Genomic DNA, 72,089 nt, shown 5'->3' on the forward strand with positions numbered 1-72,089 from the left:
TTTTTTTTTTTAATTTATTTTAATTGGAGGCTAATTACTTTACAATATTGTGTTGGTTCTGCCATACATCAACATGAATCCGCCACAGGTGTACACGTGTTCCCCATCCTGAACCCCCCTCCCACCTCCCTTCCCGTTCTGCACTATCTTTGTCAGCAGAAGAGGCAGCATCAGCTACACTATGACAGACAGACAAGCGTTAAATTTCAAAAATCAGGGCACTTCATACAAATTGGGATGATGATATTAAAAATACTCTTGTAGGATAAGCATTGCAGTGGTTTACAGAGTGTAATGATTGTTGACCATTAAACGAGAAAAGGATATAAGGTTTGTATCAGAGAACAAAACTGGGGGACTAGTTGGATCCTTTTAGGTAAAAATTTCTCCATTAAAAAAAAAACAAATTCACAAACAGTATCGTGACAAGAATTTTAAAAGCAATCCACATATTGCTTTTAAAATCTAAATTCAATCTAATCACAAAGCAAAAAATGAACCTATCATATTTTATTTTCCATGGGCCCATATTTTCAATAGGTTCTTGTTTTCAAGTAGGTCCACTTCATCGTATGTACGTGTGTGTGTATGTGTGCGTGTAGCCATATTCACTTATGTCTACTTACATATTTACTTAAATCTTCTTGTTTTGCTTAAATCCATGTGGCTTTGCCTGTTGATATGCTGTATTTATAGCTTGGACAACAAGGAATCTGTCTGCAATATGAGAGTTTCAGTTTCTCTCCCTGGGTCGAGAAGATCCCCTGGAGAAAGGAATGGCAACCCGCTCCAGTGTTCTTGCCTGGAGAATTCCATGGACAGAGGAGCCTGGCAGGCTATAGTCCATGGGGTCTCAAAGAGTTGGACACAACTGAGTGACTGACAGACACGCACACTGTATTTAGAACACTTATGACGAATTCTTGCTCAATATTAAAAGGAAAGAATATAATATAATAAAGTATGTTTTTCCATCAATGTCAGTTCTTTTGCAGAAATTAATGGACAGGGAGGAAGTGGGGGTGAGATGAGAGACTTTAAAATGTAGTTGTTGGTTTTTCATTTGTTTGCTGATGAGGATCTGGTGGAGGCAATACCTGGTGGAGAAATTAATAAAGATACCCCAGATGAGAACTGGCAGTGGCTATTAATTTAGCCTTTGCAAACACATCCGCCACCATCACTTGGGTTTGGCAGAAATTCAAAGGCAGTCAGAAGAGTAGAAAAGCTTTATAGAGGAAAAAGACAAAGCTTCAGATGTACGCTGATTGGAGGTTAGGGAAAGTGATTTGTAGGTTTCCTGGCAGAAGATCTATGTGATTGGTTTCGGGAGCATATGTATCTACCTTCCTCTGGTTGGTCCTGAGTTGGAAATAGGGGCCCAGATGAGAGAAACTGGCAGTCACTGACCGAGTCCCAATCTTCTGGGCCAATTGATGACAGACTGTGAGGCCACAGTTCTATTGCTATATGTGGTGTGGACATTGTCCACCTTTACTGTCAGTCCCTCACTGGATAAAAGTTGACATGATTGCCTACTGCCAGCACTAAACTTAGAATTAGTCTCTGAGTCCTGGGTGTGAGTGAACCTTAGATGTCAAAAGAATGTCTCTGTGGTAAAATAGGACATCTTTAATAAATTCCTGTGCTACCACTTTGACAGTTATTTACTGAAATATATTTTATTAGTCATAGTTATTTTAGTCTAAGTTCATAAATAGTTACTCAGTTCACCCTTTTGCTTTATATTTGCCTGTTTCTCCTAAAACAGTTGGGCTTCCTTAGTGGCTCAGATGGTAAAGAATCTGCCTTCAATGCAGGAGACATGGATTCAATCCCTGTATCAGGAAGATCCCTTGGTGAAGGGAATGACAACTCACTCTAGTATTCTTGCCTGGAGAATTCCACAGACAGATAAGCCTGGCAGGGCTACAGCCTATGGGGTCAAAGACTCAGACATAACTAAACAACTGACATACACACACACTAACATGGATATGATAATAAATAAAATTGGCCTAGAGGTGGTCTGTGTTGATCTTTCAGGCAGCCACCAATACCAGCTCAATCAGGGTATGGTTTGAAATATTTTATTTTCTAAATTCAGCTTGCAGTTTTAGTTAGGTAATTGTTTCCCATTCATCCTACTTAAGATCCTGGAGTCATAATAGTTCACCTCTTATCTTTTTAATTTGTGAATAAATTTATTTTGAAGTATAAATTTGAATCCATAGCATCTATACATAGGCAGATGACAAATAATACAGTGAACACTTGGGCAATTAAAGCTTACATTAAGAAATTGATTGGGCGAGTTCTTTAGAGGACTTCAAAGCTCACCTTCAGTTTCTTTTTTTTTTCCTTTTGCTTTTTCCCAGAGTCAACCATTATTCTAATTTTTGTAAAATGAGTAAACCATTGCCCCAGGATTGACTGTTAAATTTTGTTTTTTGATCTACAAATCTTGGTGTATCCATGTGTCCCTTTTAGGTATTTTTGCCTCCCAGAAGGCTCTGCTGAACTATCCAACCAATATTTTCATGAAATTCACTTCTAGATAAGATTTAATGTGGACCATCATTTATGAGTGGAGTAACACCCAAATTGAAGGGATTCCATCTGACTGAGAATTAGACTCAATAGACATAATGGTACCCCCACCTATCTATTCATAGGTGGTGGGAACAGAGGGCTAATATTAGTCTAAACATCAGAGGCAAATCATAGAATATATAACCACTTTCTATGAGCTTCCTTTTAAGTTAACTCAATAGAACCAGATTTCGTATTGGGCATATCTCTGTTGTTTTTTTTCCCCCCAAATTCTGTGAACCTAGGTAGTGGTTCCAGGGGGTCTGAGAGTAACACTGGCAACATCTCTTCCCTTTTGAACCCACTGCATGACTAAGGGAGAGACAGAGAATGTACCGTTGTCTATTTGGTTCAGGAAACTCATGAAAGGCAAAGGCTGGCCTGAGGTAAAAATACAAATGGCAGACCTGGAATTCTCATTCAGATTTCTAATACTGTATCCTGGGCTCCTCCTCCTAAAACAATGCTGTTATTTAGTCATTAACATTGTTAATATCATTTTGCAAGGATATAATTCATGATCATACAAAGGTAAGGTGATTTGCCACCTTACAGAACTAAGAGCTAATGAAGTTTGGTATCAACCCCAGTCTTGTCAGCTTTCCCTCCCAAGTTTCTTCTCTGAGGGTAGTGATGGTTTCTGTTCCAAAAATCGTGACTAAAGATGAGTATTTATTAATGCTTGAAACAGGAGGAATGCAGTGTAGCTATCCATGCTTGGCCTTGGTTGATTGGAACTCTCAGGTTTTTTTCTTTTTTTGTCAGGGGGAGCGTGGGGGTAGATGTGATCACATTTGAAAACCAAACTGAAATGCAACAAGAGAAGTCAAGTCAAGAAAGTGTTACTTCAGCTATTCAATCAAATGACCCTAACAGTCAATGCTAATGGACCACTAGTATGTTCCTAGCTCAAAATATGGCTTAACAAAATACCGTGCAATGACCTAAATGGGAAAAAGAATATATACGTGTATATGTATAACTGAATCATTTTGCTGTACACCTGAAACTATCACAACATTGTTAATCAACTATACTCCAATATTAAATTAAAAAGTAAAAAAAAAGCAGATGCATGCATATGTATAACTGAATCATTATATGAAACCAACACAACATTGTTGATCAACTATACTCCAATGTAAAATAAAAATCTTTTAAAAAATAAAGTAGGCACTTGGTTCTTTGCCTGGAGGAAATTAAAATTCTTGTTTGAGAAAGAATAGCAACATATACAAAGAAAAAAATGCAACATATAAACTTCAGTTCTTAGACTGTATCCTATGATATACGTAACTAACATTTGGGGCTCATTTGTGTTCCAGGACTATGTGACAGGCCCTGTGTCCTCATTCAGAATCTGTGACTTACAATAGATCATCAACTTACTTGAGATCACACAGTTCAGAAGTAGTGGAGACCAAGATTTTTTATATTTAATTTCCTATGCAAATTGCAGGCTCCTGATTACAGCAAGTTCTTTGTTCACTGTTCAGTCAGTAAGTCATGTCAACTCTTTGTGACCCCATGGACCACAGCACGCCAGGCTTCCCTGTCCTTCACTACTCCCTAAGTTTGCTCAAACTCATGTCCATTGAATCAGTGATGCGATCAACCATCTTATCCTCTGTTGTCCCCTTCTCTTCCTGCCTTCAATCTTTCCCAGCATCAGGTTCTTTTCCAGCGATTATTGGAACTTCAACTTCAGCATCAATCCTTCCAATCAATATTCAAGGTTGATTTCCTTTAGGATTGACTGGTTTGATCTTGCATTCCAAGGGACTCTGAAGAGTCTTCTCCAACACCATATTTCAAAAACATCAATTCTTCAATGCTCAGCCTTTTTTTTTTTTTTTGGTCCAACTGTCACATCCACACATGATGACTGGAAAAACCATGGCTTTGACTATTTGGATCTTTAAAAAAAGTGTTTTTTTATTGCAGTAATAATATACTCTTTATTACAACATTCTAGTTTTGTTTGTATCTTGGAGGAATGGGGGGGTGTTAGCTCAGGGAAGAAAACAGAACGGAAAAATAGAGGGCACAGGACGAGAGTGGTTTGTGTGTGTGCATGTGAGCAGGAGGAAAATTCTGTGTCTCAGCTCTCACCTGAAAAAAAAAAATGGTGTTGCAATGCCTGTAGGCATTTGGCAGGAGAATGGCAAATACGTAGCACTGACAAATCAATTGGAAATATCTTAACTAGAATGTAGGGAAAAATAGATTTTCCCTAGTTTACTTCAGGTGATGTTTTTTAATATAGACAAAGAAGTCACTTCAACTCTATTAGAAAATTGCTTCCTGAGTTTTCAATCAGTTTCTTCAGTGGCATCTTTGTACCTTGTAAAGTTGCAAAGTTTTCCATGTGATGATGCTCTTAGAAGAGAGAGTGTAAAATGTAATTGCTTTGGTAACATTTTGCAGCTACATCAAGAAGAACTTTGATATCCCTGTGATTTCAAAACTCAAATAACATCAACTGGATTTCCTAGACTTTTATTTTTTTTTATATAACTGATCTACATTCGTATTAATCACAAGGTGCTGACAACTTGACAAATATCCCTTTGCCTGGTGTTCAACTGATATTTTCAAGAGTCCAATAATATATCAAATGGAGGGGGGGAAGAGCTGATAAAAATAAATTTCCCACTGTTGATGGTCAGAGCTTTAGATCTCTAAAAATTGTTCGTAGCTACAAGGTAGCATTACTTCAAAGAGATGAAAATCATCCAAATGGAGTGGAAAAACTTCAGCTTTTTCTGAACCACACTTCAGTTGAGGGAAAAGAAGGTATCTACATTATTAACCATGGGGGTAAAAAACAACAGTGTATGAATTTTGACAGTGTGTTTGTTATTTCCTTATGGACACAGTGTTCCAGGAAGCCCAGCTAGGTGATGATCTTAAGCCCCAAGCAGATGGTCTTTAAAATGATCATACAGATTTTCTTTCATAATGAATCTCATGAATCCTATAGGATTTATAATAAGAACTGTTCATACATATGAAAAGACAGATGTTTCTTTAGTCACTGCTCACCAGTTCTTTGGCTGAATCCAGGAAGAGCCATTAGCTATGACTTTATTTTCAAGCAGTTGAGTTACATGAGACTTTAGTCTCAACTAATCAGTGTCAAAACACCTTTTAAATGGAAATTATTTTTTTCTCTGGGGTGGAGGATGGAAGCCTTGTGTTTAGGAGAATGGAAAATTAAGTCCCTTTTCATATTTTTTTTATTGTTTCATAAGACTTGAGACATTCGTCAAGCTTCTTTTTGCAATTTTTGGTCCATGTAGCAACTTATTTTCTGTCTGATGAACAGTGAATAGACTGACTATACAGAGAAAGAGTAAATTCTAAAGTTTGGATGTAATTGTGGTTTCTAATACTGCTCCAACAGGCAGGAAACTGAGTTCCAATCCAGAATCTATCACTTGTTATTTTCCGAGTACATCTTGATGGATATAAAAAGATATTTGAAATAATTCAGCCTATCACCAATCTATCATCCTTCAAATCACCCGAAGAGTTCTTTAAAATTAACTCTGAATATTCTTTGGAAGACTGATGCTAAAGCTGAAGCCCCAATACTCTGGCCACTCAATGTGAAGACTCTGCTGCTGCTGCTAAGTCGCTTCAGTCGTGTCTGACTCTGTGTGACCCCATCAGGCTCCCCCGTCCCTGGGATTCTCCAGGCAAGACTCTACCCATTGGAAAAGACCCTGAATGATTGAGGGCAGGAGGAGAAGAGGGCAACAGAGGATGAGTTGGTTAGTAGCATCACCAACTTAGTTGACATGAATTTGAACAAACTGCAGAGATAGTGGGGGACAGGGAAGCCTGGTATGCTGCAGTCCATGGGGTCGCAAAGAGTTGGACACAACTTAACAACTGAACAACAGCCAAGCTCCAAACCAGTGGCACAACATCTGAATTTCTGGTAAGAAGGCTTAGAGAGAAGCTGTAGTTTTTTTTAAAAAAATTGATTTTTCATTTCCTCACATCTAGGAGAGAAAATAATATGCATTTTTCACAGTTGGTTATCCAAATACTCCTCCCATCTAAGTCTGTGTCTCCAGCTATGGAAAATTCTTAGCTTGAACACACTTTCCTATTTTGACCCACATAAAAACACTCATGCATGCAATCACTCACACTTACATTCACCACCATATAGCCCTAAATATATCTACCTACACACACTCACACATACTCACACTCTTACATACTCACACATAGATGTGCACATTCACACTTCCCTCACATGATACCATTATGCTATTAATCAAATATTTTGTGCATATTAACAATACATATGTATTTGTGTGTATTACAATCTTTATCAATTTTTTGATCAATTCACCCATTCATAGGGGCTCAATTTTTAATATTTCTCCATTGGATCAATGCATTTACTATCAATATTAAAGTACACAGTAGGTACAATTACAAAATAACAGTAATTTTAATACATTATTAACAATGTAGTCTTAATAATTGGAGAAGGCAATGGCACCCCACTCCAGTACTCTTGCCTGGAAAATCCCATGGGCGGAGGAGCCTGGTAGGCTGCAGTCCATGGGGTCGCTGAGGGTCAGACATGACTGAGCGACTTCCCTGTCACTTTTCACTTTCATGCATTGGAGAAGGAAATGGCAACCCACTCCAGTGTTCTTGCCTGGAGAATCCCAGGGACGGGGGAGCCTGATGGGCTGCCGTCTATGGGGTCTCACAGAGTCAGACACGACTGGAGCAACTTAGCAGCAGCAGCAGACTTAATAATTAGACATGTGTGTTTTCTGGAGAGAAATATGACCATTGCAATATTTACAATATTAGGAAAATGGAAATAAGTCAAATACTGGGCAATTAAATGACTACATGCAACCTGCCTGTCTTAAGGTCAAAGACTATTGAGTCATTGACCAGGATGCTCATAAAATTGTGTTTAGAGACAGAAATGCTTAGATTATTATTTTAAAAATTCAGAATACAAGTGCCTGTTACAATCCAAATCAGCTTTTTAAATCTTTTATTATTTTTCATTTTTTAATTGAAGTATAGTTGATTTACCATGTTTAAGGCATATAGCAAAGTGATTTACTTATACATATATGTAAGTGTGTGTATGTATTCTTTTTCAAGTTCTTTTCCATTGTGGGTTATTACGAGATATTAAAATGTTTGTCTCTGAGCTCTACAGTAGGACTTTGTTGTTTAACTATTTTATATATAGTAGTGTATACTTGTTAATCCAAATTTCTAGTTTATCCCTCTCCCCATCTTTTCCCCTTTGAAGTGACGTGAAGTGAAAGTCATTCAGTTGTGTCTGACTCTTTGTGACCCCATGGACTATACAGTCCATGGAATTCTCCAGGCCACAATACTGGAGTGGGTAGTTTTCCCCTTCTCCAGGGGATCTTCCCAACCAGGAACTGAACCAGGGGTCTCCTGCATGCAGGCTGATTCTTTACCAACTGAGCTATCAGGGAAGCCCCGAAATTTGTTTTCTATGTCTGTGAGTCTATTTTTGTTTGTAAATAAATTCATTTGTATCACTTTTTAGATTTCACATATAAGTGATATCATATGATACTTTTCTTCCTCTGACTTATTTCACTCTGTGATAATGTCTAGGTCCACCCATGTTGCTGCAAATGGCATTATTTAATTCTTCTTTTTTTTGAGTAATATTTCATTGTACACGTATACCACATATTACTTATCTGTTTGTCTGTCAATGTACATTTAGGCTGCTTCCGTGTCTGGGCTATTGTAAAGAGTGCTACTGTGAACAATGGGGTATGTGCAACCTGTTGAATTAGGGTTTCCTATGGATATATGCCCCACAGTGGGATTGCTGGATCATATGGTAACTCAATTTTTAGTTTTTGAAGAAACTTCCACAGTGTTCTCCATAGCAGTTGAACCAATTTACTTTCCTACCAACAGTAAATGAGTGTTTTTTATTCTTCCCTCTCTCTCCTTCTTCCTGTCTCATTTTCTTATTAACAGGAGACAACTGTAATGCAAAACTTTCCATGATTTTTTTTTTTTTACTTTACAATACTGTATTGGTTCTGTCACACATCAACATGAATCCGCCACGGGCGTACATGTGTTCCCCATCCTGAACCCCCCTCCCACCTCCCACCCCATACCATCCCTCCGAGTCATCCCAGTGCACCAGCCCCAAGCATCCTGTATCGAACCTGGACTGGCGATTCATTCCTTATACAATATTATACATGTTTCAGTAGAAAGAAAAACACCAATACAGTATACTAATGCATATATATGGAATTTAGAAAGATGGTAACGATAACCCTGTATGCGAGACAGCAAAAGAAACACAGATGTACAGAACAGTCTTTTGGACTCTATGGGAGAGGGAGAGGGTGGGACGATCTGGGGGAATGGCGCTGAATCATGTTATTTTTTTTTAAGAAGCATTTAAAAAAGAAGCTGATTTGGTGAAAACGGTGCTGAGTTTCATGGGTTGAATAATTATCCAGAGACCTCAAACCAGATGAAAGTGTTAAAACAGAGGGTGAAGGAGTGCCAAAGTCAATTGCCCCGTGAGCATGTCTGAAGTCCTCTGGTGACCTTGAACTTGAAGTTTGCCTGCCAAGGAGAAAGGAAATATAGCCTAAAACCTCCCCAACCTGGGAATTCTAATAGGAGACCTTCATAAAGATGAGATCCCAAAGAACTAAACCATCAGAGGAAAGATGAATGTTAAATCCCACACTGAAGGAATGTTTCCCTTAACCTTGAACAGGAAGAGGGAAAAATTCTCTGTAAGAATTCATGATAATAAACATACTTTATACACGATTTGGTTAGATATTTAACTTTCTGTGTCATGGGAAAAAAACCTGTCTTTTCACTCAAAAGGACCTATCATTGATGTCCCCCAGATGGCTAACTTAGACTAATTTGAAATCTTAGTGAAGCAGTGCAGAGTCTCCAAAGAGGCTAAAGACCCCCAAAACACTCACTCTCCATCATTTTCTCTCTCTGTGTCTCTATTTCTCCCTTCTTATCTGTCTCTCTCTCATATACATATACACACATCATAAAAAGCCAGGCAAATAAGCAAACTCCATCATAACAAAACAGCATGAGAAACAGTGAGAATAAAAAAATAAAATAAGCAAAAGCACAAAGATTTCAGTTTTCAGAATTATGATATGCAGAATTTTAAAATATGTTTTACTAAATAAGAAATGAAAGAGGTGTATGAAAATATAAATCAGGAGCAAGAGACTATAATCATGACAAAGTAGACCTTCAAATCATTTAAATAGAACCTTTAGTAATCAGTAGGAAATGGCAATCCAGTCCAGTATTCTTGCCTGGAGAATCCCATGGACAGAGGAGCCTGGTGGGCTGCAGCCCAAGGGTTCGCAAAGAGTCAGACACAGCTGAAATGACTTAGCAATACAGTAATTAAAATTTATAAGCAAAATAAACACATTAAGCAAAAGATTTAGTAAGAACCAGAGAAAGAGTTAATGAACTGGATGATAAAATGAAAATAAAAGAAAAGAAAAATTGCAATATTCAGCACAAGAAGCCAAAGAAAGATACAAAAGGGAGAACAAAGTATGAATATCTAGAATATTCTAATCAGCATCAGAAGGAGATAATAGATTCAAGTCAATTTTCATGAGACAAAACCTGAAGACACTCAAGGATTGTTGAAACATGAATTTTAGACCCCAGATCCTAAATAACTCAAACAAAATAAATGAACATAAATTGACCCTCAGAGACATTCTATTAAGGCTAGAGAAAACTATCTAAAATGAGAAGATTTTAAATATCACCCTCAGAAAGTGGCCGTGTAATAATTGACTTAGCAGCATCTCTATAGACCAGCGGTTAAAGGACATGACAATGAACACCCAGACTGCTCAAGGAGTTTAATATTCAACTTCAGCTCTATCCTGAGCAAAGATCTTTCTTAATCATGAGTGAAATAAAGATATTTTAACCAAATAATAACTGAGAGAATTTACCACCAACAGGAATTCACCAACAATATAGTAATACTACTACTACTACTGCTAAGTCGCTTCAATCGTGTCCGACTCTGTGCGACCCCATAGACGGCAGCCCACCAGGCTCCCCTGTCCCTGGGATTCTCCAGGCAGGAACACTGGAGTGGGTTGCCATTTCCTTCTCCAATGCATGAAAGTGAAAAGTGAAAGTGAAGTTGTTCAGTCGTGTCCGACTCTTTGTGATCCCATGGACTGCAGCCCACCAGGCTGCTCCGTCCATGGGATTTTCCAGGCAAGAGTACTGGAGTGGGGTGCCATTGCCTTCTCTGAATATAGTAATAGTTGTACTTTAATAGAAAGAATATGATTCTAAAGAGAAGGTCTGAGTTACTAGAAGGAAGGGTGAGAAAAATTAATAAGTATTTGGAGAAGTAAAATATAGACATTGACTTTCCATGACAATAATGTCTAAAGATCTGGGGACTTCCCCAGTGGTCTGGTGGTTAAGACTCCACCTCCCAAAGCAGGGGTGTGAGTCTGATCTCTGGTCAGGGAACTAAGTTCCCTCATGTCATGCAGTGTGCCCCAAAAGAAAAGAAGTCATCTAGACAATTTATGGGTGTGTTTAATCAAACAGCCAAAGAATAAATCAGTTAAAACTACACAAGCTCAGAGAACCGAGAAATAATACTCTTTTAATAGTTTTGTGGTGCTAACATATGTTTAAGCATGAAACCAGAAAAGCTAATCTCATTAGTAAAAGCAAATGCAAAAATAGACAAAAACTAATGAAAAAGTTGGTTTATTTCAGGAATACAAGATTGGCTTCAAACTAAAACGTCAATCAGTATACCTTACTGAATTTAAAAAAAAGTGTTAGATTCAACACACCATCTACTCATGAACAAAAAATATAAAGTATCTTAGTCAATTAAGAGTAAAAAGAAATTTTCATGCCTGAGAAGTAATATCTTTTAAAAACTATAAAATTTAATAGCAAATGTAACTCATTTTTAAGGTTGGGAAAAAAATCAAGATTTTATTTTTAAAGATGAGAATATATCTATTCAATATTGTATTCAAAATCCTAGGTAAGGCAGTAAGTCCATAAATAGAAGCAAAAGACAGAGGCACTGGAATAGAAATTAAAACTGCCATTATTTTCAGATACTAGGTTATCTATGAAAAAAATAACCATAAATATGGAATTTATTGGAGTCACTGGCATTAACTTGCACATGAGTCTGAGCAAGCTCTAGGAGTTGGTGATAGACAGGGACGCCTGGCGTGCTGCAGTCCCTGGGATCGCAGAGTCAGACATGAATGAGCCACTGAACTGAACTGAACTGACTGCTATAAAATCACTGTGCAGGTTTCAAGTGTGTTTCTCTATGAATAAAACAACCAGCTAAAAATGTAATAAAAAAAAAAAGTGTATAATAGAAAGAAAAATAGTGCCTAGAAATAAATTTTAAAATATCTTACAAGCTTTAAAAGAATAAATCACAAAATTTTATTGAAATAGCTAAATATGTTTATATGGATATTGGATAAGATAACCTCATATACTGTGAAAACTGTACATTGTTGACTTAAAGAAAAATACACAACACAATAGTTGTGAGCTTAAGTTTTACTTAGAGTCTTACTGAGGACTACAGCCTGGAAGACAACCACTCTGTGCTACAGAACTGTTCTGAAGAGGTAGGGGAGAAGCCAGATTATGTATGTCTTTTTTTTTTTTTTTTTTTTTTTTTTTGCCTAGTATATACATACAGTGAAGCATCAGTTCAGTTCAGTTCAGTCGGCCAATTGTGTCCAACTCTTTGCAACCCCATGAACCACAGCACGCCAGGCCTCCCTGTCCATCACTAAATCCTGGAGTCCACCCAAACCCATGTCTATTGAGTCAGTGATGCCATCCAACCATCTCATCTTCTGTCGTCCCCTTCTCCTGCCCTCATTCTTTCCCAGCATCAGGGTCTTTTCAAATGAGTCAGCTCTTTACATCAGGTGACCAGAATATTGGAGTTTCAGCTTCAGCATCAGTCCTTCCAAGGAACATTCAGGACTGATTTCCTTTAGGATGGACTGGTTGGATCTCCTTGCAGTGCAAGGGACTCTCAAGAGTCTTCTCCAACACCACAGTTCAAAAGCCTCAGTTCTTTGGTGCTCAGCTTTCTTTATAGTCCAACTCTCACATCCATACATGACCACTGGGAAAACCATAGCCTTGACTAGATGGACCTTTGTTGGCAAAGTAATGTCTCTGCTTTTCCATATATCTTTGTAAAAGATTACTGCTAATCATAAACAGATATTATCAGCTAATGATATTAGTGCTATCCTATGGGGAATATTGGAGAAGGCAATGGAACCCTAATCCAGTACTCTTGCCTGGAGGGTCCCATGGACAGAGAAGCCTGGTAGGCTGCAGTCCATGGGGTCGCTAAAAGTCAGGTATGACTGAGCGACTTCACTTTCACTTTTCACTTTCATCCATTGGAGAAGGAAATGGCAACCCACTCCAGTGTTCTTGCCTGGAGAATCCCAGGGACAGCAGAGCCTGGTGGGCTGCCTTCTGTGGGGTCACACAGAGTCGAACATGACTGAAGCGCGACTTAGCAGCAGCAGCAGCAGCAGCATGGGCAATATGCAAGAATCTGGATTCTCTGATATTCTTCCTGAGATATGCATCTATTTAAGGCCTGTTTAGGGCTTTCTAGGTGGTGCTAGTTATAAAGAAGCCCCTGTCAATGCAGGAGACATAAGAAATGAGGGTTTGGTCCCTGGTCAGAAAGATCCCCAAGAAAGCACTCTAGCATGCTTTCTTGGAGAATCCCATGGACAGAGGAGCCTGGCAGGCTATAGACCATAGGGTCACAATGAGTGGGACATGACTGAAGCAACTTAGCACACATGCAAGCCAGTTATTCCAAAGCTAGAGTCCTTCTTCCTGTTTTTATTTATTTATTTATTTTAATCCTGAATTCTCAAGTTGCACTGTTGGTGGACAACTACATTGGGTTATGCCTTAACCTTTGTAGAACTGAGTGGTGAACAATGCTCCTTTGCTTGTCTTTGTTCACAGTATCCATACAGGAAGACATGAATTGGATTTCTATCACAACATTCAGAAAACTCAAGTGCTGTTAAATTAATTACTTTATAAGACAGTACAGATGAAGACTATCTTGATGACTTTGGGGCAAGAGGAAAAAAAAAAGGATTTCTTAAACCAAACTAATCATTAAGCAAAAGGTGATACACGTAATTTCATAAAGAATGAAAGGATGAAAGGACAAATCAAAACTGAAGAAGATATTTGTAACACAAGTCTAAGTATTTGTAAGAAGGATATATAAATACTCTGTGGAATAATAAAAAATAGGCAAAATTATCTCAAGAAGAGAAGAAAGTTGGCATAAAGGTGATAGGATAAAGTAACCTTTGAGTGTTTAAAAAAAGAAAGAAAAGCCAATTTGTCAATTTGTCTAAATCAATGAGAGGAAGTGAGGGGCAAAGTAATTAGAAGGAAAGCAACTTGTACCATATAAAGCTCTGGGAGTTTATAAGGATTTTGGATTTAACTGAAGGTACAATTGGAAGCCAGTGAAGAATTCCAAACAGGGAGATGATGTGGATTCTTATAACTTTTTAAAAGATCCCTGTGATCATTGTCAAAGGCTGAAGGGGCATTGCCAAAGAGCAGCGGGAAGTTACCTGTCAGGTTAAAGTGTGACTTCACACAGCAAGGAGCAGAGGAAATGGTGATGTAGACACTGTTATGAAGCTGAATCCAGAGGACCAGCTGATGGAGTAAACAGGGAAAATGACGAGGGAAAAGAAGCAGATATGTTTTCCAGAATTAAAATTAAGCAGGGTTATCCTGGTGCCAGTTGAATAGATGGGAAATTCTGGGGCAAGTGTTGGAGAGGAGAATCTAGTTTTGTTTTGGACTTGTAATAGTTGACCTGCTCATTAGAACTACCCCTTGGAGAAGGGATAGGCTACCCACTCCAGTACTCTTGGGCTTCCCTGGTGGCTCAAATGGTAAAAAATCTGCCTGCAACTCAGGAGACCTGGGTTCAATCCCTGGGTTGGCAAGATCTCCTAGAGAAGAGAATGGCTACTCTCTCCAGTATTCTGGCCTGAAGAATTTCATGGACAGAAGAGCCTGGCAGGATACAGTTCATGGGGCCAGAAAGAGTCAGATATGACTAAGCAACTTTCACTCAACTCATCTCACTCACACTAGAACTATTTCTGTTGTTGGTCAATAGACAAGAAACTTATTGGGTTGGCCAAAAAGCTTGTTTTTCTTATAGAAAAACCTGAACAAACTTTTAGTCAACTCAATAACTTGTGGGGTATTATAGACTACAGGATTTGAATCAGTTGGATGAATATTTAAGGCAGATTTTTGCCACTTGCATTCTAGCCATGGCCATGACACTATGACACTTTTCCTTTATGAGCTTTATTTGTTTGTTTTCCTCATCCTCAGAGGTCATCATAAAGTTTAAATATTATGTGTATATTTTACATTCTTGGCACATTTTAGGTACTTAAATACTAATGAGGCTCTTTCCCTTCCATAGTTTATGATGAGAGAACTGAAGTGAAGGAATGGTGTCTATTAGATGTTATACAACTGGGAGTATGGGTGAATAAAAAATCTGTTATTGATTCCAATTCCAATTAATTTTTTTCAAGATCTCCTTTTTTGTAGTTACACCCTCAAGCTGGTAGATAATAATAGGTGATCAGTTGCTCAGTTGTGTCTGACTCATTGTGACCCCATGGACTGTAGCCGAACAGGCTCCTCTGTCCACGAGATTTCCCAAGCAAGATACTGGAGTGGGTTACCATTTCCTTCTCCAGGGGTCTTCCTGACCCAGGGATCAAACCCATGTCTCCTGTGTCTCTTGCATTGCAGGCAGACTCTTTACTGCTGATATAGGTGACATATTTTGCTATTCTCTCAAAAGAGTAACCTCCTATGAGAGGTGAACAGTCTTGCATCCTGTGTGGGAGAGAACAAGAAGAAAAGTTCAGGCACTGAAAAGAAGAAAATAGGGTATGTGAGGTCAAAGTATGATGATCGCTGGCTAATTCACCAGCTAATGACAAATTCACCAGCTAATGACAACTTTAATTTTAAGAATCCATCTCCACTAAGCAGAGCTAAGTGCTTACCTTCTTCTTTTGCAAGTTACCAACCAGATGAATTTCCTCACATTGTTCTCGGAGAGAAGAAAACTAGACTTTTTTTCCTGCTATCTTCATGCACAAATGAGGGTCAAATTAAAGGTTAAATACAAAAGAAAGAGGGATAAAATGAATGTGAGGGTAAGCAAAGTAGATGCATCTTATAGAATAGAATGAGGTCTTTTTTGAAATTATTTTAAAACTTCATTTCAAAAGATATCTCTGACTTCTGGCATACCGTTTCAGATTGGTGAACCTCATAGGTCTCTTTTCTTTTCCTCCTTCCGCTCTTTTTCTACACCTTATTCATGTCTTTTTTCTTTTCTCCCCCTCTCTCTATTTCCATCCTCCCTGTTTCCTTATCCCTTTTTTCTCTCTCTTCCTGTCATCAATACAGAGTTTTAACAATGATGTTTCAGAGAGCAAGGTGAGTGACTCCTCTTTGAAAATTGATTTTACTGTCTTCCTTTATGGCACTTCGGAGATAAAGTTGTCCCTTTACTACTTGAAAATGCAAAATTGGTATGCCAGGAAAATATACTATTGTAAGGCACGGTATAGATACCATTGTCTGATGGAATTACAAATGTTAATCCAGGTTCATGTTCCAGTTTTATCTTTCCCTTGCTGTATCATATTGGAAAAGCCACTTTGAGTCTGTTATATAAATGGGCCAAAGACAGTCTCTGTTTATTAACCTAAAATGGTCCCTGCTGTGTTTCTGACTTCACAGCAGCCTTGGACCATTAGCCTAAAGCCTGCTGAAATTAAAATCAAAATCTTACATATATACATATGCAGAGATGCATCTATAGCTATCTATCTGTCTGTCTATCTCTATCTATCTGTCTCTCTCTCTCTCTTTACAGAGAGAAACGAGAGAGTTCAAGTAAACATTTTAACCACCTAGAGCCTATGTAATTCACATTTCCTGCAAGACTGTAACCATTATCTGCTAACCACTGATATGACAACCTTATAACTAGATCTCATCTGCTGCCTCCCTTAGGAGTTCATGATCCAGATACTCCTCATTTGCTGCTGAGAGATAGGATGCATCACCTAGACATGTAAGCACTCTCTATGATTTGCTCTGCTCCCTTGGGAGGTCCTTCAGAGACCTTTTGGAAGGAGGTACTATTTCCCCAAGAGCTTTGTGCCATGGTCTGTGGACAATCTCTTGCTGTGAGAGACTCCTCCCATACCACTCTGTCCAAACACAGCCCCAGAATGCTGTGCTGCTGCCTTTTGTGGCTTTGTCTCTTTCTAGATTAATCCTGAGATCCTTGAACTTGTCATAGTGTCTCATTTATAAAATAGGGAAATATTATTTAAGAGTCTAGCATCATGCTGGAAATTTAACTGGACATCATTAAATGCACTACCCCCTTTTTTGAGTAATTGATTCATATGCTGTCACTTGTACCAGAGCAAGGAGAGAGGAGAGACAATAACCATTACTCTGTCATTTACTTAAACATTTTAGAATTGCCTGTTTGGGGCTGGAGGAATAAAGTTGTTGTGGAGAGTTTGGATCAGTTGGCTCTTTCAAAGTAATTGATTGGAATCTGCCAATTCCAATATTGCTTACCATTTAGGGGGACAACCCTACAGACAGTGAACTTCATCCCATATCTTTTTCCTTAGGAGGGTGTGTGTGTGTGTGTGTGTGTGCTTGCTCAGTTGCTCAGTCCTGTATGACTCTGTGCCACCCTATGGACTGTAGCCCACCAGGTTCCTCTGTCCATGGAATTTTCCAGGCAAGAACACCAAAGCAGGTTGCCATGCCCTCTTCCAGGGATCAAATCTGTGTCTCTTGGGTCTCCTGCATTGGCAGGTGGATTCTTTACCACTATGCTACCTGAGAAGCCCCCTTTAGGATGATAGTATAACAGACTGTCTTTTGCTGGGACAGTAGGAGAAATATTTGTCACGTTCAGATTAGTGAATAAGCAGATTTCTCTTTTCCTTCTAGGGATAGGGAGGGACAAGTAAATGAGCAAAACAAGCAGTCATTCTCTCCTAAAACGTACTCTGGCAGGGGAAATGCAGGGCATGGTGGAAATACACAAGACAAGCAGTCATTCAGAACAGAGGGTGTTCAAAACACCCATGACCACCAAAAAGGTTTCTGCCCCACAGCATATCAAAATATTGAAACCAGATTTCTGTAGTTGCACAGGTATAGTGGCTTACTTGAAACAAAAGCTCACTTCCTCCAAGAAGCCATTCCTAACTTCCCCTTGACTAGAACAGTATGGGCTGCACTCTATAATATAAAGTCTGTATTATAGTACTATGCTTTGATGGAGAGTTTTGGTGTACCAGGGCTTCCCTGGTAGATTAGACAGTAAAGAAACTGTTTGCAATGCAGGAGAACCGGGTTTGATCCCTGGGTTGGGAAGATCCTTTGGAGAAGGAAATGGTAACCCACTCTAATATTCTTGTCACGAGAAGGCCATGAACAGAGGAACCCAGCAGGCTACAATCCACGGGGTCGCAAAGAGTGAGACATGACTAAGTGACTAACACTTTTTTTTTTTTTAACACTTTTGATATACTCGATAAAGTTTTATATGTAGACTCTCACTTACTAGCCCTGTGATCTTGGAGAAGTTTCACAATCCTTTTGAGACTCAGTTTCTACCTCTAAAAAAAAATTAACAGTGGAATATCTATAGACATGTCTCAAAGATATTGAGGGTTTGGTTCCAAGACCACCACAATAAAACAAATATTACTATAAAGTGAGTCACACAAAATTTGTGTTTCCAAGTGCCTGTTAAAGTCTGTAAGTGTTCAATAGCATTATGTCCTAAAAAATTAAACTTAAGAAACAGCATTAATTAAAAATAATGTTGTTGGGAAAATGATACCAATACTCTTGCTCGATGCATGTTGCCACAAATTTCCAATTTGTAAAAGACATGATACCTGCCAAGTGCAATAAAGTGGAACAGAATAAAACCAGATATGCCTTCATGATAAAATATTTAGGAAAAAAAGAACAAATATTTTAAAAATTAATCAATGCAAGAGATACATTGAAAAATAAAGTGGGCAATGGAGCAGGAACTGGTGGAGCAAGAATCCTGATGGTGATGTAGGTCCGGTGTCTGAGAAGAAGGGAGGGAAGGAAGGAAGGTGGGTAGGTACACCCTTAGATGTCAGAGCAGAAAGCCTTGTCTAGGGTGAGGGAAGTCACAGAGTAAAGATTACTTATTGGGTGAGTCCCATATTGGGCTGGAAATGTCCACAATCATGGTCCTGCCATGCACCATCATAGCTGGCGCTCTCCTCTGATAGGGTAGCCTCAGAGTGAATTCAGCAATGGATCCTGAAGCTGTGGCACTTATTAAAGGCTGTCAGCTCACTAGACTCTTTGCTATGAGCTTTCTCGTGAAAATGGAGTTGAGTAGCACGTTAAGTGCCAGCTCTAGTCCATCCCTTGTGTTGCACAGATTGACTTCTTCATCCACCTATGGGGAACAACTCCTCCACAACACAACAGATACTAAGAAGAGGAAAGTTAGTGGGATGAATGGCAGTCACCATTGCTACAGTTGGCCACAAGGTTGCAACCGGTACTCTTTGTCTTCTTCTTGTGTTATCTGTTCTAAATGCCCCTCACCCTCAGTAATCACCTCTGCAGGTCTTGCTGGCTTCAGTTCAGTTCAGTTCAGTCACTCAGTCATGTCTGACTCTTCGAGACCCCATGAATCGCAGCACGCCAGGCCTCCCTGTCCATCACCAACTCCTGGAGTTCACTCAGACTCACGTCCATCGAGTCAGTGATGCCATCCAGCCATCTCATCCTCTGTCGTCCCCTTCTCCTCCTGCCCCCAATCCCTCCCAGCATCAGAGCCTTTTCCAATGAGTCAATTCTTCGCATGAGGTGGCCAAAGTATTGGAGTTTCAGCTTTAGCATCATTCCTTCCAAAGAAATCCCAGGGCTGATCTCCTTCAGAATGGTCTGGTTGGAACTTCTTGCAGTCCAAGGGACTCTCAAGAGTCTTCTCCAACACCACAGTTCAAAAGCATCGATTCTTCTGTGCTCAGCCTTCTTCACAGTCCAACTCTCACATCCACACATGACCACAGGAAAAACCATAGCCTTGACTAGATGAACCTTTGTTGGCAAAGTAATTTCTCTGCTTACCTGGTGGTATAACTGAGACAATCATTCCTCAAGGAGGGAAACTCTTCATCAGGCCAGAAGTGAAAGTCTGTCAGTCTTGTCCTACTCTTTGTAATCCCATGGACTCTAGCCTGCCAGGCTCCTCTGTCCAAGGAATTCTCCAGCCAAAAATACTGGAGTGGGTGGCCATTCCCTTCTCCTGGGATGCTTCCTTAACCCAGGGATCAAACCCAGGTCTCCTGCATTGCAGGCAGATTCTTTACCACCTTAGCCACCAGGGGTCATCAGGTCAGGGCTTCCCCAAGTGTCCAAGCAGTTATAATGAAGCAAGGAGTAGCAAGACTCTTTCCATATATTCTTCCTTTACACATAGTTGGAAAGCAAAAACACCTCTTCTTACTGATCTGAGTCAATGACCACTGGGAAGTTGATGATTCATATTCCTGCCAGCAGGTCACTTTGGGCCTAAGGAATGCTAAAGTTCCCCAAAGCCTGTGGTCCATGGTAAAAGTGTGCCTCCTTTGGGCACTGGGAATGCTAACCCCAGAGCATATAGCACTTGGGGGACAAAGGAGCCCAAATGGGCCCTGTGAATCTTGAGAGTGATGATATGTGTGAACATTCCTGCTTCCATTCCTTGGTTCTTGGACCCACCTTCCCTTCTGACTAGGAAAACAAGACTTAGCAACACTTACAAATTTCTCTGTGCCAGCACTCTCTTTTGAATAATGGCATCCCAAACTTCCAGAGCAACATCTCTAAGCAGTTGTCACAACTGTGTCTTCACTAAGCTGTTTTAACCTTCTATCAGGTCAATTGCCTTTCTTTTTAGAATTTTATCCAGCTGGGAGGCCATTGACTTCCACCCAGAAATCTATATATGTATTCTCACCTCAGGCTATTTCTCCTCTCACACAAAGGATAACCAGGTTCAGTTATCTTACTTCTATCCACTGGGAAAAAATATATCTCTCTTGTCTTCCAGTGCCACGTCTTAGTGTTTAAGGCAACCACCATCTGTTTTTGATTTGCATGAACATCCCAAACTGACATATACAGCAACCAAGTTTGAGCAGTTTCCTCTTCTTTCTGGTGGTCATATGATACCTGCTCCCTCTCTCTCTCTCTTACACACACACACACACACACACACACAATCATGTCTAACTCTTCCTAATCCCATGAACTGTAGCCAGGCTCCTCTGTCCATGAAATTCTCCAGGCAAGAATACTGGAATGTGTAGTCATTCCTTTCTCCAGGGTATCTTCCCCACCCAGGGGTTGAACCAAGGTCTCCTGCATTGCAGACAGATTCTCTGTTATCTGAGCCACCAAGGGAGATGCCCCTCCCCTACCCAGCCACACAAAATTACAGGTGTGAGCTGGGTGCAGTAACAATGCTATTGTGCTACGTATCAATGGGTCTGGTTCACATGGCCATGAAGTTGTTCATGGCATTTGATTCTACTTGGTCTTAGTCCCAGACGTAGTTTCATCATACAATGAACTGCCGCTAGATCCTAAGGTTATGGATTGCCCAATTTTATATAAATAGGACTGATAGAATCAGCTCATAATAGGCATCCTGGGTGTGTGATTACTAGTGTCTCATAACCAAGTGCTTCATCTCCTTTGGCATCCTGTAATGGGTCAAGAGTACTTTCTTGACTGAATTGCTGCAGATGGCATGTCCTTGCCTTAGAACTTTAGGGGTCAGCATCTGGACTCGTCCACAATGACTTGTCACCTTCCATACTGCAGCCTTTCCCACTATCATCACCTCCAACTGTTTAAGGCTCCCTCTGGGTCAGGCTCCCTTCCTCCATTCTCATGGGTTGTAACGGAAACTACAGCCCCTAGTGCTAAAGCTTAAGATAGTGAGGCCCACCATCTCCATGAATATTAATAAACCCAGCTCTGCCATGACTCTTTGACTGTCCACCGTGCTCTCTAGAGGAGAGCTACCAGGAAAATTCTTAGAAATGCCATGGCCTCTCTCACAAGCACAGTCCTGATTGTCTTGATGAATGAATCTGAAGTAGCCTTTCATGGAGTATATTCTTCTGGTGGGCCTTCTATCTTCACTTGACATGACCATTTTGCTATGCCCACTTTTCTTAGCTTCTCTGTTTCTTCCTCTACTGTTGGTCACAGTAACTCAGGACATCCTATTTTGTTCAGAATAGGCCGTCACTTCTTCTAGGCTTCAGAGATGTACAATAGTGAATTTGCCCTATGTTCTGATATTGGGATACAGGAATTCTTACTCAGACGGTAAAGAATCTGCCTGCAATGCAGGAAACCCGGTTCAGTTCCTGGGTGGGGAAGATCCCTTAGAGAAGGAAAGGCTACCCACTCTTCTATTCTGCCCTGGAGAATTCTATGGACAGAAGAGCCTTGCAGGCTATAGTCCACAGGGTCACAAAGAGTCAGACATGACTGAGCGACTAACCTCACTTTCACTTTTCACCAAAGTGTTAAACTACATGTCATAGAAAATGCTGCAAGACAATGAATTTATGCTTGCCCAGTCCATAGGGTTGCATGCCAGCATGCGATCAAGCACTCTTAAACTCCAGTTCCATGAGTGCTTCCCTGGCTCCGCGGTGCATGCTAGGTGATGTTTGCAGCTTCTGTAAGGTATAGCATCTTTTGTTTCTATCAGACCTAGCAAATCCCCAGCTGAGCCTGATATTGTGGGATTTATTCTCAGTTATTGGTTTATGATCCAAAAGAGCCAACAGGCAGCTCCAGAGAGGGGATCTTATTGCTTTGCTGGGGAAAGGCTTTTGCAATATCTTCGTGCACAGGGGAAGTGCTAGCTCTTACCAGGGAGGGCTGTGTCAACTCTGGAGACACTGATGGACCAGGTGAGGTCAGAAAGCTGAAATCCTTAAGATCATCTGTAGAGATGCCCTCCCATTCCATTTTACAAGGCCCAGATTTTACCAGGATCTTTATGTTAGCAAAACAGACCTGTCTTGATTCAGCCTATGTCCCTGGAGCACTCTGCGATGACTATCAAATCCTATATTTTCTTCTCTGCTGTGTCTGTTCTTCCACTGAGAAGATAAGGACTTCTTAAACTGTAAAGAAACCCTCTGCTTCTCATGCTTATCTTTTAACTGCTTATTGATAGTTTTTAATTCTTTTAATAGGCCATTTCTATGGACTAAATGTTTATGTCTCTTCAAAATTCTGATTCCCAATATTGTGGTGTTTGGAAGTGGAGTCTTCGGGAGGTAATTAGGTTTAGATAAGTTGATAAAGAGGTATGTGTGCTCAGTCATGTCTGACTATTTTGTAACCACATGGACTGTAGCCCGCAGGTTCCCCTGCCCATGGGGTTTTCCAGTCAAGAATACTGAGTGAGTTGCCATTACATTCTCCAGGGGATCTTCCTGACCCAGAGATCAACTTGCGTCTCTTATGTCTCCTGCATTGCAGGTGGATGCTTTATCCCTGAGCCACCAGGGAAACCCTTGGAAATCAAACGAGTCAATCCTAAAGGAAATCAACTCTGAGTATTCATTGGAAGAGCTGATGTTAAAGCTCCAATACTTTGGCCACCTGAGGCAAAGAGCTGGCTCATTGAAAAAGACCCTAATGCTGGCAAAAGGAGAAGGGGGCATCAGATGATGAGATGGTTAGATAGCACCACCAAATCAATGGACATGAATCTGAGCAAGCTCCAGGAGATATTGAAGGACAGGTGAGCCTGGTGTGCTGTAGTTCATGGGGTCACAAAAAGTTGGAGAAGACTTAGTGACTAAACAGCAACAGCAAAACAAGTTTGTGAAGGTGGAGCCTCTATGATGACATTATTGCCTTTATAGGAAATTGAAGGGAGTGAACCTCTTTTTCTCCACCATGTAAGGACACAACAGAAATGCAGTAATCTACAAGTCAGGAAGAAGGCTCTCACTAGAACCTGACCATGCTGGCACTCTGATCTTTTACTTCCAGCTGCCAGGACTATGAGAAATAAATTTCTGTTGTTTAAACTACCCAATCTACGGTATCTGGTAAAGCAGCCCAAATAGACTAAGATAGTAATTGGTACCGAGGGCTTTGGTGTTGTCCATGGGATTCTCCAGGCAAGAATACTGAAGTAGGTTGCCATGCCCTCCTCCTGTGGATCTTCCTGACCCAAGAGTCCAACCTGAGTCTCTTATGTCTCCTGCATTGGCAGGTGGGTTCTTTACCACTAGCACCACCTGTGATGCTGCTGTGACAAATAGCTAAATCGTGGGTGTACCTCTGGGACTGGGTAACAGATAGAGGACACCTCAATGCAGCGATCAGTGCATGGTGTCAGACGCTAGTAGTCTTATTAGTCTCAGGATTCGGTTTTTTAAAGCAATTTGGGGCAATATCTAATTATCACACATTTTTGTTTCTAAATATGATGGGGTCAGTCAGAAGAGACACTAGTGAACAGTAATGTTTTATTGTTCAATCTCTAAGTCTTGTCTGACTCTTTGTGATCCCATGGACTGCAGCACACCAGTCTCCTCTGTCCTCTCCTATCTCCCAGAGTTTACTAAAATCCATGTGCATTGAGTTGGTGATGCTATCTAACCATCTCATCCTCTGCCACCCTCTTCTCCTTTTACCTCTGATCTTTTCCAGAATCAAGGTCTTTTCCTGTGAGCCAGCTCTTCTAATGAGGTGACCACAGTACTGGACCTTCAGCTTCAGGATCAGTCTTTCCAATGAATAGTCAAGGTTTATTTCCAAAGTAATATGCTTTAGTCTATCTGACTCTTCAAGAGGACATAGATCTAGGTGGGAAATCTACAGAGGTAGTATTTTTCACTTATCAGTCAGACAAGTAGGGTAACAGCATCTTCTCCACAGTTTGGATATTGTTAAGTGGCTCCTGATGAAACATATCTGGGGAACAAAATTCAATCAGGTGTTTTTTTCTGCAGGATTTCTTGGAACTCCCATTTGCTTATTTAATGAGTACTGTAAAGAGAGTAAGCACCATTAAACAAATGTATTTTCCAATAATGACTTTCTTTCATGGAGCATCACTTAACATTGAATCAAGGAGTCCTGTATCTGTGGCTCACTGTCTGTATGATTATCATTTAAATGACTCCACCTTTCTGATTTTTCATATCCCCATCTGTAAAATGGGAAGACTACCCCCAGCCATGATTGTTGATCTCCCTCCACTGGAGGATAGAGGATGCTTATATTCCAGGGTGAGTGCTAGGAGGGGAGGCAGCCTCAGCTTTCATCAGCTGGTGAGGATGTAGAATCAGGAAACAGATGACAGCAGAGGGGTTCCATGGACCTCTACCAGTTCCTGGGCATCTGTTTCTGGTCAGCAATGAGACAAGTAGAAACTTCTCTCATTTGAGAAGAATGTGTTTAGAAACATTTAGAATCAAGGGAGAGGGCTCCAATGGCCATGATTGTTATGAAAGAAATTCCCTGACTTTGATTGTATTCTCCAAACATAAAACTGGAGAAATAACTAATAAAACTGGTACCCTCCCATAGATAGTTGATGAGGTAATGCTCCACCACACCTCAAATCTCCTCTAAGAGACTTTTAAATATGAGATAACCACAAAATGGGTTTCCTTTTCAATATCTGAAAACTCTCTCCTTTAAAAGCTTTTCAATGGCTTCATTTACTCAGATATGAACATTGTACCACAGATGCAACGCGATGCCTTCAAAATGCTGCAGGTATTTTGCAAACTCTGTTTACATGCACAGAACAAGAGCCAAGCCCGGGGTGAGATGGAGATACATTGGAAGACCAACAACTTGTATTTCTACTCTACATTTTGATTTATCTTCCTCTAATATTTTTGGCCTATGTACATGATCATTCAGAGCCCAGGTCCCTCTCTCTAACCACAATCTTTCTCTCAGCATCTGGCAGATGGTGAAAGAGACTAGGGGGAAGGCTCCTCTGTTTCTTAATCACTTGGGTCTTCACAGAACTCTCATGCTCACATTTCTTTAATGAAAAACAGTCATTCAGCCCATTTAGACATAAGTGGGTAGGTAGAGAAGGCTGAGAAATATAACCTCTGGCTTGGCAAGAGGACTTTAGACTCTTTGAGTCTTGAGGGCTTCTGAAAATGTGACAATACATTCATGAAGAGGAAACAGAGAGACATGGGCTCAGCTGGCAAAAGAAGGGCTGAAGTGAAGAAACAATGTATAGATGCCTCAAATAAATGAGCTTGCTCAGGAAGAAGAAAGGTGTTAAGGCTAGGATACCAGTCTGGGAGAAGAGGGGAGGGAAAGCACTTTGGGATCTTATAAGGGGTTGAGAGTAGAAACCCTGGCTGCAAAGATGAGGAATTCAGCTAGAAGAAGGTAAGGAGGCCAAGTACATGTGATTAATCCCCAGACAGAAATTGGATCTTCCAGCTGGTGTGACAAACATGGCTAGTTGACCACGAAAGATTCATGCTCCTCCTGACCAGCCAGAGGCTACATTTTGTAGCCTCCTCACCACTTACATGGAGATGAGCTAGGGGTTTGGTGCTCGTTATGACCAACCTAGATAGCATATTCAAAAGCAGAGACATTACCTTGCCAACAAAGGTCTGCCTAGTCAAGGCTATGGTTTTTCCTATGGTCATGTATGGATGTGAGAGTTGGACTGTGAAGAAGGCTGAGCGCCGAAGAATTAATGCTTTTGAACTGTGGTGTTAGAGAAGACTCTTGAGAGTCCCTTGGACTGCAAGGAGATCCAACCAGTCCATTCTGAAGGAGATCAGCCCTGGGATTTCTTTGGAGGGAATGATGCTGAAGCTGAAACTCCAGTACTTTGGCCACCTCATGTGAAGAGTTGACTCATTGGAAAAGGCTCTGATGCTGGGAGGGATTGGGGGCAGGAGGAGAAGGGGACGACAGAGGATGAGATGGCTGGATGGCATCACTGACTCGATGGACGTGAGTCTGAGTGAAGTCCGGGAGTTGGTGATGGACAGGGAGGCCTGGCGTGCTGCGATTCATGGGGTCGCAATGAGTCAGACACGACTGAGCGACTGAACTGAACTGAACTGAATATTTTTGGCTTTGATTGTTCTTAGAGAAGGATCCCTTCCCTTGCCCATAGTACTCAGTACCCCTTTGCTTGTTGAGTTTACCCTGGTGAAACTCACTTAAAAATTATCATATGTCTGTCCCATGGTTGTTGTTTTGGGCTCCAAGAGAGGGCAAGAAAGCTTCTGCCAAATCAGCACTAATGCAAATCCTGCCTGAAGGGCAGGGGATGGTTTGGAACAGGGCCTGAGGTGAGTTCAAGAATGATGGGAGAAATAATGATGACTACAATTCAGTAGGTTGAAAAGACATGCTTTTCAAAAGTGTAAGAGACCAAACACTGACAACAAAAAGTAGGTCAAAGCCCAAGAGAATATGTCATCAGGGAATGAGACCAGTAGAAAATCCTTCTTACGGAAGATAAATAAATCCAGGAAAGGAGGCTGGAGTTCAAGAATGTTTACAAAGAAGAGTTTTCCCAAAGATAGACATTGTCTGGTCTAGAGTGAGCTCTACCCTTGTCTATACCTAAACCCACTTCTGATGCAAAGAGTCAACTCATTGGAAGAGACCCTAATGCTGGAAAAGATCAAGGGCAGGAGAAGAAGGGGGTGGCAGAGGATGAAATGGTTAGATAGCATCATCAACTCAATAGACATGAATTTGAGTGAACTCTGAGAGATATTTCTAAGATAGAACTCTGAGAGATATTTTGGGCTTTTAAGATAGAACTCTGAGAGATAGTTTGGGCTGCCCTGATTAGCTCAGCTGGTAGAGAATCCGCCTGCAATGCAGGATACCTGGGTTTGATCCCTGGGTTGGGAAGATCCCCTGGAGAAGGGAAAGGCTACCCACTCCAGTATTCTGGCCTAGAGAATTCCATGGACTGTATAGTCCATGGGGTCACAAAGAGTCAGACACGACTGAACGACTTTCACATTCATATTCACTTTGAGAGATAGTGAAGGACAGGGAAGCTTGACGTGCTACAGTCCATGAGGTTGCAACGAGTCAGACTGAGCCACTGAACAACAACAACCTCTTGTCCAGCATCTGTCAATCATGGTACAAATGCCCAAGTTACACCTGTCTCCTGCTCCTCATTTTATTTGTCTGTGTGAGGGCTGTTATTTCTAATCTAATGGTGTTTGGAGGTATAAAACTGGAAGTTTGAAAAAATAATTGTCCTTGATATGAGCATAATGCAGACTGCTTAATCTTTTTAAGAAGGGGTGTGCCCAGTTACACATGATAAGTTATGAAGGCATGGCAGATTTTATGTTCTGAAATGGGCTTAGCATCCATTAACCTGCAGCAGAGGTTCAAACAAAGACAACCAGGGAAAAGCAACATGCCAAAGGAGAAAGATGTAAATTTACTCAGAATAACTACTCTGCCATCAGAAGCTCAAATTCTGTCAAGAGAGATGGTAAAGCTTGATTGTGTGCATATAATAAAAAAGGTTTTAGGCAAATATGTTTTGTACACACTAGGTATTTCTGCATAAATGCTCAGGAAAAACGGGGAAAAGAGCTTTCAACCTGGTGTGAAGTCTTCTTTTCTGATTCTCCATCCACTTACCCATACATCCACTCATCCATGCATCCATCCCTTTATCTGTTCATCCACCCAAGCCTTATCTACATCCTTCAAGTCTTTCTTTTCACTATTGCTGTAGGATTCTTCTTCTGTGACTCCTAGTAGGAGGAGAGAGTGGGCAAACATAATTTTAAGATTATTGTTAATAAGTGAATCTAATTTACTTGGGAAAATTTAGCCTCAATCAGTTTAGGAAAACCCAGACATTTTAGAACTTTCTCAGTCAAGTTGGGGATTTTTATCTGCTCTTAATCATGCCTCTTGATTGATTTAAACTTCAAACTTCAGGGTTTTGGCCATGCCAATCATACAAGTGTAGGGGCTTGTGGTCTTGCTTTGTTGACATCTATCCATTTTGCTATCTGCTAATTTTATCTATGTCCTTCTTGGTCCCAAACTATTGGTCCATAGTGCTTTTCCTTAACCCATCTCTCTTCACCCCGAGGGCACTCAGCCAACTTGCTGTCTCTCAGCTAGTTTCTGCACCCTTCCTAAGGACTTGAGCACTTGAGCATTCTCTCCTCCAACCTCCTGAACATTTAAGAGTCTAGTTTAGACTTTCTTTTCTGCCATATGCCATGCCACATTATTGACTACATCCCATCTCTGCAAAGAAATTTTGCCAGATTTGTGGCCAACCCTAACCCCTATGAGCCAAGTGAGCTTTAATAATTACAACTTCAAATCCATTTCTATATTCTATAATTTGCAGTTCTACCATCTTGCTCATTCCATAGGTCAAAACATAGAAAGAAAGATTTGGGCTCAGGTCTCTTTTAGAGACCCACGTCTAAGCTTTTGCGTCCTTTCATATTTTATTTTTTGCTTTCTCTTGCCTATGAGAGCTTCATATAATTTAAGATGAGTAGAGCAACTCTTTTTCATCAAGTGTTCTTCACTGTCTGTTAGATTAAACGAATATTTATTTTATGTCGAAGAGTCTTTCAGTGTTTATGAAACACTCAAATTATAAAAATTTCTTGAAATTAAAACCTTGGCTTCCAAAACTTAGTTACGCCACGGATTTCATCAAAAGACTATTTGGAAAATCAAAAGTGAGCACTGACTTTGAATATGTGTGTATGTGTATGTTGTGTGTTTCCTACTAAAATAACCCTTTTATTGGGCAGGGACACTCATGGGTGTGATGTCTGCATAGACCCATAGGAAGGAGGTGGGGGAGCCTTAATTATTATCCCAACTTATCATCCTATAACAAATGCTGGTCTTGGCACAACCTGCAGTCTTACTTCATCTCTTGCTGCTTCCCACTACTTTCATTCTGTGCTGTTTTGTTCTGTGCTCTTCTGTTTTGTTTTATTCAGCTTTATCTAATCACTCCGGTCTGCTGGAAACTGTTATGTTGTGCTGAGTCTCTGACTTTGAACAAAGCTCTGTCTTTGTTGTAAACATCTTTGTCTACAGGGAAAGCTCCTATTCCTTCTTTCAAAACCAGCTCAAGAGTTGTTTTATTTTTTTTCCTTTGAAAGCTTTCTTAGAGCTTCCCAGGTAGGGTGGTAGTAAAGAATCTGCCGGCCAATGCAGGAGATACAGAAGATGCAGGTTTGATCCCTGGGTTGGAAAGATCCCCTGGAGAAGGAAAGGGCAACCCACTCCAGTAGTCTTGCCTGAGAATTCCATGGACAGAGGAACCTGGCGGGCTACAGCCCATGGGGTCCCAAAGAGTCAGACATGACTGAGCAACTGAGCACACACTTAATATTTCTAAACTAAATTGAAAACTTTCTTATCATTGAAACTTCTACTTGAAATTTACTATAAACTGTTGCCATTTTTCTGCTGACTTCCCTCCTACTTATATTGAGAGCATCTTAAGACCAGAGACTATTTTTATATATCATTATCTGCATCTCCAATATCTGTACAGCTCATTGTACATAACAGGTACTTAGCAATTAGTGGAAGAAATGACGGCAGGGAAAGAAGATAGAGTTTCTGAGACAGAAGGAGAAATAAAGGGAGGGAAAATATTTTATGCCTAGGTGAGTAAAGAACTAGTAAGTAAAATAAAATGCTAACATTTGCCTCCAATCTGTGTTGAACTAGCTATGTGTTAAATATTTAACTAGTTTATTTCATCAGACATGACAGTTTTATGCCCTCACTTCACAGGTGAGGAAAAAGCTTCAACTTATCCAAGATTCTTCATCCAAAAGAAGATAGAATCAAGCTAGGGATCAAGACAAACTTGACCCTGGAATTCACATGCTTGCCATGATGCTCTGCTGAAAAGCTGAGCTGAGGCTAGGGTAAATTGTCTTAATGCTTGACTTAGATGTTGCTCTCGTAGCCTCTTCTACTGTCCTTTGCTTTTTCATAAACTTCTCTTCTATATCCACCCACTTTTGACCATGTTCTGTTTCCCCAGCTGAGGCTCTGCTTTATTTGCTCTTTCCTTGGTAGCCATTAAAACAGAAGACCTGGCATCTGAAACCCTGTTTGGAATCACGATTCTGCCATATTTTACCTTCTCTGAGTTATTTAAGCTCTTCCAGCCTATTTATTCTCCAAATGTAGGTTGTTGTGAAGCCCAAAAGGGATAATTTATGAAGTGTTTCATAAATGGTAGTTTTTATTCTCATCTTCTATTGAGATGCTGGCAAGGGTGACTGTCCAGAGCCTCATGTTTACATATTCAATGATCTTTTGGTCTTGAAATTCTGGTCATTCCTTCTCTAATTTGTAGATTGATTAAATTACTGGGAATGATATGAAAAGTTCATCAGAATTGGGGATAGAATTCTCTGATGCTATGATGGCTCATATAGAAATGAGATTTGTTGGAGGACATGCAAAAAGTATTTTAGATCCCACTCCAGCACTCTTGCCTGGAAAATCCCATGGGCGGAGGAGCCTGGTGGGCTGCAGTCCCTGGGGTGGCTAAGAGTCGGACACGACTGGGCGACTTCACTTTGACTTTTCACTTTCATGCATTGGAGAAGGAAATGGCAACCCACTCCAGTGTTCTTGCCTGAAGAATCTCAGGGACGGGGGAGCCTGGTGGGCTGCCGTCTATGGGGTCGCACAGAGTCGGACATGACTGAAGCAACTTAGCAGCAGCAGCAGCAGCAGGCTTCATAATACTGAAATCTTACAAATATTCCCCTCTGCATCCCCAACAATAGGCAGCACTGTGGAAACTCAGTCTTTGACCTACCCAGATATAGAATCTTTAAAATATTATTTAATTTTATTTTTCTGGATGAGAAAAGACTGCAGCCTCTCTATTCTGAGCCAGGGAAATTCAAAAGAAAAGGCAGGATTGAAGCAACTGGGTATTTTTTGTTCTTACTCACTTTTGGTGACTTTTGGTGCCTAGAATGTGGGAGGGGATCAGAAACCAGGAGTGTTTCAGCCAACTCCTGCTGAAAATAAACACATAAGTGATGAATAAGTAGTTTCTATGAGAATGTGGCACAAGTTCTCTCTCTTTAAATATGAGAACAGTGTCAATGGGATATGTGGATGACACTTTCTCTGTGTTTCGCCATAACTTCGACCAGTGGGTGGTTTACATGAGATGAGAATCAGACCTTCTTAGGAAGAACTCCAACAGTCAGAGTTGGCTATCAGATGAATGAACTGACTTATGAGGTGCTGAGAGGAGGCAGAGAGAGGTCACACTTCTAAGGTGTATTATTTATCAGAAGGGCATATTTGGACCATTTAGGTTATCTGGATGGATCCAAGTCTTGGATGAAGCCCTTGGCCATTGACCAGCCATGGACCCAAAGAATCATCCTTAATCTGAGCCTGTAACCTCATTAACAAAACTATTGCTTCCAACTAAATAAGTCACAAGTTGCTTCCAGATCTAAAATTTTAGAAACACAACCAATCTAATAGTCCTTCCTGTCTTTTTCCATATCTCTTAGCTGTATACTTTCAGACTCTATTGCAATTACATTACACTTTCCACATTTTAAAGAACCATGTTCCTGAAAAGTATATTCCTGAGCAAGATAAAGAAAAAGCTAATATCACAAATGAAATACAGTTGGCTTGAAAAAATAAGATTATCTCAATGCTAAATCACCCTAAAAATAAAATAATTCTTCATGATAAACTATAGCATCTAGCCAGAATTATGCTTAAGACTAGCCTATCTTCTGATAGCAAAAAATGAAATATTGGAAAGCAATAGTACACCCTGAAGTAAATTGTATCATATGAATACTTGGAAAGATGAATTATCCCAGCATTTTCTTTTGTTTATTATGTGCTGAAAGTCTATAGTTGATTTCACAGCTGATTATACATCACTTTAAATATTGAAGAGCCATTGAAACACTAAAATAGGAAGGATAATAGCATTGTTCTTAAGAAATGAGGTAAGGCTGATTATCTTCTGTTCACTACAATGATTGTATTCAATAAATTTCCAAGACAGTAGGGAAAAAAAGTGATGCTTAGTGTACTTCCGTTAATAGCAGAAGACGTATTTTTATTTTACAAGAAGAGTTTATTCTTCCTTACAGTGTTTCCAGTCAGTTTTCACTGAGTTTTAAAGCAGCTTCACTGGCTGCAAAGGAAAATTGCTGAGGATGAGAGACCACCAACCAGTTTCTTGTTCTCTCCTGGAGAAAGCAGTGTGGTACAAACTTTTCCCCGGAAGGCTGTGGGGTCGCGTTCACGATGGCAGGCAAGGGAGTTTCATCCCAACTGAGGTGTCAGCAGTGTCTGTTGAATTAATTCCTTTAGGACTAGCTTTCATGTGGTGTCACTTGCTCTTAATGATACACATAAACTACTAGGAATGTATGCTGGTGACTGGGGGCAAGGGAAGAAGGTATTGAGACAACTCCACATTTTTTCTCTACAGGTCCTTCTGTCTCCTGAAAGGAAGTAATCTCAGAAATGATGCTAAAATCTGTATTGTGTAGCTTTACGATTCCCAGTCTTAATCCTTTTTTCTTTCTGATACAGTGTTATCAACTAAAATCATTATGTTTTGCATTATCTTTAAAACTTATTCACCTTCCAGCTTACAGCTTGTACCCTTTTATCAGCATTTCCCTGTTTCCTGATAACAACTTGCTTACTTTCTATTTCTCTCTGGTGACTCAGTCAGTAAAGAATATGCCTGCAATGAAGGATACACAAGTTTGATCCCTGGGTCAGGAAGATCCCTTGGAGAAGGGAATGGCAACCAACTCTAGTATTATTGACTGAAGAATTCCATGGACAGAAGAGCTTGGAGGGCTGCATTCTGTGGGGTCACAAAGAATTGGACATGACTTAGTGACTAACATTCTGTTTCTCTAAGTGTGACTTATTTTTTTGATTCCATCTGTAAGTGATATCACATGGTATTTGTCTTTCTATTTGATATATTTTATTTAGTATAATGTCCTCCAAGTCCATCCATGTTATCCAGCCACATGGCAGGATTTCCTTCTTTCTCATGGCTGAAAAAAATATATGTATATATATATATATGTGTGTGTCTGTGTGTGTGTGTGTGTGTGTGAGACGTTACATTTCTTTATCCATTTATCTACTGATGGGCACTTTGATTTTTCCCTTTTCTCCACATTCTCACTAACCCTTGTTGTCTCTTGTCTTTTTTTATGATAGCCATTTTAAGGCATGTAAGATGATATCTCATTGTGGTTTTGATTTGCACTTCCCTGATCATTAGTGATGCTGAGCATCTTCTCATGTACCTGTTGACTATTTGTACGTCTTCTTTGGAAGCTTGTCTATTCAGGCCCTTTGGTCATTTTTCAGAATGCTGTGGTTTTTTGTTTTATTCTTGTTTTTTGCTATTGAGTTGTATATAATTTGGTTCTGTATATAATTTGTATAATAACTCATCAGATATGTAGTTTACAGATATTTTCTCCTGTTCTGTAGGTTGCCTTTTGATTTTGTCCATAACTTTCTTTGCTGTGTAGAAGCTTTTTAGTTTGATGTAGCACCACTTGTTTCTTGTTGCTTTTGTTGCCTTTGCCTTTGGGGTCACGTGACATATATCCTTTTCTTACTAGCACCTGTGCACTGAGAGGGAGAACTGGGTTTGCTCAGAATGTTGCAAAACAATGAGCTAGCTACACTGACATAAGCAGTGCAGACAATCCTTTGAGTTACATTTCTTTATCTATAAAACAAGGTCACTCTTGAAATGTAAATCCAATTAAATGTGGGGGGGAGAATAAATGGAAAATTCCAGAAAAGTATTAATGTGGTAGTTTCATAAGGAATGTTTATTGAAGATAATTAGATATAGGATATATGCCAATCATTTCAAAATGTGTATATAAAGGGGAGAATACAAGGAAGAAGTATGTCAGGGAAGGGTAGAGGGGAAAGAAGAGTTAGATGAGTGAGAGAAGAAGAAAAAGAAAGGGAAGAGAAAGAAAAGTAAACAGAAAGGAGGAAGGGAGTGGAACTTAGCCACTTCTCTTGGATGCTGTCTCTTACCACGACATGTATTAATAGTTGTCACTCGCATACAGTGGCTGGCTTTGCCCTAACCCTGGAATCCTGTCTGACTTAATAGAACAGCCATTATTTAAAAGTCTAGCGTTCAAGGTATTCCCTGAAGGCCCCATAGCAGGCAATGGGGTTGTTGTTGTTATGCAGTCACTCAGTCCTGTCCAACTCTGTGACTCCTTGGACTGCAGCACACCAGACTTCTCTGTCCTTCGCCATCACCCAGACCTTGCTCAAACTCACGTCCATTGAGTTGGTGATGCCATCCAACCATCTCGCCTTCTATTGTCCCTTTCTCCTTCCTTAAATCTTTCCCAGCATCAGGGTCTTTTCTAATGAATTGGCTCTTTGCATCAGGTGGCCAAAGCATTAGAGCTTCAGCTTTAGCATCAGTTCTTCCAGTGAATATTCAGGATTGATTTCCTTTAGGATTGACTGGTTTGATCTCCTTGCAGTGGTACCTGACACTGAATTCAAACTCAATGTCTATTTCTGCATATACTGACCTAGTTAACAGGCTTGGCAGGAACAGGAAGTGAAATCTTCAGAAGGCAGGGTCAAGGAACATGAGTTTCCTGAAGAAACTGAAGAGTTTCCTGAAGAAACTTATCTGCACCATTCAGCAGGTTGGATCACTTGAAGGCTCTTTATCTCTGTGTTTCCTTATTTGTAAACTGGTGGGGTTGCATAGTGAGAAGGTTAGTTGGGGAAACTAGACAAAATAATAGATGTTAAGGAGGCATATGTAACCTATAAGGTGCTGTAAAAGTTAGTGTTTGCTATGGCTTGAATCATCCCCTAAAAATTGGTACTGAAATCCTAACCCCCAGTACCTCATTGCAGGTGTAATTAAGATGAGGTTATACTACTGGAGTAACTTGAAAGGCTACAGTCCATAGGGTCACAAAGAGTCAGACACAACTGAAGCTACTTAGTACGCCTACATACATACTATTGGAGAAAGGTGGGCCCTCATCCAACATGACTGTTGTCTTTGTAAGAAGAGCATTGGAGTTTCAAGCTCAGTTTCCTCATTATATTGAAAGTCCAGTTTCCTCATTATATTGAAAGTCCTTAGATGTATGGAGTTCTGGAGACAAAGGATGGGAGGCTGTATAGCAGAGAATATAATAGTCATTTCATTTCATTTACACCCTTTCTTCCATTACCAAAGTAAGGGTAGTCAAACAAAAATACCAATTCAGTTATAAGTATTTCCTATCTTACTTGTTCTCTTTCCCAGAGCTGGAGTCAGTTAGTATAAATCAGAGACACTGATCTCATTATTGTCCCTGGATACTACTAAATACAGAAAGATTTAGGATATTCTGGCCCAAAGGTAGAATCCCGTTGACCTGCCTCCGGTCCAGCTATTGTCCTGGGCCTCCTTTTAGGACCTGGATTGCTGTTTTGTTTCTTGGGTCTCTGATCTACCTATATGATTCCTATCTGGCTCTCTGTTATCTTGGCCCTATGTCTAAACTGCCATCACAGGTGGAAGTGGGGCCAAGTAAGGGAGTATGGTAGGAAAGAATCAAGTCAAAAGAATCAGGCTCTAGATAAGAATGGCTCCCAAAAGGAAGATCCAAATCATTGACATCAAGGGGGAGTGGCTTGGTGTGAAGGACAGACACAGGAGATATGGGCAGAGGTGCCCTGAGGCACTAGCAGGCAGGAACAAGTGTCCTTTTTGGTACCTCTGCCAGAGAATCCATTTGAAGAAGCCATTAGAAGCTGATAGCGGGTCCAAACATTCATATTAGAAGCTGAGCTTGTACTTCCAATTCTCCTCCACTAGATTCCCTGCTGGCCTCACCCCCATGACTTCAGATCCATCTCCTAAACTCCATTTCACACCTTCTATTCCTTTATTGATGACTGAGTTTCCTGGAACCTGGACCTTTGAAGCTGTATCCTTCCTGGTCTCCAGACTAAGGTGTCTCCTCGCCACCCCACATTTTCATCTTAGGTCTCATTGATAGCCAGGCACCATGTAGCTGTTGCTCCCTTCCACAGCTCATTGATTCTGCCTTCTGATTGGGACTTTATCTTATCTCTCTGCTTGGTCTCTGTCCCTGTACTCACCTCCTCCTTTGAGGATGTGAACATAGTCTCTGACCATGATCCTTACTTTCTGTCTCAGCCCACAAGTGTTAGTCCAAACATGAACTTCACTTTCCCATCATTTTGGTAACTGCAGCTACACAATTTGTTGTTCTGTCCCATTGACTTAGAAGGAAAAAAAAAGCCCCTCTAAGTTTTTTTTTTTTTTTTTTTTAACATTTTCTAGATTGTCTTGCATTTTTTGCAATGACCTTCTGGACAGGAGTCTTCAGGACAATAAATTGTAAGATTTAGCTCCCTTTTTTCCACTAATCAAGAAAAACAAAACAAAATGAAATAATGTATGTTTTCAGCTTATGTAGAACCTAAAAAATAAAACTAACAAATAAATGTAACAAAACAGAAACAGAGATACAGCTGTATCCCAGATATAGAGAACAAGCTAGTCATTACCAGTGGGGAAGGGGTGGAGGGAGAAGCAAGATAGGCCCATGAGATTAAAAGGTTAAAAAATACTATGAGTGATGTTGTTTTTGTTTAGCCACCAACTCATAGTAATTAAGCTATAAGGATATATTGTACAGTCCAGGGAAGATTGTCAGCATTTTTATGTCAGTTTAAATGGAACGTAATCTATAAAAATATTGAGTCACTATGTTACATACCTGAAACTCATGTAATACTGCACATCAACCATACTGCAAAAACAAGAAAAGAAAAACACTTGGCATCTATATCCCACCCCCAAAGATGATTGGTAAGGGTGGGGGGATTCTAAGATGGAGGATTAATTTATGTCAAAGTGGATCTTCCAGTTAGTAATAGTAATGTATAAGTCCCTCTTTGCTGTAACAAAGACATTGCAGAGGACTAGGTTAGATAGCTTGGGGGAGGGGGTCAGCAGAGGGCTGCCAGGAGTGGAGACTTGCCTCTATGCTCCAGGAAAGCATCAAGATCCCAATAAAGAGCTCACAAAAGCTGATGATTTAGCAGCTGCAACCTTTCTCTCTGCTGACTAAAACTGAAATCTGAAAGATGAATATTGGTCCTTGGGCCATGTATCTTTTTTTGTTGTTTTTAACAGCACAGGGTCTTAGTTTCAGCTTGGGTACTTTGGACTTCTTAGTTGCAGCACGTGGGTTCTTTGTTGAAGCATTCTGGATCTAGTTTCCTGACCAGAGGTCAAACCCAGGGGCCTTGCATTGGGAATGTGAGGTCTTCACCACGGGACCACCAGGGAAGTCCCTGGGCCATGTATCTTTGAAAGATAGTTTCTTTAAAAAATGAAGCAATTATTTAAAAACGTAAACCCAGCTCTGCCTTCCCAAGTGTTTCCATAAATCAATATATATCCAATGACATGCATGCTACTATTTAAAAAAAAGCAGCGTGTCTTGTTTCTGGAATATGTGTGCCAGGTGATATGTATAGGAATGGCTTTACATTATCACTTTTTTGCTTACTCATCCAAGAGATGGAGATATTTATAGTTAACAAGGAAAAAAACATGATTGTTTCAATGTGGGAAATATTTACACATGAAAATATAAAAGGATGCATGAGAAGATTATTTGGACTAGAAATAAAAAAACTCAACCTGTACTTGAAGAACCCAGATAATTAAAATAGGAATGTGCTGCCCCTGACATAGAATCAATCATTGGCTTTTCATGTTTTATTCTAAATACCACTCAAACTTATTCTCCTATTTGCAACCCTGCTGCCAATTCCTGAGCTCAGAAATGTTATCAATTCTTCCTTAGAGCAGAAGGGATACATTTTGCATTTTAATGGATGTATAAACCCCTCCCCCTTCCCAAATTGTAAGGATTGTATAATTGCACAGGTCACTAGTTACCTGGGATTGGCCTCATTTTATCTTGCCAAATAAGGATATTTTAAAAGCACACCATCCTTTATCCCTGACATTTTGTAAAACAAATGAGGGATTTAATTTTGGAAAAAAAAAAGTAAAGCCACAATTTTTTTTCTTTTCTTTTTTCAGTCACATTGCACAACTTATGGAATCTTAATTCCCCAATTAGGAATCGAACTTGGGTCCTGGCAGTGAAAGTGCCAAGTCCAAACCACTGGACCACCAGGGAATTCTGGTAAAGTGACAGTTTCAAAGTGTATTCTTTTCAGTTGAATGCATTGGATTTCACTAAATCCACAAATTCTGCCTTGTCTTTACTGTTCTCATTTTGCCAGAAATCTGAGACCATTTCCCTAAGGAGCAGGAGAGTTAATCAAAGACTTAGATTCTCACGTAGTCTCCCAGCAAGGCTTCCTATTTTTCTTACTCTGAGTTCTTGCTGCTTCAGCCAAAATGATCTTAATATGCAAACTACTCACTTACTTACAACCCACACTTGCTCACTGTTATCCTCAGAATAGTTTGTATGTTTTCCTAAGATAGACAGCTCTCTAGGTTCTGGGGTTTCATCTTCCGATGCCTTCAAGTTTGGTCACTTCCCAGCTTACCCTGTGAGTGGTCCAGCAGTAGACACACATACGTTCAGGTATGCTCATTCTAACCCTTTCACCTTTGCAAACACTGTTTTCTGTCTAGTCTCTCATGAAAAACCCCTCACAAGTCTTCTCCTCTTTAACCAAATGCAACCTTCTTTGCACCCACTCCTCAGGCTATAGTTTACTCATTCTTTCAACAAATGTTTATTGAGTCTCTGCTGTATGCCAGGTATACAGTTGGAATAAAGATAGAGTAGAAAACTGACCTAGAACACCTGCTCATATAGAACTTACTTTGTTCCATGATCTTTCTGAGTGGCCATTGCAGCTTATATATAATTCCCTCATACAGTGAGATGATGGGGCTTGTCTTCCAAGCTCAAATTCTTTCAAGAGTAAGAGGGATGTTGTTAATAATTATTACAGGACAACAGGTATAAACCAGCATTAGCCATGGCAAGCCAGGATGTTGGATTATAAAAAGTATCACTGCTTGTTAACATCTCAGACTTCCAGAAAAAAAAAAAAATTGTATGCATAACACCCAGCACCTACCAGGGACTTGGTTGGCAAGCAAAAAAAAAAAGTTGACTTGTTTAATATGCTTTGATTTATTTAATAGGAGAATAAAGAATGAACAAATAATCACAGCTCTCTATTTAACTTTTCATGTGTGGACATTAGTGTGTTCCTACAGTAAATAACCAGAACCCTATTATAGGTTACAAGTGACAAAAGCACAGCACAAATTAAATTAAGGGAGAAAAAGAAATGTGCCTGGAAATCCAAGGGGAGAGCGGTAGATATGGGCTTCCTAATGATTCAGCGGTAAAGAAGCCGCTTGCAATGCAGGAGACATAGGTTGGATTCCTGGGTTGGGAAGATCCCCTGGAGGAGGAAATGGCAACCCACTCCAGTATTCCTGCTGGGATAATCCCACGGACAGAGAAGCCTGGTAAGCTACAGTCTGTCCATGGGGTCACAAAGAGTCAGACACCACTGAGCAACTAAACACATACCGCATTAGATATGGCTAGTTATGGTAGTTCAAATAACGTGATCTGACTCTCTCTCCCTCTATTTCCTCTCTCTGCTTGACCTAATTTTTAGACAAACTTCCCATATAGAATCAAGATGGCCCCAGAAACTATAGGCTTCCTTGATTGTTATAGTTTATGACCCAAGAAGAAGAGAGACCATTTATACGAAGAGTTTCAGCTAGTTCCAAGGATGACTTTGATTACTTGGCTTGGGTAATTTTTTTTTTCTTAAAATGGTAATTAAAAAAAAAAAGTGTTACCTACTATTTACATAGCACTTTGTGTGAAGAATTGTCTTACGGCCTTTCCTAAAGCTTCTGCTCTTTGACTCCCAGGAATATTATATGCCAAATATTGTTGCATCTGAACTTCACAGAATGAAGGGGATTCTCTCAGAGTGGGAGTAGAAAGATTTCCAAAGGAAGGTATTCTAGGCAGAAAAAAATAAGTTCCACTCTACCCCCAAGAAGTTACTCAAATGCTGGTTTATTCTGGATATTCTAGAACGTGCTGATGAAATGACAGATGGGTGAGTCTCCTTATGATTAACTGAGGAGCACACACACCTAGCTCACACCTTCCCCACTCTGACCTGAAGATCCCCCTGATGCTCTTCTACCCCCATGAAGAGGGGGCAGAGGTCCAAGGCTTGGGTTAGGGATCAGATAGCAGGTGTGTGGACTGATAACATGTCAGTCCAGTTGTGCCACTTGCCAGCTGAGGATCTTGGTCAAAATAATTTGTCTCCTAGACCTCAGTCCCTTTATCCATAAAATGGATATACTCATAAGGTTACTGTGAAAACTAAATTGAATACTATATAGCGAGAGTATTCATCACAAGGCCAAGTCTAAGGGCTTGTTCAAAAAATGATAGCTGTTGTTAGAGCCAGCTTCATGAATTACAACCTGTGAGATTATGGGGTGCCCTGTTCTCGGAAGAATATCTCACTTGGTTTAATGATCCCTTGTCACCTTCTTGAAATTCTTAATTTTATTTTTGAACTTGTGTTTTATAAGTGAAGTTCAATGGCACAGTAGAGCATACCCACAAGTAGAGGCTTTCCATTTGCAAGTGCATACAAGCTAAGTCACTCAGTCACATACAACTCTTTGCTACCCTATGGACTGTAGCCCACGAGGCTCCTCTGTCCATGTTGATCCTCCAGACAAAATACTGGAGTGAGTTGCCATGCCGTCCTTCAGGGGATCTTTCTGACCCAGGAATCAAAACTGAATCTCCTGCAATTCCTGTATTGAAAGTGGATTGTTTACCACTGAGCCACTGGGGAAGCTCCTCCATTGCACATGGCCCTGCAAATCTACATGAGTACAAAATTCTAGTAGATTCATGTTGCATGAAAGTTCAACATAACTCAAAGCCAATACAAGGTGGGCATGCTATTTTTGATTAAGTAAAGGTGCTAACAGCTCAGAAAGGCCATGCTTTCCTTTTGAACCAGAACATGCTTCAAATAAAGAAATAAGGCAATGCCACCCAAAGAAACACAAAAGACCAAGAAGGCATGTCATATCCTTTCCTGTTTCTGTTACTTCCTTGTATTAGTCAACCAATTATGCTGGAAATAATGACATAGAAGAAAAGAGAAAGACAGTACAACCCATAGTGCCTTTCCTTTCAGTCCTTCCTTTCTCATCAGTAAAGAAGAGAGTGGATTGAATATGCACATATAAAGAAGTGAAAGAAGAACAGTGAGCTACTTTTGTGCATTGTATCTACTGTCATGGTAAGAACAAAAATGAATATTTACATAGCAATTATAAAATATGAATTGTTCAATTCCAGAAATTCTGAATGCCAGATAAATGGTCTTATACTTATGTTTAAGACTGGTATTGCACAACATGAAGATGAATGGTAAATATCATCTAATAATTTAAAATATTTATTTTAATTTACTGAGAATGACATTAAATACAAATAACATACATCAAGACAAGTTAAGAGAAACACCACTGGGAGCTGGGGTGGGAAGCTTTAATATTTGTTTTTGGCACTTCTGTCTTTTGAACAAGGGACTCCTATTTTTATTTTGGAGTGGCTCTGCAAATTATGTGACTCAGATGGTAAAGAATCTGCCTGCAATGCAGAAGACCTAGGTTCAATCCCTGGATCAGAAAGATCCCCTGGAGAAGGGAATGGCACCCCACTCCAGTATTCTTGCCTAGAGAATTCCAAGGGCAGAGGAGTCTGGTGGGCTACAGTCCATGGGATTGCAAAGAGTTGGATATGACTGAGCAAGTAACATTCACACACTGTAAATTATGTCATTGACTCTGTCTGTTATTACTATTATTTCACCCCAGGAACTAATCTAGGCCTGCCTAAATACCACTTCTTCCAGGAAGGCTGCCCTAATTACTTGATCCAAATCTCTCTCTCTCTCTTAATCCTGTAACAATTTTCTTACTTTTCTCTTTTAGCTCAAGCCCCACTGTGATTGCTGTATGTTCCTGTCTTGTCAATTATAGAATGAACTCCTTGGAGTTGCAAATCTTGTTTCCCTGCAGACCCAGAGCTCTCAGCCTGGCTGACAGCAGAGACCAGTCTTCAATTAATGTTCCCTGAATTGAATCATTGGTCTCTTTGAGAACTGCTCATCCCAAAAGTGAGTTTCTCTTCAGGGGTTTACCCTGAATGTAGCACTTTGATTGAATTCAATCTAACACCTTAGAAACATCAGAACACTGCTTTATTTCATAAGATTTTCTTCCACATACTGATGTGGCCTTTTGATCTCAGTCCATCAAGATGATATGCAAATTTCATTGGCTGCCCCTGCCTGGGAATGGGGGATGGACCACCTTGCCTCGAGTGGTTCCCCCAGAAAATAGATGGTTCCCCCTACCCCACATCCGGGCAGTTCTCTCTTCTGAGTCTAGTCTTTGGCCTGGTAAGTGGCCCAGCAGGAAAGAGAGGGCTCTTTCTTTCTCTCTTAGAAGAAAGCGAGAAGATGGGTGCTGAGAACAGATTGTAGGCTCCTGGAGCTGGGTCTCTACCCTGCTCCCTGCTGAGGGGCCCTTGGAGTCAGAAGTGATCAGCATAAACATGGTGCACAGGACCCTGCCCATAGTCCTCGAAGTAAACTCTGGAGTCCTCTCATGACCTTGAGTCCACTGCTATTCAATCCTTGACCTCTCACCTTGCCTTGGTTGTTGCTGTTTAGTTGCTAAGTTGTGTCCAACTCTTTGAGACCCCGTGGACTGTAGCTCACCAGGCTCTTCTCTTTCCGTGGGATTTCCCAGGCAAGAATACTGGAGTGGGTTGCCATTTCCTTCTCCACATCCTTGGTGGTTGTGAACATGTAACACTGCCCCTGGGAACACTTTCATAGTGGATCTGCCTTGCTCGCATGGTGCCCTGTGCTCTGGGTGACCTAACTTCCCTCAACCATCTCCCATAACACTCCCAACTCAGCTTATTCCCCTCTTTGGTTAACTCCTGCTTTAGGGCTCATCTTAAACATAAAACACAGTTAGTCTTTTGGGAATATAAGAGAATCATTTTCTCTCTCTAACACAACAGTGTAAAGCAATTATACAATTAAAAAAAAACTCTCAAAACTGCACTTGACAGAAATATATATATATATATATATATATATATATTCATTGTAAAAGCATGAAAGTCAAATAGAAAGAGGAGAAAACATAGGTTTCTAATCTTGTGACAGGGAAAGTCTTCTAAGTAAGATATCTAGAGCAGAAATTATAAACTAAACATTTCATAGATTTGAACACAGGAAAAAATTTAATTTTCATATTAAAGCATTTCATACAAAATTAAAAGCAGAGGATAGCCTATAATAATTTTCTCTGATACATGAAAAGATGAATATCCTCAGTTTTTAAAGTTCTCTGGCAACTCATTAGGAGAAATGCCCCCACAGAAACCACATGAAAGAGTAATCCACAAAAGAAGACACGCAATACATGTTTAAAAAATCATATAAAAAGTTTGTCTTTCTTGGAAGGCATGGAAGAAATGCAAATTAAATGTACTAATCAGTTTGGCAAAGATTTTTAAATGATATAGTCTGTGATACAGTAGACTGTCGTACAACATTTATTTATTCTGTTTTTATTTCATTGATTTTGGGTCTGTTGTGTGATTAGGGAGGTTAAATATGCTTCCTCACCCCTTGACTTGTGTGTGTGTGTGAGTGCTAGGTCACTTCAGTCATGCTTGACTCTGTGTGACCCTATAGACTGTAGCCTTCCAAGCTCCTCTGTCCATAGGACTCTCCAGGCAAGAATACTGGAGTGGGTTGCCATACCCTCTTCTAGGGGATCGTCTCTGCCCAGGGATCGGACCCACACGGCAGGGATCGATGGCTGTCTTATACATCCTGCACTGGCAGGTAGGTTCTTTACTACTAGTGCAACGGGGGCAGCCCTTTGATTGGGGCTCGGCTTATGACCTGATTTAACTAATGAGATGTTAACAGATCATATTTGAGGGACAACAGAGCCTGTGTTCATAGGATAGGAGCTTTCCTGGTGGCTCAATGGTAAAGAATCCACTTGCCAATGCAGGAGATGAGAAACAGAAGATGTGGGTTTGATCCCTGGGTCAGGAAGATCCAGGAGTAGGAAATGGCAACCCACTCCAGTATTCTCGCCTGGGAAATCCCATGGACAAAGGAGCCAGGTGGGCTACAGTCTATGGAGTCACAAAAGGATCCGTATGACTTAATGACTAAAGAGCAACAGCAACACCTGCTTTTAATATGAGAAGAAACTGCCTTGAGTAACTTATAATTCAAACACCCAAGACGTTGAAATATGGTGAAGCAGATTAAAACTGTCTCATATCTTGGAGACCAGCTGAACTAAGCCCAGTCTAGATTGGTCAAACTCCAGTCATCACATAGACATGAAAGCAAGAAATAGATTTTACATTGTCAAGTATGCCTCTGAGTTCAGGATGGTGTATTGCACTGGATCGATCTAGCTAAAGCTAACTGAAACAATGTCTAGATACTGGTGAATATGTAGAAACATTATTTTGGCCACTTTTAGTGGAATAATTTAGAATCATGGAGCAAAGAAGGGGAAAGAAAGAAAAACAATAAAAACTAGGGAGAGGAAAGAGAGAGAGAAAGGAAGAGAAAATCATGGTGAACTGCTTTTTTACTGAATTCCTGTGCCTAAGATGGCTGGAGTTTCATTATATAATAAAAGCAAAAAACAAGACCAAATAATCAAGTGAAAAGATAAAGAGAAAACCAGAGCCATGTGACTACTACTTACAATTATCATGCTGGCAAGGATGATGCTGATGAAGATAATTTGCAACCACATTGCATTTTTAAAATTGAACAAGCTCCCCGTGTGGTTGTCAAAATCTAGTTTATTTCCCTTTCAGGGGACTGGGGCACAGAAGTCGTATGACTTTCCTAAGATCACAGGCAGTTCTGAGATTTGAATGAGGGTCTCCTGACTCCTATGGGAATGTCTTCTGCATTTCAGCACCTGCTTTCTGTCGTTCCCTGACTGGCTTGGAGTTTCTCTGCATGACTTGTGGACATGATTTTCTGAGAAAATCCAACATGTGCTTTTCTCCCCAGTAGCAAAAATGAAGCTTGTTAATGATCGTATTACTAATTATGAACAGTGATGGTTTAGAAGACCTGACTTTAGACTCTTCTCAGATCTTGTCAATTCCCATTATGGGAAACTTCCAGGATATTCCTCATGAAAGGATAGTAATTACTCATTATTCAAAGGATTCAATTAAGGGACCTTTCATCAAAGGATCTTAAGTACTTGCTGTGCTCCTTCAAAGGTAAGGAGGGTATTTACAGAGAGAGCCAGAGATACAGAGCCACATTCAGAGATTAAATGTTTGATGTGCTCCACTGGGGAGGACCCTACCCAAATAGAGAAATTATAGTAAACTCAGCTGTCCTTCTGAAAAGTTGCAAATGGGAAAGATCAGTTTGGATTCTGATCTGTGTACTACTATTTGTTTAAAAATTTAAGAACTCTAAGAAAGTTTTCAGTCAAGACTGATTTGATAGTTTCCACACAGGGGAAAGCTACACTCACAGAAAGGAAAAGGTGTGCAAAGTGAAAAAGAACCGCAGATGTGGGGTTAGGTGTCTGGTACCACTTAGCAGCTTTGGAAACTTGGACGGGTCTTTAAATCTCTCACATCTTTTTGTTCCTCATCCCTTCCTTCCCTCCTTTCATCCCTCTGATCTCTTGCTAGGTCATTTTAAAATGTGAGTGTGTGTGCTTACTTGCATGCTCAGTCACTTCAGTTGTGTCCAATTCTTTGCGACCCTATGGACTGTAGCCTGCCAGGCTTCTCTGTCCATGGGATTCTCTGGGCAGGAATACTGAAGTTGGTTGCCATGCCCTCCTCCAAGAGGTCTTTCCAACCCAGGAATGGAAGCCACATCTCCTGTGTCTCCTGCTTTGTAAGTGGATTCTTAACCCACTGAGTCACCTGGGAAGCCCAAGAGAAAGCATTAGTCATGCCTGATTCTTTGTGACCCCAGACTTCTCTGTCCATGGAATTCTGGAGGCAAGAATACCGGAAGGGGTCTCCATTCTCTTCTCCAGGGGATCTTTCTGATCCAGGGATCTTATCCAGGGCATTGCAGGTGGAGTCTTTACCACCTGAGCCACCAGGGAAGCCCATGTGTGAGTGTGGGGCTAGTGGAGCAAATGACAGAAATCCCAGTGAATAAAGAAATAAAGTACAGTAAGTCCCCTACCTATGAATCTCCAAGTCGTAAACTTTCAGAGATGTGAATGTACATTCTATCAATCTCAAGCATGAGTGAAATTGCAGCTTTCCTTCTGTCTCATGTTGCTGACAATCCTGCAGCTCTATCATCTCCCATCTCCTCCCCCTCCTCTTGTCAGGAACTCTTCCTGCCTTTTTACACAATGCCTGCTCCTGTATGCCAGCTGCTGTTCTGTACTACTGGACTTTTCAAGGTACTGTACCAGAAGATTTAAAATAGTTTATTTTTTGTTTGGTTTTTTCATTTTATTTGTGTGAAAAGTATTATAAACTTATTACAGTGCAGTACTTTACAGCTGATCATGTTAGTTGGGTACCTAGGCTAACTTTGCTGGACTTACAAACAGATTGGACTCACGAACGTGCTCTTGGAATGGAACCCATTCATACATAGGGGACTTCCTCTACTTGATTTTGATCATGTTAGTGAAAAGTCCAGAATGGCGAGTTTCCAAGGGAATGAATGGAGAGCTCCAGAGCCATGTTTCCATGGTTCCTGATTTCCTGGCTTCTATCAATACTGTGCTCTACACATTCACTTCACCCCATGCCCGTATCGATGATCATTTCATAATCACAAGGTCTCTGCAGGACACAGATGCCCCCTATTCCACTTCCCCACTGAGAAGAGGATGTTTGTGTGTTTCTCAATACTACAGCCTTTTCATCCCGGTATCTCATTAGAAAGTCTTTATTCTGGTGCCACCTGCAATATTAATGACTGTGTTTTCAGAGTCCAGATGGCAAAAAGATGGACTACTCCAGTTGGCAAGTTTGAGGAAAGGGGAGACTCAGCCCAATGATGTGGTCCGGGTGTAAAGAGAACAAAGTAGGGCTCAGGTGCTGGCAACAGTGAGGAGCTCTTGCCACCCAGGAGTCTGGATGGACAAGGGGAAGGAGTGGTACTGCCTTCTCTTTGATAGAAGAGAGAATAACATAGAAGGATTGCATGGGAAAGACCACCTAATAGGAACTGGGGTTTGGTAGAGAGTAACCCAGCTTTGGTAGAGAGTAACCCAGTGTGATTAGATTGACTAGTTTTCTGTGATTATGGTTTCAGTGTGTCTGCCCTCTGATGCCCTCTTGCAAGAGGGCACCTACCATCTTACTTGGGTTTCTCTTACCTTGGAAGTGGGGTGTCTCTTCACGGCTGCTCCAGCAAAGCACAGCTGTTGCTCCTTACCTTGGACGAGGGGTATCTCCTCACTGCTGCCTCTCCTGACCTTGAATGTGTAATAGCTCCTCTAGGCCCTCCAGTTGAGCTATTTCAAATCCTGAAAGATGATGCTGTGAAAGTGCTGCACTCAATATGCCAGCAAATTTGGAAAACTCAGCAGTGGCCACAGGACTGGAAAAGGTCAGTTTTCATTCCAATCCCAAAGAAAGGTAATGCCAAAGAATGCTCAAACCACCACACAATTGCACTCATCTCACACGTTAGTAAAGTAATGCTCAAAATTCTCCAAGCCAGGCTTCAGCAATACGTGAACCGTGAACTTCCAGATGTTCAAGCTGGTTTTAGAAAAGGCAGAGGAACCAGAGATCAAATTGCCAACATCTGCTGGATCATCAAAAAAGCAAGAGAGTTCCAGAAAAAACATCTATTTCTGCTTTATTGACTATTCCAAAGCCTCTGACTATGTGGATCAAAATAAACTGTGGAAAATTCTTCAAGAAATGGGAATACCAGACCACCTAACCTGCCTCTTGAGAAACCTATATACAGGTCAGGAAACAACAGTTACAACTGGACACAGAACAACAGACTGGTTCCAAATAGGAAAAGGAGTATGTCAAGGCTGTATATTGTTACCCTGCTTATTTAACTTATATGCAGAGTACATCATAGAAGAAGCACAAGCTGGAATCAAGATTACCGGGAGAAATAGCAATAACTTCAGATATGCAGACTACACCACCCTTATGGCCGAAAGTGAAGAAGAACTAAGAACCCTCTTGATGAAAGTGAAAGAGGAGAGTGAAAAAGTTGGCTTAAAGCTCAACATTCAGAAAATGAAGATCATGGCATCTGGCCCCATCACTTGATGGGAAATAGATGGGGAAACAATGGAAACAGTGTCAGACTTTATTTTGGGGGGCTCCAAAATCACTGCAGATGGTGACTGCAGCCATGAAATTAAAAGACGCTTACTCCTTGGAAGAAAAGTTATGACCAAACTAGATAGCATATTGAAAAGCAGAGACATTACTTTGCCAACAAAGGTCCGTCTAGTCAAGGCTATGGTTTTTCCTGTGGTCATGTATGGATGTGAGAATTGGACTGTGAAGAAAGCTGAGTGCCGAAGAATTGATGCTTTTGAACTGTGGTGTTGGAGAAGACTCTTGAGAGTCCCTTGGACTGCAAGGAGATCCAACCAGTCCATTCTGAAGGAGATCAGCCCTGGGATTTCTTTGGAAGGAATGATGCTAAAGCTGAAACTCCAATACTTTGGCCACCTCATGCGAAGAGTTGACTCATTGGAAAGGACTCTGATGCTGGGAGGGATTGGGGGCAAGAGGAGAAGGGGATGGCAGAGGATGAGATGGCTGGATGGCATCACTGACTTGATGGACCTGAGTCTGGGTGAACTCCGGGAGTTGGTGATGGACAGGGAGGCCTGGTGTGCTGCGATTCATGGGGTCACAAAGAGTCGGACATGACTGAGTGACTGAACTGAACTGAACCTAGTACCTAAGAAGTCAAGAAAACAAAGCATCCAACTTCACTCTCTTAGTGTTTCCAACATCTTCCCATTGATGCCTTCCCACCTCCACCCAAGAATCGGACATAACCACAAACATTGGGTATGGGGTTGGTGTATAGGCTGCCCAAGGATACAGAGCATTCCCAGTGGCCACTCAAGACACAGAACTGACGTCCAGCCCAATCCAGTATTAATTCTGGGCTTTGCTCTGTGACAAGTAGATAGAAAAGATAGAGGAAGAAGGTTGTCTGGGATTTAAGACACATAATCTAAAGAACATAGAAGGAAACACAAGTTTTCAACCTTGAGTATAAATGAGGACATGAACCTGTGAGATGGACATCTTTTAGTCACTTGAAATTATAAACTGGCGATAAGCACATGCAGAGCCCCACTGCATTTCAGGTACACAGAAGGGCCTGAGATACACAGAAGGAATTGCTTCTCTGGCCCTTTGGAGCTGCTACATGGATGAATGGTTAATTCCAGACAAGCTAGGAGAATTTCCTTACATTTTCTGGAAGGACATGGCACAAGAGTTTGGTGTCTCACAAGAACTTTGCAATAGAGGAAATGAATTGACACTGAGAGTTATATATACATTCAAAGGGAAAGTGAAAATCGCTCAGTCATAACCAACTCTTTGAGACCGGTTGAACTATACAGTCGGTGGAATTCTCCTGACCAGAATACTCGAGTGGGTAGCTGTTATCACTCCCCGGGGATCTTCCCAACCCAGGGATGGAACCCAGGTCTCCTGCATTGCAGGTGGATTCTTTACCAGCTGAGCCACCAGCGAAGCCCATCTGTACTCAATGGATGTTCTTTTCTCTCGGTGGTCTGTGGTAGAAACCCAGGCTGGAAATACAAGTCATGAAAGGGAGGAAGCCAAAACACCTCCGTGTTATGTTGTGTGGTGTCAGTCAGGAGACTTGATATTTGTCACATGCGGTGTCATTTAATTTCCATGGAAACTCTGGATATCAGTTTCATTGTTCTCTTTTATATACAAGGTATTACCATCCCATAGATGTTAAATCACTTGCCCAAACTTTCACATCAAGTTAAGGAATAGAAAAGCCCATTAAATGCAGGTCTTTCTGGATTCAGAACATTACTCAGGGTGATAGAGCTGAAAGGCCACTGCAATTTAATAAAAAGGTAGCTTAGTGAGAGCTTCTTTGGTAAAGAACCCATCTGCCAAATGCAGGAAACATGGGAAGATCTCACAAGCAGCCAAGTAACTAAGCCCGTGCACCACAAGTTGTGAGCCTGTGCTCTAGAGCCTGGGAGTCGCAACTATTGACGTCACAAGCTGCGACTACTGAAGCCCCGGTGCCCTAGAGCCCATGATCTACAACAAGAGAATCCACTGCAATGAAAAGCCCGTGGGGCTTCCCTGGTGGCTTATATGGTAGAGAAGCCCAAGCTCGACAACTAGAGAGTAGCTTTGGTTGTAGCAGCTAGAGAAAATCCCACACAGCAACGAGGACCCAGCACAGCCAAACATACAGATAAGTAAATAAATAAAATTATTTGAAAGAATAGCTTAGTAAGCATGAGTATAATATTGAGAGTCTATCCCATTTCTTTGCTTCCCTTTTGCACACAGAAATGCTTGAACTTGGAAGAATGTTATGGCATTTTCCAGAAAGCAAAGATATGGATTCCACTGTGCAGTGGATTGAGCAGACATGCCCATCTAAACTCACAGAAGGTGACCATATTTGCGATAAGCATCTTTACAGATGTAAATAAGGCAAGAATCTTGAGATAAAATCTTCCTGGATTAAGCTGGGCCCTAAATCCAATGACCCGTGTCCTTATTAACATCACAAAACAAGGTAACAGAAAAAAAAGACACAGGAAAAAGGCCATGTGAAGATGAGGACCGTGAATGAAATTACCAGGGACCACAAAACACTGGAAGAAACAAGGAAGGATTCTTCCCCACAGCTTTCAGAGGAAGTGTGGCCTTGCTGCCATCTTGATTTTAGATTCTAGCCTCCAGAACTGTGAGAGAATAAAATGCTGTTGTTTTAAGCCACCAAGTATTTATTAGTTATAGCAGCCCTAGAAAACTAAAACAAAAATTTGTTGTTTAGTTACTAAGCTGTGTCTGACTCTTTGTGACCCCATGGACTGTAGCCCACCAGATTTCTCTGTCCATTGGGTTTTCCAGGCAAGAATACTGGAGTGGATTGTCATGCCCTCCTCCAGGGGACTCTTCCTGACCCAGGGATCAAACCAACATCTCCTGCATTGGCAGGCGGAATCTCTACTCCTGAACCACCAGGGAGGGGTGTTACTAATTAGATGTTGTTCCCTGCAAGATGGAGGAAGAGAGGATTGATCTTATTTCTGAAGCTTATTTCTTTGCTTAACTCAGATTTTTTAGCCTACTGGGTGACCTTTGGACAGATATTACTGAATTGGAAGTGAACAGGTGTTCATAGAAGACTCAGAGGAAAAAGGAGTTGTCAACTAGTTAATGGTAGGTGGGACACAGCACAAGTGCATCATTCTAAAGCCAGTGTTCTAACTTCTACTTTACAGTGGACCCTATCTGATCAGGGAAAGGAGTTACTCTAAGAAGAAAGGGTATTTGGTCACTTTGGGGCATCACAGGGTTAAAAGCCAAACTCTTTCATCAAAAGTAAAATCTTTGGATTTCATCAGGAAAAAGCACTCTGATCTCCAGAGTGTAGATCCTCTCACATTGTTATCACTTCCTTTTCTAACCACAATGCTGTCAGAGCCAAACCAGCAGGGGAATTTGCTATCTCAGCAGGAAGGGAGGTCCTTGTTTCTGGACATGTACCCGATACGAGATGAACACTTGGACAGCTGACCCCAGAGCTCTGAGAGTCTTTGATTCCATGAAACCTCCTCAGGTGTCTGATTAAAGGATCAAAGGACAGAGTGGTTGCAAAGAAGCTTTGACAAGCTCTCAGCAATAGAAGAGAATAAATATTAAATAAGTTATCATTTAAAAATGGTCCCACATTCTGCCTAGAATAGGCATTTGATATTTGCTGCTTAAGTGTCGATTTTCCAAAAGCTCTTTAAGACAGTTTAGTATAATAAGAGTTTATCTCATATTTGAAAACATTTGAGTACTATTAGAATTTGAGCTTAGGAATGTTATATAAAACTTCTGAGCTGCATATGTGAAAACTAAATGAGAGAATGTTTAAAAATTCCCAACACTATTTCTGACACATGTGAATCATGCAATAAATGGTAGTCATTTTTTTTTTAAATTTTAAGAAGTGGACTGTATAATATAATACCTAGAAAAGAAAATCCCCAAAGAATAGCTTTTTTGTTTGTTTTAATCTTATATTTGAAAAATATTCATGGCAAAGAAGCAATGCTCAAGATATATTGCTAATTAGAGAAGGCAGGACGTGAAATAGTAAGTAGGTGTGAAAATTGTGCAACACTAATTTTTTAAAAGCATATTTGAAGCTAACATTGAATAGCATAAACTTGTTATATTCAGGCATATCTGTATTTGTGGCTGTATGATCACATATAATCCACAGGTGTATTCTTATATAACAAATAAAGTTTACATACAGATGCACAAAATTCAAAGATGTTTATTAATTGCTTATAATGTCTGCAAGGTAATTTGCTTTAAAAATACTTCTGTATAAACAGTGTGATGTTTGATGGTAAAATTTAATTCCAGGCTATTATTTAGCACTTAGAAGATGCTTATCAAGAATCATTCCCTTTGGAGTAGTTACATGACACTTATAATATTGTTAACATTTACACCAGAGCATGTGTTAATTAGCATAAATGTTGCTAGAAATTTATGTTATTGGGGAAAACAGTAACAGTCAAGGTGATTAGGAGTAATATAGGAGATCTACTACTGTGGCATCAATACGGCAAAACCTGCCATCTAATGTCACTAGTAGTTGATGTCCAGAGTACCATTCGTCCTAAATGTGCATGGCATGTAGGGTTATCACTAAGTCCAATCACAAGTCCAGTGGATCCTGTGTTTAAATATCCATTTCCACCTTCCATGGTTTCAGTGTCAGTCTGACTGCTCTGGGGGAGTGAGAGTAGGAGGGGATATTTCCTTGAACCACAGAAAATGTAGCAAGATGGTCCTTGTGCCTCTTCCCAAATACTTGCTCTGCATTTGACAGAATTGTGTAGAGCCCTTGCTTCAGTACAACCGCCCGATAGTGAAATGGAAGAGGGTGTGACATAGACTCTTCTAAGCTCTATCAGAAGAGCAAAACCAATACAATATTGTAAAGTAATTAACCTCCAATTAAAATAAATAAATTTATATTAAAAAAAATACATATACCCACCAAACAGGTCAATTAACATATGTCATATATACCACAAATTCTGGAAATACAGACAATATTATTTTATCAAATATTGCAATGTACAAGAAATCAGCCACTTATTATCTATTTGCCTATATTATGTATTTGCCTATATTTATTGATCATCCTGCATGTGTCTGTATGTATATATATGTGTGTGTGTGTGTGTATGTGTGTAAACACACATACATGCATGCACATTTTACACAAACACATAAAAACTGAAAGGAAAAATATCAAAATGCTCACATATATTACCTCTAGGTAATTTTCATTTTCTTCTTGATCTTATTTTATTTTATAAATTTCCTTCAGTAAATAAGGTAAAACATTTATAATAAAAATGCACTAGATGCTATAAAAATCTGGATTCACACTTTCCAGTTGCAAATTTGCTCAAAGGAAACAGATGGCTGGTAGCCCTGTAACATTCTGTCTCCCAAAATTAGAGCCAGAGACTCTAATGTGATCCATTACATGAAATAGATTCCCAGATTTTAAAATGTAAATAGACATTATTACAAAGCATGAGCCTAATCTGTGGGAGCTGGGGTGGAGCCAATCAGCCCAATAGTGTATTCATTGATACTTACTGAGGGCATACAGTGTGCTCAAGCTGTGTGCAGGGTGCTTTAGAAGAGAGACACAGCTCGGCTTTCATGGAACATGCAGTCGAATTAACAATCTTAATTGTGATCACTTATAAAAGTCTGATCTCTCTTTCTAGGTAAAAGGCGCCAACTGAGGCAGAGACTCATCTGTTCATAATTGATCTAGTAGGTCTCCCGCCCCCTGATTGTGTCATATAGTAAGTGTAAAATCAATATTAGTCAAATTGAAAGGTAGAGGATATATTGATGCAATTCAAACTGATGGAAATCAGTTCACCAAAATTTTTGAGTGCCTGATGTCAAGCAACTGGCAAAGTTTCACGAGAAGAACAGCACATGGACTCGGAGATCCCAAATCTCACATTCTCCTTGGAGAGTTGTGACACAGCATGATAAGTGAAATGACAGAGTTACAAACAAATTACACAGTTAATTAAGAGGAGGGAAATGTTGATGACTGAAGGGTGAGAGGTTGTGAAAGACATCATCGAGGTTATTTCAGAGCTGGGCTATTAAGGAATAAGATTCAGCTAGGCTAAAGGGAGGAGGAAAGATGTTGCAAACAAGAAGAAGCAGCACATGTAACTGCCCTGGCGGTTAAAACAACCTGATATATCTTAGCAACTGGCCAATCAGACCCATTAGAGCAATGGAGGTTTTGCAAGCCATGGTGGGGAGCTAGTCTTGTGTCATACTGAAGGTGATGGGGGCCGTGGAAGACTCATAAGTGGAGAAGTGACAGATGGGGCATATTGGTGATTCACTTTTTGGGGGCCACTCTGTGTAAGATGTTTTTTTGGGAGAGAGAATGAAAGAATAATGGGTGAAAGAGAAGCCTTGTAGGGAGGGCACAGAGTCAGTTAGAGTAGGAGATGGAGAGTCAAGATTGTGTGAAGAAAAGAAGTGGATAAAATGAAGGAAGTTTTTTAAGGATTAAAGTCATACTGGCATGATTTGGTGGCATCAATCACTCACTCAACTAATATTGGTTGAGTGAAAGGAAAACTTGAAACACACTAAGTTCACCAGTCATGTTAGGTTACTGCAGAAAATACTTTGGAAAATGCCCTGTCAAAGTAGTGTTTTTGAAACATACTTTATGGACTACATTTTTGTATCATGATGCTGAGTCATATTTAGTCTCATTGCATAATAATAACATCAACAATAATCATGCCTTGTAATCTTTTTACCATGAAATTCATTGATCATCTCAAGACCCTATGTCTGAAAAAAATAAGTGATAATTATCCTCATTTTAAAGATAACATGAAGAAAATGGTGCTTAGACAAAGCAAGAAATTTGTATGGCATTGAATCTTATGTAAGTAATGTGTGAGTGTATGTTTCTGTGTGTGTGTTTAGGAGTAATTAAGCTTTTTAACACCAAGTATAAGGTCACTCCACCAGGCTAAACTTTAAAAAACTAAAATACAAACAAAAACAAAACAAAATTGGTAAACTATGCCTTTGAAAGAAGTATAGTCTAAACAGATCACGATTAGATATCTCACTCATAGTAAAGAGTTCAAAGAACACTATAAAAATTCACTTTGCTCTAGTTCATTTTCTCTGAAATAAATTTATTTTTTAAATGGAAACATATGATGTAGTGAAAGTCACTCAATTGTGTCCAACTCTTTGCGACCCCATGACTATGGAATTCTTCAGGCCAGAACACTGGAGAGGGTAGCCTTTCTTTCTTCAGGGGATCTTCCCAACCCAGGGATTGAACCCAGGTCTCCAACATTGCAGGCAGATTCTTTACCAGCTGAGCCACAATGGAAACCCAAGAATACTGGAGTGGGTAGCCTATCCCTTCTCCAGCAGATCTTCCTGATACAGGAAATGAACCAGGGTCTCCTTCATTGCAGGCGTATTCTTTACCAACTGAGTTATCAAGGAAGACCATGATGTAGGGTATAGATGAATTAATCATTCTTTGACCTGGGCTGTATTAACCAGAATCCCTTCCACTCATGAATCACTGCCATTAACTTGACAGGATTGATTATTTCTATGCCAGAATAGTAGTAGTAAGTCTAAATAGCTTGGTATTAACCTAAGAGACAGTTCTAATTAAAAAAAAAAAAAAATTGATTTTTTTTGTTTGTTTTTGTAAACCCCCACCCTCTTGGACATTGTCTGCAAAAGGCAAAATCTAGGTTTCTAACTGATGGTTGAAAAGAGAAAACTAAAGATAAAATGACTCAAGAATTTATTTTTGAGACATTTTAAAACTTTTAGTTGGAGGATAATAGCTTTATAATATTGACTTGGTGAGTAAGTCAGAGAAAAATAAGTATTGTATAATAACACATATATATAGAATCTAAGAAAATGGTGCTGATGAACCTATTTGCAGGGCAGTAGTAGAAACCCAGACATAGAGAAAGGAATTGTGAACACAGTGGGAGAAAGAGCGGATGTGATTAATTGAGCGAGTAGCACTAAAACATACACATTACCATATGTAGATCAGATAGCTTGTGGGAAGTTGCTGTGGAACACAGGGAGCTTGATCCTGTGCTCTGTGATCACCTGGAGAAGTGGGATGGGGCTGGGGTGGGAGGAGGTCCAAGAGGAAGAGAATATATGTTGTATGACTGATTCACATTGTTATACTGAAAATATTTATTAATTGATGTGTTGGGAAATCAAACATGAAAATATCCCTTACATCCTCACTCTTTTCCCATTGAATACACCTTGTCCACTTATGTCTTCCAGAACGCTTGCCCCACCATTATCCTTTCTTCACTCAAGAACCATGATAATCTCTTGAAAAAAAAAACCAAAAACATTTAAGCATATTCCCCCTCCCCAATTAAAAGTCCTCCAGTGGCTCCCATTTCATTTGGAATTAAATTCAGAGTCATTGCTCTAGCCTAGAAAGCTCTGATTACCTTCTCTGCCTGCCTCTAAAACTTCACTATACAAATATTCTTCTATACTTTCCCTCTATTATCCTATTTCTGTTCTTGCCTGAACTCTTATAGCTTTGTAATTTGTACACCTAGGTTTCTAGAGTTTAGTAGCTGGGAAGATCAGAATGTAGGAGGGCGACAAAAAGCTGACTGCAATATCGTATTTCTAGTTTTTTATTCTTCACTTAAACAAGAGCATTAAATTAACTGTTCTAGAAAACTGGAAACAGTGATGAAGACTTATGACTGTTTAGAGAGCAGTCATAATTATGTCATAATAATGACGGAGTATGTTTTAATTGTGATTTGCTCATAAATATCAGCTTCTCCTTCACAGCCTGAAGTAGAGAGATAAGGAGCTGGCCTAGGGGAAGTGCAGGCACAGACCATGTTACCCATCCATACTATTCAGGATAGCATAGATTCTGGGAAGAATGAAGTCTTCAATTCAAGATGCCTACTATTTGACCCAAAAGATCCAGTCAGCACTAGGCCAGCCAGGCCCATGACTTATTTCTTAGAGACTACAAAAGGACACTTCTAAGAACAAAAGCTAAGCAACTGTAAAAGTTCACAGGCATCAGAGGCAAGTACAACCAAATATAGATGTCAACAAGAAGATCAAGTAGTCAAAGAGCCTAATGATAAATGAAGAATTCAAAGGTGGGGATGGATGAATCAAAGGTGGGTAGAAAGCTGTAAAGAAGAAACTTTCACAATGTATGTAGCAAGCAAGAAGCTATGTTAGAGATACATAAATAACTCCCACAAATCAGAAAGGTAAAGACAAATAGTCCAATAGAAAATTGAACATGAAATTTACAGAAGGAAGGATACAAAAGATCAATGGATACTCTGAAAGCTATTCTATCCTAGTCTGAAACATATCTTGAAACAACAGGAAGATATTATTCCTCACTCAATGGTTTGACAAAAAATGGAAGGATTGATAATAGGTATTTTTTAGCAAGGTGTTGGGGAACAGCACATCTCTTACATTTTGGTGGGAATATACATTTGCAGGGCCAAGTCAGAGGGTAGACTGGCATTACTGATGATTTTAGGTATCTATCCTGGAGAAACACTTTTTCTGGGATCTGGCAAACCAGACATAAACATCATCATTGTAACATTGCTTGGAATAGTAAAAGTCAAGAAAGTCTCCATCTATTAATGAAGAATGGCTAATAGTTTGGGTTGTTTCACAGAATACCACATGGCCTCTAAACTAACAAGGGCAATCTATATTAACATGTAAGGCTCCTCAAGGCATATTGTTAAGTAAGTATGATTTCAATTGGTAACAAAAATCAGGATCAAAAAAACTCTGCAGGAAAAAACAACACTCTGTACATAAAAAGCTTTAACCAGGCTAGATAGATAAGAGGCACTGCCTCTACAGGATACCTTGTAATTACCTGTGGACAGGTAATTGTAATTATCTGAGGAGGGACCAGAGATGAGGGGTTGAGGAGAGATCTCATTTTGTTTGGAGGGCTTGAATGGAATTCAGTCTGAACTGGATATGTTACAGAAGACTGGGAAGTTGCATAATTTAAAGAAAGAAGTGTACAAATGTGTTGGTGAAACAAGGGTACACATTCCTGCTTACAGTTCTTACGGGACACTTCTAATAGTCACTTGCGTTAACATCAAATGGATTTATTTAAAATGTTAATCTTAGGAAATGCTATTAGAGAAGTGAAAAAGAACAAAGGAAAACAAATGTTACATGTGCATAAAACCTGCTTCTGAACATGGAGTATGAAATAGCATTTTCAAAAAAACTTAAAAAAATAATAACAGCCATCTGGCTAGCTCAAGCTGCAATATCCTGGAGGCCTATCATATTTGTAAAAATTATAGGAATCTCTTTATCTCTATATCCAAAATGACAGTTGTTTAAAAAGTTAAATAATGAAACTGGCATGCTAGAACCTTAATGCTAAGACAGACTTTATCTACTTTGTATAAACAATTTCATAGATAAATAAATAATACTCCAGAGCATAAACTAAGGAAATTTTGGTTGCGAGCAATAGTAACCAACTCTGGTTAATACAGAGTGAAGTAGGTCAGAAAGAGAAAGAAAATATCATATGTTAATGCATATATGTGGACTCTAGAAAGATGGTACTGATGAACCTATTTGCAGGATAGCAAAAGAGACATGGACATAGAGAACAGGCTTGTGAGCACAGTGTGGGCAGGAGAGGGTGGGGCCATTTGAGAGAGTAGCACTCTCTCAAGAGAAACATGCATCACCATATGTAAAATAGGTAGCCAGTGGGCATTTGCTGTATGATGCAGGGATCCCAAAGCCAGTGCTCAGTGAAACAGAGAGAGATGGGATGGGATGGGAGGGAGGTTCAAGAGGAAGGGGACATGTGTATACCTGTGGCTGATTCATGTTGGTGTGTGGCAGAAACCATCACAACATTGTAATGATCATCCAATTAAAGATGAAATTAAATTTAAAAAAGAAAAGCAAAAAGAATAATAGATTAAAGTGGCTTGCAAGAGGACAAGAAAAACTGGAAAGTCAAACTCAGGACAAGAACTTACATAGGATCCAGGTAACTGTGCTACAGAAGTTGGTACACTAAAAAAAAAAAAAAAAAGAAGAAGAAGAAGTTGGTACACTTATTAGATGCTAACTTTAGGAAACTATAAAAATAATTCACATGTATTGAGTTTCTTGCAATATTCTCAATGCTATGCTAAGCCTTTTATATATATTCACTCATTTATCTCCTCCCAACAATTGTTATTGCATCCATTTTACAGATCAAGAAACCATCAGTGAACAAGACATAGAATTGGGAGTCAGGTCAAGCAGTCAGATTATAGGGACCACATTTTTAATTGTCATGAGATTCTGCCCTTATTAGGGAAGCTATATGGCTTAGACAGTAAAGAATCTATATGCAATGCAGGAGACTTGGGTTTAATTCCTCAGTCGGGAGGATCCTCTGGAGAAGGGAATGGCTGCCTGCTCCAGAATTCTTGCCTGGAGAATTCCATGGACAGAGCAGCTTGGAGGACTACTGTCCATGGGGTCAGCAAAGCCTGTGTAGAGTTGCTATGGGCTGTCTCAGCTGTGATCACATATTCTAGCCCCTTTTGGGTCCTCTGTTCAGTTAATCAGACAAAAAAGGTGATAGCTACTTCCAGAGCTTATCCTTCAAAATGTTATGCATGATCTTTCTTTCCCCACTGCCTGGAGGACATCAGTTCCCTGGATGACCTTGGAAGCTATATATTGACAACCAGCACCTCTACCAGCTTGGATCCTTAGATGGCTGTGTGGAGCACAGCCCCTCCCCCATCCCACATCCATATTAATACATTTTTTCTAAAATAAATCACTATGTCAAAATTCATCTATTATAACAATTATTATAACTAATACATATCATTGTTGTTTAGTCAATAGATCATGCCTGAGTCTTTGTAGCCCCATGGGCTTTAGCCTACCAGGCTCCTCTGTTCATGGGATTTCCCAGGCAAGCATACTGGAGTAGGTTGCCATTTCCTTCTCCAAGGGATCTTCTTGGATCAGAGATTGAACCCATGTCTCCTGAAATGGCAGATGGATTCTTTACCTCTGAGCCAACAGGAAAGCCTAGATGTATAAAATAAACTAGGAAAGTACACAGGAGAGACTGGATGTCTGAAAAAATCTTCCTGGTGGATGTGATATCTAAAATTACAAAGGGAAAACAACGGAAAACTTCTTCAAAATGTCTCTCAAAGCTAGTTGTATTTTAGAAAGAACCTAGTTTGAAGTTCAAGGGTGTCGTGTTTATTCAAGAACTCTGAAGGGCTGGAATTTCCCAGGATATCCAGAATGCATTCACCTATGGAAAAGAGCAATGCTGGAAGTAAGATGCTTCCTCCATCTGCTGGATTCTATTCTGATCCAACTGGGTTCAATTCAATGTGCTTTCCTGGGCACCACGCTGCTTGGGATTCTGTGTTAAAAGCCAATGGAAAACAGACAAACAAGCAGAACAAAAAAGAGTGAAATTCACAGTTATTCCCCTCTCTTGAGGAGTTTTCAATCTAAGGATGGGAAGAATGGTCTTGGTCTTGAGTCAGGTAATTAGTGATTCTGTTTGGGGGTGGTTTCAAGTGCTTATTTGCTGGCCATTCTCTCATGCTGCTGCTGCTGCTGCTAAGTCGCTTCAGTCATGTCTGACTGTGCGACATGATAGACAGCAGCCCACCAGGCTCCTCTGTCCCTGGGATTCTCCAGGCAAGAATACCTGAGTGGGTTGCCATTTCCTTCTCCAATGCATGCATGCATGCTAAGTCATTTCAGTTGTGCCCAACTCCATGCGACCCTATAGACAGTAGCCCACCAGGCTCCTCTGTCCACGGGATTCTCTAGGCAAGAGTACTGGAGTGGGTTGCCATTTTCTTCTCCCATTCTCTCATGCATTGGAATGTAATTGGTATGAATGAGAGCCAAATAACATTTTAAGTATCTGTATATCAGCCACCTAGCTTTCCAGGTGGCCCAGTGGTAAAGAATTCTGCTGCCAATGCATAAGATGCAGGTTTGATCCCTGAGTCGGGAAGATCCCCTGCAGAAGAAAATGTCAACCCCTTTCAGTAGTCTTGCCTGGAGAATCTCATGGATAGAGGAGCCTGGTGGGCTGCCGTCCATGGGGTTGCAAAAGAGTTGGGGACAACTTAGTGACTAAACAATAGCCAGCAACACGTCAGCTAACAGAATGATTTTAGAAAGAGAACCTCAATTCATCACTTCATTGATTACTTCCCCTGAAATTGCAACTTGTGGGTCAAGAATAGATTCAGTCACTTTGTGCTGAATGCCATGCATGTGCAGGTATGTTCAGTCATGTCTGACTCTGTGACCCCATGGAGTGCAGCCCACCAGGTCCCTCTGTCCCTGGGATTACCCAGGCAAGCATACTGGGGTGGGTTGCCATTCATGGGTATCTTCCCAACCCAGGGATCAAACCTGCATCTCCTGTGGCTCGTGCACTGGCAGATGGATTCTTTACCACTGTGCCAATATGCTAAACATATTTACATATATCAAGCTATAGAAGTCTCAAGATGAATTTCTGAGACTGGTGTTATTATCAGTATTTAAAAGGGAACCCAGGAGGTTCAGAGGGAAGCTGCTGGGAAGAGAAAGAGTGGAGGTGTAAACCCAGGGTCCCACCTACACTTGTACAGCTGTGTCTGCTTGCCCATATCTGTCATCCCACTCCCTACACCACTTCCTTCCCCAAGCTCTTGCTGGCTTTTATCTTCCCTCTTCCCAGTCACTGTCTTCTTTCTGAGCCTCCCTCGCTTGAGATGGAAATCTCAAGCTGCATGCTCACCTCACTCTGTTTCAACAGACCTGGGAGGGAGCAGGGAGGGATGGAGAAAACAGAAAATAGCTCAGCAGATGTTTCCGGATAATTTTTTTTTTTTTTAATGCAAGTTGCTAATGTGGAGGTTTATTTTAGGGCCTGCCGATGTTAGCAGATGTTTGAGAAGACATGTACCTGCTTAGACAATTATACATAGAAATTGATAGCAGGTCTGCATAAAGAGTCAGTCTTTCAAAAAAGGATAATACAGTAGGATTTCATGTATAGATTCAGTATGTTTATCCTAGAGTGGTTCTTGGGGACTAATTTCAACCCTATATTTATTCTTGAACCTTTGTACTTTCAAAAATGGGGTCATACAAAAAGAGGAACTAGAAATAGACCGTGCTTACAGACACTGCCTAGAGAATATAATTAGAGAACACAATGCCTAGAAACTCTGACACTTAGACACTGGAGCTCCGATTAATTGCAGTTATGCTGTTTTTGGACATAAATATTTACACTGCATTTCTCATTAAAATTTTGCTTCTTAAAATATTAAACCCAAACCTCTGATTTCTGGATAATTAATGACAAAATAATGCATCAAGACTTTCAGAAAACTGTGAAAGTGAAAGTCTCTCAATTGTGTCTGACTCTTTGCAACCCCATGGACTATATAGTCCATGGAATTCTCCAGGCCAAAACACTGGAATGGGTAGCCTTTCCCTTCTCCAGGGGATCTTCCCAACCCAGGGATCAAATCCAGGTCTCCTGCTTTGCAGGTGGATTCTTTACCAGCTGAGCCACAAGGGAAGCCCAAGAATACTGTAGTGGGTAGCCTATCCCTTCTCCAAGCGGATCTTCCTGACCCAGGAATCGAACCGGGGTCTCCTTCATTGCAGGCAGATTCTTTACCAGCTGAGCTATCAAGGAAGCTCTGACAGCTTAATTTAAGAAATTAAAGCTGTGCAATTTTCACTCTGGATATTCTTATAGTGGGAAAAGTGTGTGCCCAATAAGCATACTCAGTAAACATGTGTACCTGAGTCAGGATGTAAGTTTTGGGATTCAGATAAGTAGGACACAGCTCCAGCTCTTTAGCAGCTTAAATCTCATAAACATCATGTCAAAAAAGCTGATAGATTTCATTGACTTCATGGAAAAGTTTCCCTCTGGTTGGGAAGAAGTTTCCAGTGTAAACTTTAGACTAGCTTAAGGCTTGCCTGGACTTACATGAGCAAAGTGTTTCCAGGAAAATTGTCCTTTGAAAAGCCTTAAGAATGATGACAGGAGGTTCATAAAAATTCTGATGCAATCTCCTTCAAGATAAATAGGTGTCTTGGGCAATGAGGTACTTTTGTTGGGACCTGAGACCCAAGGAAGTTTGCCCTTCAATAAGTAACTATAGCTGAGGCTCCCACTTTGACAACAATCTATTTGTAGGTATAGCTGACATTCTTTTCTGGACTTGTATTATTTCTCTGTGTCTGTTGGTAAAGTTTGAGAAGCACTAGAGCCCTGTACCCTAAGTATGCAAGTCTTCTGTAACTTAGTGATCATATCCCTCTTCCATGGCTTAAAAGAATCTGCCTGCAACGTGGGAGACCCCGGTTCGATTCCTGGATTGAGAAGATCCGCTGGAGAAGAAATGGCAACCCATTTCAGTATTCTTGCTTGGAGAATCCCATGGACAGAGGAACCTGGCAGGCTACAGTCCATGGGGTAGCAAGAGTCAGACATGACTTAGTGACTCCACCAAACCAAACCAAACCAAACCATGGCTTGACATACCATAGCATTTGCCTTTGCTGGTAGTCTGGATTCTGTCAAAGCCCTCTACCATCTGGCTTCTCCCTGCACCTACATTCTCATCTCTACTGACTTCACTCTGACAATACTCGCCTTCTGAGAGGTCTTCAAATGTGCCAAACTACTTTAAAATCCATATTTTGCTGATAACCTTCTATCTGAGCAGCATCAATTCCCAAGTTTTGCTTCAGAGCAATGTTGTTGTTCTTCAGTTAATAGGTCAACTCTGTGTTCCCATGGACTGCAGCATGTCAGACTTCCCTATCACTGTCTCGCAGAGTTTCCTCAAACTCATGCCCATTGAGTTGGAGATGCCATCCAACCATCTCATCCTTTGTCACCCTCTTCTCCTCCTGCCTTCAATCTTTCCCAGCAACAGGGTCTTTTCCAATGAGTTAGCTCTTCACATCAGGTGGCCAAAGTATTGGAGTTTCAGCATCAGACTTTCCAGTGAATATTCAGGCTAGATTTCCTTTAGGATTGACTAGTTTGATCTCCTTTCAGTCCAAGGGACTCTCAAGAGTCTTCTCCAGCACCACAGTTCGAAAGCATCAATTCTTCAGTGCTCAGCCTTCCTGAAGGTCCAACCCAGAGCAATGAACTGTCCATTGTTATTAAACATTCTGCAGTGTCTGCAGATCTTGGGTGACTTTTTTGACCACTTCTTCATCTTTACAGGGTGCCTGGTATTTACTTTTGTTATTACATTACAGAATTGTCACTAAAGTTTGCATGCCTGACTCCCAAATTAGCTGTGACCTCTGCAAGGGTAGGAGCATGCAACACTCATCTCTGAACTTCCTCCTCAGAACAGACCTTGCCACACGATGGGCACTCACCACGTGTCCTTTGTATTACTGCATCAGTATGAATGCTTCCCTTTGAAACAGCAGAGTTCAAACTAGCTTGAACACCAAACAGAGAACTTTGGTTCACATGAGTGGAAAGCACTGGGGTGGTGATGTTATCAGTCATAACTATATCTGGGAACTCACGTTGTCAGCACTTGACATTTCTTGACTCTGGTTCTTCATTCTGAGGACTGTCTTTGTTGTTGTTCAATTGATAAATCATGTCTGACTCTTTGTGACCCCATGGACTACAGCACGCCGGGCTCCACTGTCCTCCCTTATCTCCCAGAGTTCACTCAAATTCACATCCATTGAGTCAGTGATGCTGTCTAACTATCTCATCCTCTGTTGCTCCTTTCTCTTTTTGCCTTCAATCTTTCCCACCATCAGGATCTTTTTCAAGACCCTGGAACTGACTTTATTCATCCAAAATACAAACGGGCTTTTGCCATGTAATGACCACTTGATGTTCATGGATTACATCCTTGACTTTACAAACTACAAGGAAAGAGAGACCATCTTTCTCCAGTGGCCAACTATAAATTCCCAGGAAAGAATTCTGATCGCCCAGGACTGGATCTCATGCTCACCTCTGTGGAGCTTGCTGAGGCTGGGCGGATAGAATAATGTGGTTGGAGGCAGGTCAGAGTGAGTGACCGGCTCATTCCAATGGCTATAGGATAACATGATTGTCAATCACTCCTAAACCACACAAGAATGGGAGAGGGGCACAAAAGAAAGATAGTGAGAGGGGTCAAAAAAGTAGAGGACAAAACTTCAACACACAGAAGCAACAATGGTTTACTAACTGCTTGTTCTAAGTACCCTGAGCAGAGTGTGTGACACATGTTCAGTTCAGTTCAGTTCAGTTTAGTTGTTCAGCCATGTCCAACTCTTTGCAACCCCATGAACTGCAGCACACCAGGCCTCCCTGTCCATCACCAACTCATGGAGTTCACTCAAACATGTCCATCGAGTTGGTGATGCCATCCAGCCATCTCATCCTCTGTCGTGCCCTTTTCCTCCTGCCCCCAATCCCTCTCAGCATCAGGGTCTTTTCCAATGAGTCAGCTCTTCCCAGAGGTGGCCAAAGTATTGGAGTTTCAGCTTTAGCATCAGTCCTTCCAATGAACACCCAGGACTGATCTCCTTTAGAATGGACTGGTTGGATCTCCTTGCAGTCCAAGGGATTCTCAAGAGTCTTCTGCAAAACCACAGTTCAAAAGCATCAATTCTTCGGCACTTAGCTTTCTTCACAGTCCAATTCTCACATCCATACATGACCACTGGAAAAACCATAGACTTGACTAGACAGACGTTAGTTGGCAAAGTAATGTCTCTGCTTTTGAATATGCTATCTAGGTTGGTCATAACTTTCCTTCCAAGGAGTAAGCGTCTTTTAATTTCATGGCTGCAATCACTATCTTCAGTGATTTTGGAGCCCCCCAAAATAAAGTCTGACACTGTTTGCACTGTTTCCCCATCTATTTCCCATGCAGTGATGGGACCAGATGCCATGATCTTAGTTTTCTGAATGTTGAGCTTTAAGCCAACTTTTTCACTCTCCACTTTCACTTTCATCAAGAGGGTCCTTAGTTCCTCTTCACTTTATGCCATAAGGGTGGTGTCATCTACATATCTTAGGTTATTGATATTTCTCCTGGCAATCTTGATTCGAGCCTGTGCTTCTTCCAATCCAGCGTTTCTCATGATGTACTCTGCATAGAAGTTAAATAAGCAGGGTGACAATATACAGCCTTGATGTACTCCTTTTCCTATTTGGAACCAGTCTGTTGTTCCATGTCCAGTTCTAACTGTTGCTTTCTGACCTGCATATAGGTCTCTCAAGAGGCAGGTCAAGCAGTCTGGTATTCCCATATCTTTCAGAATTTTCCACAGTTTATTGTGATCCACATAGTCAAAGGCTTTGGCATAATCAATAAAACAGAAATAGATGTTTTTCTGGAACTCTCTTGCTTTTTTGATGATCCAGCGGATGTTGGCAATTTGATCTCTGGTTCCTCTGCCTTTTCTAAAACCAGCTAGAACATCTGGAAGTTCACAGTTCACGCACTGCTGAAGCCTGGCTTGGAGAATTTTGAGCATTACTGTACTAGTGTGTGAGATGAGTGCAATTGTGTGGTAGTTTGAGCATTCTTTGGCATTGCCTTTCTTTGGAATTGAAATAAAAACTGACCTTTTCCAGTCCTGTGGCCACTGCTGAGTTTTCCATATTTGCTGGCATATTGAGTGCAGCACTTTCACAGCATCATCTTTCAGGATTTGAAATAGCTAAACTGGAATTCCATCACCTCCACTAGCTTTGTTTGAAGTGATGCTTTTTAAGGCCCACTTGACTTCACATTCCAGGATGTCTGGCTCTAGGTCAGTGATCACACCATCGTGATTACCTTGGTTGTGAAGATATTTTTTGTACTGTTCTGTGTATTCTTGCCACTTCTTCTTAATATCTTCTGCTTCTGTTAGGTCTATACCATTTCTGTCCTTTATAGAGCCCATCTTTGCATGAAATGTTCCTTTGGTATCTCTAATTTTCTTGAAGAGATCTCTAGTCTTTCCCATTCTGTTGTTTTCCTCTATTTCTTTGCATTGATCACTGAGGAAGGCATTCTTATCTCTCCTTGCTATTCTTTGGAACTCTGTATTCAGATGCTTATATCTTTCCTTTTCTCCTTTGCTTTTCACTTCTCTTCTTTCACAGCTACATGTAAGGCCTCCATAGACAGCCATTTTGCTTTTTTGCATTTCTTTTCCATGGGGATGGTCTTGATCCCTGTCTCCTGTACAATGTCACGAACTTCATTCCATAGTTCATCAGTCACTCTATCTATCAGATCTAGTCCCTTAAATCTATTTCTCACTTCCAAGGTATAATCATAAGGAATTTGACTTAGGCTATACCTGAATAGTTTAGTGATTTTCCCTACTTTCTTCAATTTAAGTCTGAATTTGGCAATAAAGAGTTCATGATCTGAGCCACAGTCAGCTCCAGGTCTTGTTTTTGCTGACTGTATAGAGCTTCTCTATCTTTGGCTGCAAAGAATATAATCAATCTGATTTCAGTGTTGACCATCTGGTGATGTCCATGTGTAGAGTCTTCTCTTGTGTTTTTGGAAGAGAGTGTTTGCTATGACCAGTGCGCTCTCTTGGCAAAACTCTATAAGCCTTTGCCCTGCTTCATTCTGTATTCCAAGGCCAAATTTACCAGTTACCCCAGGTGTTTCTTGACTTGCTACTTTTGCATTCCAGCCCCCTATAATGAAAAAGGACATCTTTTGGGGGTGTTCTAAAAGGTCTTGTAGGTCTTCATAGACCTGTTCAACTTCAGCTTCTTCAGCATTACTGGTTGGGGGATAGACTTGGATTACTGTGATATTGAATGGTTTGCCTTGGAAATGAACAAAGATCATTCTGTTGTTTTTGAGATTGCATCCAAGTACTGCATTTCAGACTCTTTTGTTGACTATGATGGCTACTCCATTTCTTCTAAGGGATTCCTGCCCACAGTCATAGATATAATGGTCATCTGAGTTAAATTCACCCATTCCAGTCCATTTTAGTTCGCTGATTCCTAGAATGTTGACGTTCACTCTTGCCATCTCCTGTTTGACCACTTCCAATTTCCCTTGATTCATGGACCTAAAATTCCAGGTTCCTATGCAATATTGCTCTTATAGCATCGGACCTTGCTTCTATCACCAGTCACACCCACAACTGGGTATTGTTTTTGCTTTGGCTCCATCCATTCATTCTTCCTGGAGTTATTTCTCCACTGATCTCCAGTAGCGTATCAGGCACATACTGACCTGGTAGTTCCTCTTAAATACCCTATCATTTTGCCTTTTCATACTGTTCATGGGGTTCTCAAAGCAAGAATGCTGAAGTGGTTTGCCATTCCCTTCTCTAGTGGACCACATTCTGTCAGACCTCTCCACCATGACCTGTCCGTCTTGGGTGGCCCCACACAGCAAGGCTTAGTTTCATTGCATTAAACAAGGCTTTGGTCCATGTGAGTAGACTGACTAGTGTGACACATAGTGAGTGTTTAATACATGTCCACTTACTGAATGAATATGCAACAACATAGTTTTACATTTTTTTTCCTCATCCCATCTATGGCTTCTTTGATTCAATAGAAAGAATCTGACTCTGTGTGTTTCATGATTGCAAGTTCATTTCTTTGTTCAAGTCCTAGACACTCTTCAAGCTCACAAAATACTGTGTTCAGTTGCCAACATAAAATTTTGTTTATATTGAGAGATTCTCAATCCAGCAATCCAGATGGGCTACTTTTAGACGTCTGCCCACAAGCACAGGCATCAATCTGTTTCCTGCAAAGTGTTGTTTGCTGTGATAATCTCACCTCCATCAAATGTTCCTATCTTTAACTCCTTGTTATTAAAATCGTGTAGAGGAAGCTCAGGAAAGATAAAGTATGGGCTGAGGGGAGCTGGCAACATAATACAATAGAAAGACATGTCTGGGAAATTTATACATGGCTTTAACTGTATATTTGCTACCAACTCACCTTAGACATGTTACTTCACCTGTCCACCATTATTTTATCTATAAAAGAGAAGAGATTAGATGATTTATTGGGTTTTCCCTAGTGGCTCAGACTGTAAAGAATCTGCCTACAATGCAGCAGACTTAGGTTCAATCCCCTAGTCAGGAAGATCCCCTGGAGAAGGGAATGGCTACCCACTCCAATATTCTTGCCTGGAGAATTCTATGGACAGTGAAGCCTGGCCAAGTACAATCCATGAGGTCGCAAAGAATCAGACATGAGTGAACGACTAACGCTTGGTGTCTTTCAGCATTAGTTCTCTATACATCCATGGAAGATTCTTATAACAAAACAAATATTTGAATGACCAAGTCTCCATCTAAACCATTAGCACCCAGACACATCCATCATTCATCATCCATCCAGTGAACACATAACTTTGCTTTGTGCTTTGGGATGGACCAAGTGACCTGACTTCCATTAAATTTCTAAACATTATGTTTTACTGTTTCTGTAAACTTGTATGCCCCTCCCCCAAAAGCTGATGCATTCTTCTCTGAGAACTTTATTTTTTTCTAATGTAGCTTTACTTATGCAGCTTCTTCCACCAAGACAGTCCCCTTCTCCACTTTATCCGTTTATATCCTACCCATCCCAGAAGGTCTAAGGAAGACTACCTGCTCTATAAAGTTTTCCTATTTTCCAAATCACCTCCTTCCTTCAGAATGTTTCTCATTCTTTATGTATTTGAATAACGGTGACCATGTTCTACTTTGTGTTACAGTTATTTGAGTATTTATCTCATCTTTCCCCCTGGAATGCAAGCACCTTCTCACTAGGATAGAATGGTCTGTGTAGTTGAGCACGAATGGATTTTGCAGCAGGACAAGTCATAATCAAATCCCAGCTCTCTGCCTAGTCCTTTGGGGAATGATTTTATATCCATTATCATGAGATTCTTTATCAGTGAAAATAATAACTACTGGGGTGTAGGAAAGACAAAATGAGACCGTTTAAGTGAAAGTACTTAGCATTGTGCTTTGAATATGGGGCAAGTTTCTTTCTTTCTTTTTGTTTTTCTTCACTTGCATTAACTGAGCATTCATAAGAGCTGTTAAAACCCTGCCTCTTTTCATATATGATATACATGTTTCAATGCCATTCTCCCAAATCATCCCACCCTCTCCCTCCCCCACAGAGTCCAAAAGACTGTTCTATACATCAGTGTCTCTTTTGCTATCTCGTATACAGGGTTATTGTTACCATCTTTCTAAATTCCATATATATGCATTAGTATACTGTATTGGTGTTTTTCTTTCTGGCTTGCTTCACTCTGTATAATAGGCTCCAGTTTCATCCACCTAATTAGAACTGATTCAAATGTATTCTTTTTAATGGCTGAGTAATACTCCATTGTGTATAAGTACCACAGCTTTCTTATACATTCATCGCCAGTCCAGGTTCGATGCATGATACTGGATGCTTGGGGCTGGTGCACTGGGATGACCCAGAGGGATGGTACGGGGAGGGAGGAGGGTTCAAGATGGGGAACACGTGTATACCTGTGGCGGATT

The sequence above is a fragment of the Bubalus bubalis genome, chromosome 7 (genome assembly GCF_019923935.1).
Source record: "Bubalus bubalis isolate 160015118507 breed Murrah chromosome 7, NDDB_SH_1, whole genome shotgun sequence".
In the NCBI taxonomy this organism is placed as follows: domain Eukaryota; kingdom Metazoa; phylum Chordata; class Mammalia; order Artiodactyla; family Bovidae; genus Bubalus; species Bubalus bubalis.